Source organism: Vigna unguiculata, chromosome 3 (genome assembly GCF_004118075.2).
Source record: "Vigna unguiculata cultivar IT97K-499-35 chromosome 3, ASM411807v1, whole genome shotgun sequence".
Classification (NCBI taxonomy): Eukaryota; Viridiplantae; Streptophyta; class Magnoliopsida; order Fabales; family Fabaceae; genus Vigna; species Vigna unguiculata.
Window position 1 is genome coordinate 26,983,447 of NC_040281.1, and position 72,089 is coordinate 27,055,535.

General features: G+C 30.1%; 4 protein-coding genes and 2 non-coding genes across 6 annotated transcripts; 1 reads left to right on the forward strand and 5 right to left on the reverse strand.

Annotated features, from left to right (window-relative positions):
* Nucleotides 1–2,485: 2,485 nt before the first annotated feature.
* Nucleotides 2,486–7,462, reverse strand: LOC114175237 (probable sulfate transporter 3.3). The gene is made up of 13 exons (XM_028060007.1): nt 7,142–7,462; nt 6,607–6,655; nt 6,286–6,493; nt 6,034–6,205; nt 5,897–5,962; nt 4,322–4,435; nt 4,116–4,232; nt 3,893–4,019; nt 3,501–3,787; nt 3,088–3,278; nt 2,916–2,995; nt 2,754–2,830; nt 2,486–2,668 (listed from the first exon to the last, which is right to left on the reverse strand). Exons 1-13 carry the CDS (start codon nt 7,460–7,462, stop codon nt 2,486–2,488), a joined length of 1,992 nt encoding a protein of 663 aa, XP_027915808.1.
* A 19,353-nt stretch (nt 7,463–26,815) lies between these two features.
* LOC114174954 (probable sulfate transporter 3.3) lies at nt 26,816–34,991 on the reverse strand. The gene is made up of 13 exons (XM_028059689.1): nt 34,522–34,991; nt 34,349–34,397; nt 34,064–34,271; nt 33,818–33,989; nt 33,612–33,677; nt 28,801–28,914; nt 28,568–28,684; nt 28,293–28,419; nt 27,913–28,199; nt 27,604–27,794; nt 27,429–27,508; nt 27,269–27,345; nt 26,816–27,173 (listed from the first exon to the last, which is right to left on the reverse strand). The coding sequence occupies exons 1-13, from the start codon at nt 34,813–34,815 to the stop codon at nt 26,994–26,996; spliced, it is 1,962 nt and encodes a 653-aa protein (XP_027915490.1). The 5' UTR covers nt 34,816–34,991; the 3' UTR covers nt 26,816–26,993.
* A 9,137-nt stretch (nt 34,992–44,128) lies between these two features.
* TRNAS-AGA lies at nt 44,129–44,210 on the reverse strand. The gene has a single exon. It is a non-coding gene; the product is annotated as a tRNA-Ser (tRNA).
* Nucleotides 44,211–48,423: 4,213 nt separating this feature from the next.
* On the reverse strand, nt 48,424–48,505 carry TRNAS-AGA. The gene has a single exon. It is a non-coding gene; the product is annotated as a tRNA-Ser (tRNA).
* Nucleotides 48,506–58,412: 9,907 nt separating this feature from the next.
* On the forward strand, nt 58,413–59,231 carry LOC114175436 (10 kDa chaperonin, mitochondrial-like). The gene is made up of 3 exons (XM_028060194.1): nt 58,413–58,706; nt 58,799–58,938; nt 59,026–59,231. The coding sequence occupies exons 1-3, from the start codon at nt 58,602–58,604 to the stop codon at nt 59,072–59,074; spliced, it is 294 nt and encodes a 97-aa protein (XP_027915995.1). The 5' UTR covers nt 58,413–58,601; the 3' UTR covers nt 59,075–59,231.
* Nucleotides 59,232–59,981: 750 nt separating this feature from the next.
* Nucleotides 59,982–60,887, reverse strand: LOC114175435 (mitochondrial import inner membrane translocase subunit TIM17-2-like). Its single transcript, XM_028060193.1, has one exon. It carries the CDS (start codon nt 60,798–60,800, stop codon nt 60,159–60,161), a length of 642 nt encoding a protein of 213 aa, XP_027915994.1. The 5' UTR covers nt 60,801–60,887; the 3' UTR covers nt 59,982–60,158.
* Nucleotides 60,888–72,089: the final 11,202 nt, after the last annotated feature.

Sequence of the window (72,089 nt, forward strand, 5' to 3'; positions counted from 1 at the left end):
CTTCAACAAACCCCCACTTTCTTTTAGCATGTAAGATGTTCGCATGGCACAAGCCCATTCCTCATAGTTCTCGCCTCGTAGTTGAACTTGAGAAGTGATGTTTCTTGGGTTGTCATTTGAATTGAGGTCATAAGGAGAAAACACATGTTTCCCTTTATCACCAATCTTTGCTTCACGTTCACCCTTAGGTTAATCAACTTTTCCTTCTTCCCATAGATCTTGCTCTAATGCCATATCGAACTATATTAGAAAGTATTAGTGAAAGAATTTGTGATGATTTTATTATCAATGAACCAACCATATATATATATATATATATACATATTACATCAGCAATGTTTACGGGAACAAAATATTTACATATATCAATTAACAAACATGATATAAACATGCTAAATAAATCCCTTGATTGGATTTGATTTGTCAATCAAATCCCATTCTGGATTGGCACCATATCAGCGTGAATATTGTGCTGATATATTTTCATATTTAGGCTGCCTCCAATAAATTCTAAAGTAATTTACATACACCTGAGTAATTTAATTCCTTAACAATACAAATATATTTTACTTTTTAAGATATTAAATAAGCTTATTATTTATTTAATATATTTTTTTGTAAGAGAGACAAAATGTTTATAGCTAAATCAGTGGAGGATATTGAATTATTTAACTTCAAATATATTTTATTATTTGTATTTATTAAATAAGAATAGAATGTAGCAATTTCACAGAAATAGAACAACTGACAGAGACTGTTCCAGTTTAGTTCATGGATATGATTGCACCCAATCTTAGTTTCTATAACGCGCTCCTTTATTCTCATCCAGAACACACTCTTATTTATGTACATACATGTTTATATTCAATGGCGGAGCACTGTTGGTGCAGGGAGGGGCCATGGCCCCCCAAAGTTTTAAATTTTTTTATATTATAAATATTAAAAAATATATTATAATTAAATCAAATATTTTATTTCTTTTATAAACTTAATAATTAATGTTAAGAAATAATAAAATATAAAATTAAACATAATAAAAAATAAAGAATAAAAAGATTTATCAAGATATTTTTTATTTTTTTATTTATTATGGTTTGAGTTTCTCACAAATTGTTCTCATGTTCCATTTTCACCTATTTTTTCTTATTTTTGAAGAGAAAAAAATTATTATTTTTGCTCTTATTTATCCTCTGTCCTCTTCCTTCCATTCTCATGGAAGTAAAGAAGAAGGTAATTCTTTGGTCAGTTGATAGTGAAATATTAGTTTAATAATTTATTTAATGATCCTCTTTTATATTAATTGTTTATTTCATGAATATAGAAAAAAATATATTGTACTGTGTGTTTTTTTTATAACCGAATCTTAATTGTGGTTCCATTATATGTCTTGAGTTTCTCACAAATTGTTCTCATATTTCATTCTCAACTATTTTCTTTTGTTTTTGAAGAGAAAAAGATCTATCATTTTTGCTCTTATCTCTCCGGTGTTCTCTTCCATACTCGTGGGAAAAAAAAGAAGGTAATTCTTTGGTCTCAATTGATAGTGAAATATTAATTTAATAATTTATTTAATGAGTCTGTTTTATATTAATTTTTTATTTTATGAACATAGAAGAAAAAAATATTATATTGTGTGTTTTTTTTATAACTGAATTTTAGTTGTGGTTCCATTATATGTCTTGAGTTTCTCACAAATTGTTATCACCTATCTTCTTTTGTTTCTGAAGAGAAAAAATATTATTTTTGCTCTCATCTTTCAGCGGTTTTCTTTCATTCTTGAAAAAATAAAGAAGAAAGTAATTCTCTCTTGTCTCACTTGATAGTAAAATATTAGTTTAATCAGCCTCTTGTATATTAATTTTTTATTTTATGAAAATAGAAAAAAAAAACATTGTACTTTGTGTGTTTTATAACTGAATTTTAAGTGTGGTTTGATTATTATTAAATTTTCTTTTGATAATTTTTTATATATGTGTGATTTCTTTTTTAGTTATTGTTATACTAAATTATATATTTAATTTTATTTTATTAGTGACAATAATTAAATATATAAATTTTTGATGTATTATTATATTATTTACCTTTCTACTGCTTTTTTGTGTAACCAACTATTATAACAGATATCTTAAACTCAATTAAAGCTTCTATGCAGTTCAATTTAGCTTTCCTAAACAATTTTATTTCAGAAGTGAATGTTATTTACATTGACTTGAGTAGCATTGTGGATTACTCTTTTGGGTTTTTTCTTTGCATGGAAATCAACTTGATTCTTGAATGTCTAAGTTCACAGCCAATAACTTACTACCACTTCAATTCAGTATCAAGGATTGGTTTAGTTTGAAGAGAATCTAGGAAACAGGGTTTCAATTACATGAGGAGATAATAAACAGTTGAACCAACTTTTCTATTCACTCTGCCACCACCCTGCTACTGTTCTTTTTGAAACTTTTTTTTTCTGCTATCTTAAGTTCAAATCAGTCCTCGGTCACAATTGTAAATCCCCCCTCGCGTCTTGCACGGTTGGTGTTTGTCTCTTCATTGCTGATGAAAGTGATGCTACAGCCTCTCCAACTGTTAAGAAAAGGAATTCTGCTCGAATGAAATGATGGGCATCATCTGTTTTTTGCAGCTTCTCTATCACCTCAGCTAGAGGATTCACCAACACAATCTGTCACAATTCATTCAACTTACTCATCACACTTGACCTTTAATTCCTATCTATGAACTTCTGTAATCATCTTTAGCGTACTTACCGAAACACCCTTCATTGTCAATGCGTTTTTCAAGTCCTTGAAAAGTGATACTCCACTTGTGTCTATGGTACTCACAGCTGAAAATCCCAACATCATATCATTTACTATTCTCTGAGTATCCCATTTTGCAGACAAAGAATTATAATTAACTCACTTAGTTACCTGACATGTCAAGAATAAGAAATTGAAGGCAGACGTTTTCGTTTATCGTAGCTTGTTCTTCTTCTACCCACCGATATATTCTGAGAATAAAAGCAAATGGTTGAACAACAATGAGAACAATGACCAGAGCAGAAGTTTCACAAAGTCATAAATTTGTAGGTATGAAATCAACCTCTCGTTGAGATATGTGATGTTTGCAAAGTTGATGGGAGCCTCTATTCTTAAAATAAGAAAACCAGGTACTCTTATGGCTTCCTTATAATGATGAATATTTCTATATATGTTTGTCGCAGGTATGTTCCCCAACATTGATGTTTTAGGCCTTGTAACTTGCAGGAGTATCCTTAAAACTGATAATGCGACCTGATCAACAAGATAGTATTTCTGTTGTCAATCACAATGATTAATCTAAGAGCTCTTAGAATGTTAAATCAAGAAATTAGAAATTAAGTTTCATCCAACCTTATCGATTTATATATTTTAAATTGACGTGGACTTTCAACAAATCACTGGATTTATCATTGAAAAGTCTATAAATTCTAAAAATGCAGAATTGTAGACAAATTGGTGAAACAATGAGCTTACTGAAATAGCTAGGCCGACTTGGACAGAGATAAAAATGACACCAAGGAATGCTGTCAACATGACAATGAAATCGAATTTGTCTATCTTCCAGATGAGATAAGCAGAAGAAATATCAATGAGGCCAATTACAGCAGTTATTATGATTGCACCCAATATAACATTTGGTGTGTATTGGAACAATGGCATGAGAAACAGCAGTGTCACCAAGACCGTCACAGACATTACAACGTTGGACATTCCAGTTTTAGCACCTGCGTTGTGATTGATAGCTGAGCGAGAGAAAGATCCTGAAGTTCATAGTTTAAATGGGTTAATATCATTGATTTTGACACCTTTATATACAAGGGCTTCACTAATTGACAAGGCTTTTTAGGCTACGAACTCCAACCAACCTGTTGTAACATAGCAGGATGTTGTGGAGCCAACCACATTCATGAATCCGATTGCCATCATTTCCTTATTTCCATCCACTTTGTAGTTTCTTATGGTAGCAAATGTTCTTCCAACTGCAATTCCTTCCTGTTTGAAAATACCAAGTATCATTAAAACTTATAACCATGTTATTGACGTGGGAGATATGGAAGAAAAAGGTATTTGATATCGAATGAAACTTACTGTGAGGGATAAAAGACCAGTAATAAGGCCAGTTTTGATGGCCAGACCCAGATGATCACCTCGAAAGAGTAGCTTATCTGCTGAAGGAGGATTTACTCCTCTAGGCAATTTTCCAATCTAGCAACCACACTGATAGTTATTAGTAACATGTAGCTCTTAAAATTCATTGATAGTGATTACAGAAGCAATGTGATGGAGAGAGTTACCACACTGATGCCATGACGTTGAGCCTTTATTGCAAAAGCCAGCGCAGTAGAAATGATGACAGACAAAAGCGGAGCACCAGCTGAGACCCAGAATAACTCTGGTTTCTTCATGCTCTGCACAAGTTTATTTTTCTACAAGTTAGTACCATATATATACTACCCTCACCCTATTTAAAAAAATAAATAAATTTTGTCAAACTTTATAAAAAAATAGTTTCTCAAAGTATAATAGTCCTTAAAAAAAAGAATATTATTTTCACACCTCACGAATTTTTACACACATTTTATTATTTATTATTTTTCTTTTTCTTTTACAAATACAAAAAATCTATTTATTTAATGACTAACATACTTTCAAAAGTGGATTGTCAAGTGACGTAAATGGTGTCACAAAAATATTTTTCTTTGAAAAAACCTTTGCCTAAAAGAAAACAAATTAAAAAGGAAAAAAGAAATAAATTTTTTAACAATATAATAACGACAAAATTATAATTATGTTAATATTAAAATAAAGTATAAACTAAATTAACAAATATTTAAATAATAAACATTGATTAAATTTTTAAAAATAATACATATTCTTCGTTACTTTCTAACTTTAATATATATATATATATATTAATGATTATTATTTAAAAATTTCTAGCAATTAGTCTATTTGATACTATATAGTATCTTATCATGGAGTTTGTACTAGATCATTAGGAATTCACAATAGTTGAATCACTTACAGAATGTCACTACTACTCTCCTACTTTGAGATTATGTAAGAAAAGAAACAAGCGATTGATTACTGTATTCAATCTATTTTCTGTTTGTAATTGATATTACAAAAATATTATTAATTTATTTTAAAATAAATATTATAGATTAAAAATATTAATTTTAAATTTTGAAGAGATATAAGTAAAAACATATTTTACGAGCTCTAAAATACAAATTGTTATATTTTATAAAAATGAAATAAAAGTTTCAAATTTTATAAAAATAAAACGCAAAGAATATTCTAAGAACCAAAGTCAAAAAGTATTAACTTTAAAGAAAATAAAAGATATTTAAGAGATAATTTCACTTTTTTCTCATATGGACCCTGTACTATTGGTATGCGATTTTATTATATTGTTACGAAAATGTAAGATAAGGAAAATTGTAAAATTGGTGTTATTAAAGTATACTTTTTTATTTAAAAAAATTGATTTTTTTTTTTTGAAAACAATGAGCATAAAAGCATTGTCGAAAAGAAAATTATCTTTTGACTGTGTTTTGATGTTTTGACAAATCGACAAACTTTCCTTAAATAGAATTAAAATAAATTAATTTTTTATTTTTTAACTAAAATAAAATAATATATTTTTACTTAAATTAGAACTTTGTCAAAAATTTGTAAGAAAAAAGTTTGTTAACTTATTATTTTCCTTGTCGAAACATATAAGTTAGTAAAATTGGAAAATTGGTGTTATTAAAGTATACTTTTTTATTTAAAAAAAATTGGAAAAAAAAAAATTTGAAAACAATGGGCATAAAAGCATTGTGGAAACATATAAGTGAGTAAAAAGATGAGAAATAAAAGCATACCACGTGTCTTGCACCTAGCAGAAACACGAGGAAGCAAATCCCCATGACTATTGTTTGCCAGGACCACTGCAAAAATATGACAACATTTTCCGTTAATAAAGTAGATAGAGCAGTGAGACGAAGAAGAGAGGAAGAACCTCGTCGATGTTGTGAAAGACAGAACTCAAAACAGGAATGATGGCCATCTTGCTGGTGAAATGTTTGATTCCGAGAAGACCCTTCAGCTGTTGCAGACCTACAATTACAGCGGATCCACCCATGAACCCTATAAGGATTGCCTTTGATAGAAAATCAATGATAAATCCAAGCCTGCAATCATTTTTGTTCTCACTTTTTAAGCTTTGAATTTTAATGGAGATAAAGGTCAAAATCAAAGTGTGATTGGTGACCTTAGAATTCCAAGGGCTGCTTGAAAGAGCCCAGCGAAGAATGTTGAAGTCAAGGCTAATTTGAGAAAGAGATCAGGTTCTTCGGTGGCAGAAACTTCCTCATTGATCATGGATCCTAGCACTAGGGAAGCAATGGAAACGGGTCCTACTGCAAGATCCATTGAGCTTCCAAGAACAACATACACAAGGGGAGGAACAAAACTAGAATCTGAAATATATATGCACCAAAAATAGTTCAAGCAACACCACTAGTTAGCAAGGTGCTCATTTCTCAACTAAAATAAACATAGCCCACACTGCACCCAAAATCAACACACTCACAGAGTCCATGAATTGCAGGAAGATTTGCAAGCTTAGCATAGCTGATTCCCTGGATCACAACACACAATTTAAGAACAAAAGCAAGTAAATACAAACATCAATTATCTTTGTGTACCATATCTTTAAATGTGAACCTCATTATTACAAAACTGGATCGTAAGATAGGTTTTTATCCATTTATATATTTTCAATTGATTTTATCTAAATATTTCTAATACACTTACTCAGCTATAGTATATATACAAATTGAGCATGGTACTAGATATTAATGGATGAATCGATGATTGATTATAGGTGGAACAATATATCTAACAAACAATAAATTTCGCAAAAGTAGGCTAAGACTCATGACTATGATACCATATTAAAAAGTAGACTTTAAACTTAATTCAACCCCACAAACATGACTTATAAAATAAGATTTGTATCCATTTATATACTCTAGACCATAAAACAAATTGAACTTGATGAAGGTCCAACGTGGTCACAATTTCAAAACAAATTGTGAAAGTTAAAACTTTTGGAGATGGCTAACCTGAGGGATGGCCAAACTTGCAATTGTGAGACCAGAAATAAGATCAGATTTGAAGAGATTGAGGTTGTAAGTAGGAGCCCATTGAAGCAAAGGGAATAAATATTGAGCTCCAAGGATTAGTTTTCTGGGAAGAGGTTGTCCCTTAAATTGGCGAAGGGGATCATCAGGGAAAAAGGTTTCCTTGACCTTGGCGAAGAACTTTTGAAGGCTGCTCTTGTAGGGTGGTGGAACAACTTTGTGTACTTTGACGGAACCCGAGATTCCTTCCTCCAATGTCACTTCCACGAAATCCGTCTCCACGGGGCTATTACTATGTTCCATGGAACCAAACTAAACTGCTGAAAATTTTGTGATGCTCCTTTTCATGTCATGTCAGCAATGCTTCTGATTCTCCTTTGTTTGTTCCATTAATTTGCACCATGGACAAATCCTACACAACAAGAATTGCATTGTTATAGAAGAAATAGAAAGAAACTGCAAGATATTATTTTTGGTAACTACATTAGATATTATCCACTTATAATGTAAAGCGCAATGTTGCACTTGTAGAACTTGTAAGTAGATATATAAACTTAATAATACTTTCTTTTCATATTTTCTTACCTTAGAACTTTCTAACTCAATATTGAAGAATCAATTTATTTATTTATTTTAAAATAATTTAACAAACCTGACTCAATATTAGAAAATAGACTTATTTTATATTTATATATAACCTTATATATAGACATGAGAGATATATGTTGTTATTTCATGTTTTAGTTTTGGTATAAACTTCATTTGGGGTGCTCAATTTTTTTAGGGGCAGTTAGCTCACACAATAAGCATTTTGGCTGATTTCTCTCACAATAAAACTGAGTTGCTTAATTTCTAATAATTTTCGCAGTTCTTCAAATTATATATGTTTACGTATAATTTTTTTATGACTATTTGATATTTGAACTTCTAAACCTACTTTTGCTTTATTTTGATATAAAATTATTTATATAAAAATAAATAATTTTTGCAACAACATTTACCAGAAAAAATTTAATCAAATATTTATTTTTCAAGAAATTATTCACACAAAAATTTCAATCAAGTATTTATTTTTAAGCACCAATTTAATATTTTATGATACTTTGCTAATTTGTTAAGATTTTAAATTTGACTTATTTTTAGTTTGGAAAATGAGAGACTTTTCACTCCTCCACGCTATAAAGTCTACTTTTAATGTGTTTATGCAATTTTTTTAATGACTATTATCTTTTGGTATATATGAGATTGTTTTGTTAAGATTAACCGTCCTATTTGATGTATTATTTATTCTAGAACTTAGAATTTCATAACAGTTTTAAAAGGACAACTTGAAAGGTTAAAGGAGGAAAAGAATATTTTTCTTGAATTCTACTTCTAACTCATGTGAGACTATGTAGTGTATCAGAACAAGTCCATCAGTAAGGATTTTTCTATGAAACAACATTTCCATTTTGCTCAATTTAGGACAAAAAGAACTAGATGTTGTCTTTAGAACACTTTTTCTATTCTCCTATAGAACAAGAGTTTGTCTATGAAACCACTTGTTTATTTCCACATACAACACCAATGTTCAACCTCAAGTTAGTTGAGATAACATTGTTAGGGTTAATGACCATATTTGAGTATTGACTACTTTCGAGCTAAGAATTCCATCACAATTTGTCCTTAAAAGGCCTCGTGAAGGGTTGAGAGATAAATTAGTATTTTAAAAGTTTGGAGTTTGAAACTCTATCATGATTTTGTCCTTAAAATACATCTCGGAGGGTAATATGATCCTAAGGATGTCAATGTCATTTTTATCTGATAATGGGTATTAAAGGCAAGATAAGTGTGAGTTAATTATTAGTGAATATTTAATATTACTTATTAAGAATCAATGTAAAAATCAAAAGGTCTTACCTTATTCATCCTATGAAAGAATGAACTTGTAATATGATTGATTATATATATATATATATATATATATATATATTCCTAAACAAGTTTAATTCTCTCTTTGTGAGACCCTTTTGGACTTATGACTTGTAAGAACCCAAATTTGATCATATTAGAGTAACCTAGCTATTGTGATTAAGTTCATGACTTATCACTCACATTTGGATCTTTCTTGAGTGTGGTATCAATATCATTTCCTAAACTGAATAACATAATGGCCCCCTTGTTTTCTCATGAGATGGTTAAGGGACGAAGGTGTATTTAAATTGTCTTTGACCTCGACTCCTAGTCAATATGGGACCAATGGATATACTGGAATAGGCTCCTAATACGTGTCAAGAATAAATAAATTTTCCATCTAAAATTGACACTTATTATGTATCAAATGGTGCTATTTGTGTATAACACGAATCTCCTTAAGCTTAAAATACAAAATGAGGTATTGAGAAATATATTTATATGAATTGTAATGATATTTTATTGCTTTGCAGTAAATATAAAAGAAAATATCAAGTATGCAGTTGAACCACAATACTGGAGCTTAGCCATGGAAGTAGAAAAGACAAGACAACATATTTTGACTTTTTGGCTTAGCACAATAAATAGAGTTGAGTCTCGTAAGGAAACTTTTTGCAAGGAAACCTAGAGCACAAATCCATGAGGCTGAGCAACCAAGAATGCCCTTCCAAGAAGAAAATGTCCCGTGCTAAGCATCAGGACAAGGGGTTGAGCTGAGAAGGAAACCCACTTGTGAAGAAACCATTTGTGTTTGGGCACCAAAAGTTCGGCTGAGCACCGCCCAAAAATTCCTATAAATAAAGACTTCATGTCTTAATTTTAGGAATTGAAATGTGTTAGAAATGTAGCAGTAAGAGAGAATATGGTCTGTGAGGCATGAGGGAGATGCTCTTAATGTAAATCTTATGTGTAGATGTTGTTGGAATTGCATTGTAAAATTCTATGAGTAGTTGCACTCCCTTGTGTCCAGGTTTGATGTAATCAATTCTGATTCTATATACTTCTACTTATTGGATATTTATCTTTTCTTTCATTCAATTGTTTATGGTTTGATTTATGCTTAATGATGACTTGATCATTCATCTATTTAACTGGTTTGGATTGAGTTGGGAAACTGGTCTCAAACTGTGGTCCAATCAGATAATCATACCTATATTGATGCTTATTTAAGTAGCCAGAGGGGATGTTGGATGAAAGGATCCTAAAAATGCAAGGATTCATTCAATGAGTCTTGCACATTAAAGTAATGATTCATTCTACCAAGAGTTGAGGAATCACATTGGGTTTGAAGTCCTTAGGTTATATGGATTTAGGGATGAACCTAGATCTACAAAGAAAGAGTACTCCAGGACATTGAATAATTTGCATAGTAAGTAAACAAGATGGTAGTGGTGTAATAGAAGAAGATGAGATGAAATCAATTCATAGCACATACTCCACTCAATCTATCTAATTACTACTATCTATTTTTACTTACACTCTTTATCACAACCAAAAACCTAGAAAGCAAACTACCAATATACTTGTTAAATCCCTATGGATACGACACTTGTTGATACTACTACGCACCAGTGCATGTGCTGGGAAATGATTGTTGAGAAACAATCATTAGCTCCCAATCGAGGTCTAAGAGGAATGATCGTTCATCCTCGGTTTATTAAAATGCTCTTTACCTCGACCCTTAAGTAATCTAAGATTATTGAATGTACTGGAACAAACCCAGGTCTAAAGGGAACAAGGGTTCATTCCCCTCTCTGAAAACTAAGGAAATGGGAGTTCATATTTGGAGTCACTTTTCCATTCTCATATGGAACGATAATTCATCTTTGGAATTGCTTTTTTGTTCCACATATGATACCAATTATCTAACCTAAAATTCATTAAGATAACATTGTTAGGTTTAGTTACCACATATGAGATATTGTCCAATTTGAAATTCAAAGCTCCATCATAATTGTGTTGTTAGAAGGTATTTCAAAAGATGAAGAGATAGATTTAAATTGTTTTTAATCTCAACTATTAAACTGTGTGTAATTATTGGACATACATATAATAATTTACAAAATGATCATCTTTTATCATGAGTATTGACTTTTTGATGAATTTGGATTTTTTGTTGGATTTTTTGTTCCTTTACTATGCCTTTAAAATATATTAAAGACCATTGATTTTGAAGTTTTAAAATGTATTAGAAGATTTTTAAAATATGAATATAGTGTATTTTTAATCCTAAGTAGAAGACAACACAAAAAGCCCTAATAAAAAATCTGGACATCTTCTTGAGTCAACCTTATAGAAAATTGTTATTTAATAAAAATTAAACATGCATCAATTTATATTTGGAACTATGAATATGAAAATAGTATTTAAATTAAATATTGATTAAAATTTTGAAAATATGCAGGTATTTGAACTAAAATGAGGTAATTTGCTAGAAATTATAACTAGATAAAATTCTTTATAAACACTTCTAAGAATAAAATATAAATGACGTTTCCATTAATTAAAATTAATTATAAAATTATTTCACGTAAATTTAATTTGGGGATGAATTATTTTAATTATAAAAGCATCATTTTTTTCTTGTTGTTTTCTTTTAAAAGGACTTAGAACAAGAAAATATTTCATTAACAACCAATTTTAGTGACCAAATATTATTAGTCACTAAAGCAACCAATTTAGAAACTAATTTATGAAATAAAAAATTATTAGTTACTAAAATAGTCATTATTGTAAATAAAAAATTATAATTGGTCTTTAAATTGGTTTCTAAAATTTAGCTACAAAGGTTTTGGCTACCAAAGAAAATTTGTCATTAAACATTAACTACCAATATTTTTGCTACCAAAGGAATTAATTTCTAAATTAGTCTTTAATTAATTAGTAATCAATGACCAATTATAATTTTTTATTCATAATAGTTACTATGTTATTAACCAACAACTTTTTATTTTTTAAATTGGTATCTAAATTGGTCATTGTAGTTACTAACAATTTTTTGTTACTAAAATTGATTATTCTTTAAGAGTTTTCTTGTAGTGACATTTATACTACCAAATTAGTTCGATTATGTATATTCAGTTTTTCTTTAATAAATTTTGACTTTTCTTATTTTATGTTTTAAAAATTTTAGTTAAGAATTATTTGAGAAAAAGATGTGTATGCATTTTCACACAACTATTCTACAAACTTTTATGTTCACTCCAAGAAAATTCCTAATTAGAAACTCATATTTCCTGCCAATTTTGTTTTGAAATTTTTTTTGTAGGAAATATTTATAAATTTTGTTATGAAAAAAAAATTATAGGAAATTGCTATCAATTTTTTTGCAAAATATTTTGTATAAAACACTTTTCGCAACAAATTTTGTAAGAAATACTTGTGAATTTTATAATTTTGTAGGAAATAATTATCCACGAAGGATTACTTTCCAATTAAAATTCTTAGAAAAAATAGCAGGAAAAAGCCTTTTCTTGCAAATTTTTTTAACAAATTTGCAAGAAAATTCCCATGTAATATGGGAATTTGTAGTAGTGTAATTTACAAAACTAAAAATTATTGGTTATTAAAATAATTACTATTATGAATAAGGAACAATGGTTGGTCACTAAATTGATCACTAATTAATTAGAAACTAATTTCTTTGGTACCCAAAACTTTGATAACTAATTTTTAGTGATCAATTTAACAACTAAATCAGCCAAAATTTTGGTAACTAATTTTAGAGACCAATTTAGTGATCAATTATAATTTTTTATTGATAATAGTGACTATTTTAATAACCAATAATTTTTAGTTTCGTAAATTGGTATCTAACTTTGTCACTATATTTAGTTATTATTTAGGAGTTTTCTTGTAGTGCTTGTGTGAAAATTCTAGAACACTAGAATAAAATCCTTGAAAAATTACCAATTTTAGTAACAAAAAATAAATAGTCACTATGATGACAAATTTAGATATGAATTTATAAACTAAAAATTATTGGTAACTAAAATAGTTTCAAAAAATTATAATTGGTCTCTAAATTGGTAATATTTTATATCATGAATTAATCTCTAAATTGGTCACTGACTCACTATAGTGACAAATTTAGATATCAATTTATAAACTAAAAATTATTGGTAACTAAAATAGTTTCAAAAACTTATAATTACTCTCTGAATTGTAACTAAAATAGTTTCTATTATGAATTCATCTCTAAATTGGTCACTAACATTAGTTACTAAGGTTTTGACTACCTAAGGAATTGGTCTCTAATTAGGAAATTGGTCTCTAAACATATATTTGGTCACTAAAATTGGTCATTACTTAAGAATTTTCATGTAGTGTAAACACAGGTCTTGTTTAAATTCAACTCATCAATTCTATTTTATTTTTTCAATCTTTTAAATTGATTTTTTTTAATTAAAGATTTACTGTCAAATACTTTCGAAATCTCATTACACTATAAAAAAATATCTCATTAACAACCAATTTTAGCGACAAAAAAATTGTTAGTCACTATATGAACCAATTTAGATACCAATTTACAAAATACAAAATTATTGGTTACTAAAATGGTCACTATTATGAATAAAAAATTATAATTGGTCTCTAAAATTTAACTACCAAGGTTTTGATTACTAAAGGAATTAGTTTATAAATTGGTCACTAAACATTAACTACCAAGGTTTTGGGTACTAAAGAAATTAGTTTCTAAATTAGTTTCTAATTAATCAATGACCAATTTAACGATCAATTATAATTTTTTATTCATAATAGTGACTTTTTTTATATAAATTGATATCTAAATTGGTCACTATAGTGACTAACAATTTTTTGTCACTAAAATTGATTATTATTTAAGAGTTTTCTTCTAGTGTTAAGCAATTATTATTAGTTGAATTGTAAATATTACATAAATTAAATAAATAATTTATTTTAAATGATTAAACATTTGTGGTAAGAAATTTCTTTAGCTTTAATTAAGTTTTAAGTCTCCTATAATTTTTTGTATTTTTAATTGAATTCCTATTATTATTATTTTTGTTTATTGGTTATTCAAATTTTTTATATTTTTCAATTGAGTCTCTATCATTTAATTTTTCATTTGATTAGATGACTTGATTAATATCTTACCTTGTCATTTTGTTTCCTTATCTTCATGTGTTAAAAAAATGAGATTTTGTCATGTGTAAAGTATAGGGAACTCTATTGAATTTATAGAACAAAGAGAGAGAAAACAGGGAGTGCAAGAAAGGAATCTAGAAAATGTTATTGATTTGAAATATTGAGAAAGAATACAAGAATTAGTTACCATGTATCACTAGAACTTTATTTCCATTTATAAGCTCTAGCTAAGTGGGCTTTTATGCAATTTCAATCATTTAATATGCACCATTAAAACGACCTATATCCATTCCCATTCCATCAAAAAGTTTGTGTACTCAAGGATGTTAAAAATTAAAACACCCTTCCCCTATAAATAGACTTGGCCTCAAGGCTTGAAGTGAGAATATTTCTATATTTAACCATAATAAAACTCCTAGCTTGCATATTCTACTAGTTGATGCTTCGATTTCACCAAGACCATTGTGGCTAATTACCTTTTCTTTTTTTTTGTCATCATGTCTAATATCATCTCAGGGTCTTTAACTAATATTAGATCTTCATCACTAGTTGAAAGTGTGCTTGAGATGATACTTTCTCCAACATGTCTCTTCAACTATGAAACATGAAAAATATTATGAATCCTTAATTGAGGTGGCAACTACATCTTATAGGCAACTTCCTGAATCTTCTCCAACACAAGAAATTGACCAAAAAGTTTATAAGCCAATTTAGCATTACTCTTATTTGCAATCGAAACCTATTTGTAAGGATGCAGTTTCATGTAAACCAAGGTTTTAGGTACAAATTGTATGTCAGATTTGTGTTTATCGGCCTATTATTTCGTTATGCCTAAAGCCTTTCTTGGATGAAATTTAATTAACTTCAACAATTCTTCCATTTTATTCATGTTGCGATCTATAATTCAACTATAGAAGCACCCAGAAAGTATGGAAGGTGAGCTAGTTGAGGTTGACCGTGAACAACCTAAATTAAGTAATGAAAGGAGGTTTATACCACCATTCTGTTAGGTGTGGTCATTTCGACCATTCTTAAAGGTTTTCTACGCATATGTATCTCAAATATGTTTCTAAGCATATGTTAACTACTTTAGTTTGATCATCGATTTGGAGATGGTAGTCGAAGATAGGTGGATTTGTACACCTTGAAAAAAAATCAATTCTTACCAAAATTTACTTGTAAAAATTGTGTCCTCATCACTTGTGATAGATTTAGGGAAACCATGCAATTTAAAGAATGTGTCCATGAATACTTGAGCCACCTCACCAACACTATAAGGATAAGTAAAACTCATGAAATATTCAGTCTTACTTAATATATCAACCACAAGAAATTTAACTTGTATTGAGATATTATAATTATGATTGTTTATTTTATTATTAATTAGGAGAATATTCTTAGCCTATTTGATGGGTATAATTATGGACATTATTTGATGAACACTTTTAGGAGTGATATTTTGGCCTTTATTAAGGTGAGTGTCTTATGATATGTATATATATTAGTGGCTTTCAAATAAAAGAGACAATGAGTTTTCTTGCAGTAAAACTTATCATGGTATCAAACCTCATAAAAATCCTATGGAAAACTAAAACATTTTTCTCCACAACCAAAAGAGATTATGGTGGAAAATAATGGTGGGCAGTCTGATGCTCTATCAAACCTAGGTGAGTCAATAGGAATATTTAGCATCACTCTAGTACAATGGCAATGACTTTTTGACATTTTGAATGTTTTCAACACTAAGGATCGTTTTCATGGTAAGAATGACATTCCTTGGATTATTGATACGGGAGCCTCACACCATGTGACGGGAAATTTATCTTGTTTGATAAATGTTGAAAAGATTACAACCATACTAGTGGGATTGTAGAATGGGAAAGATACCATCACTACAAAGGAGCGCAATGTGAATTTTGATGGTGGTTTGCAGTTTGACAATGTCATTTTTGTGACTCAATTAACTTTAAACTTAATTTTTGTATCACAATTAATTAATGCCTCAAATTGTATTATCTAGTTTATGTTTTGTGTGTAATATAGAACTAAAAGATGAGGACAATGATTGGAGCGGGTGAACAGACTAATAAACTTTGTTTTTTTTATTTCAAAGTATTATGAAGATACATGCATGTACGTCATATAAGGATTCGTCAATGATCTATGACATAAACATTTTGGTCACCTATCAAAAGAGGTGTTAAAGTTCATCCCTCATAAGAGTCAATTTAGTAGAAGCAATAATAATAGAATTTATGATATATGCCCCTATGCTAAACAATATAGGAATCACTTTTTATTAAGTGAGCATACTACAAGTAGTTTGTTTGAATTAGTTAATTGTGATTTATAAGGACCTTGTCCCATTCCTTCATCTTACGGGCCACTATATTACTTCAAAATTGTTGATGATTATTCCCGTGCAGTTTGGATTTATTTGTTATGCAATAAAATTGAAGTTATGTCTATGTTTATGAACTATTTTGTCTTCGTTTATAGATCATTTGATATGAAAATAAAGAAAGTATGAAGTGACAATGATACTAAAAGGGATTAAAATTTTATGATTTGGAATCCCATGAATTCCTTGTAAGAGATGTGAAATTTTATGAACATAAATTCATTTTGTTGGGTCACCAGACATACTCTTTATACTCCTCACATTCATTATGATATTGAGTATGTTGACAATTATGTTGGAGGGGAAACTTGTGATGCATCATTCATAAAAAAGGTGCATATGTGGCCTTGCAAGGAGAAGAACAGTCACAACTTCAAGGGAGGTTGTATGGAAAATATAATGGAAATGAGGGAGAAAGTATGAGTGGTATGGATGGTGAAGTAGTCTAATAATGGACCATTAGAAACCATTAAATGTGAGGTGTTGTACTTATAGAGAATAAAAGATCATATATTCACATATTGAAGGTTAGATGAAATAGAGATCATTGGGTATATTGACTTTGATTTTGTTGGATGTCAAGATAATATGAAATTCACACCAGGTTGTATATTTGTAGAGATGATATCTCGTGAAAAAGTATTAAAAGTCTCTTATGCCTTTTCTACTATGACAATTAAGTTTGTAGCATGTTATCACCAAAATTTAGCAACAAAATTTTGCTATATAGTGGATGGTATAAAAAGACCACTTAAGTTTTTTTTTTTTAACAAATTAACAATTGTAATTTCCAGCAATCAAATTCTTACTTTCTTAAAAAAGACTTCAAAGTAAATAAATGCCTATAAAACATATAAACACAAATTCCATGGTTGTGGATTCGTTCACTAAAAGGATTAATGTTAAAAGGTTTCATGAGCACACTTTTTGTACGGGTGTTATCTCTTTAAGTGATATTTAGTTTTAATGGGAATTTGTAATTTTGGATGTTTTCATGATATAAACTTATATAGTTCAAGTATAATTTATGCAAAAATAAAGTTTTAGTATATTTAAAATATGATTTTATTTTTTGATCTTAGTAAACTTTAAGGAGGGTCTAATGGGTATGTTAAGATCACATTACATAAAAATTCCATATTGGACATTCATATCATGATACATGTTATTCATTTGTGTCAATATATGTGCCATGAATGGGTTTAGTTACGATAAATGAAGCAAGGACCGCTTGATTCTGTTTTGTCATGATAATTGGAATGAATTGATTAAAAATACATTTAGTAAATTATATAATTATAAAGTTATACATATATATATATATATATATATATATATATATATATATATATATATTCCAAGTGGGAGATTGTTGGATCCTTAATCCAATATTGCTCTTATATATGAATAATTATGTATTAAAGTTATTAAAGACACCTATTGTTACTGTTGTGTCATGTTAAAAGTGATCAAATGTTGTTAAAGTATTTTGAGAGTTACTATTAAAGATATATTGGTCTTATATATGAATAATTATATATTAAAGATACTTATTATTACTATTGTGTCAAATTAAAAGTGATCAAATGGTATTAAAGTATTTTGTCAATTAACTGAAATGTTATGAGACCTTTAATGTAGGGAAATTACGTAGTAATTCTATTTTTTAATGGGTAAATAGATATACCAAAGGACAATTTCATTTGTTAATAAATAGGTTAGGTTCCCATGTTACACTATATATTGCTTTTCTATTCTAATATTACCTTATCACTATCACTAAGAAGAGAGATGGTTAAAGAGTTCTCTCAAGAAAGTATGTGTTGATTTAGAACGTCAAACCATCCCACTCTGTTATCATTTTGAATTCAGGTATGCTTTTACATTTAGTTATGATGATTAATATGATACTTTTAAGATTTATATAGATGATAATTTTTCATCCAAGAAGTTTAAGTTTGATTCTAACAATTGATTTTATAGTCAAATCAATATGTTTTTGTTTTTGTCTTATATCTTAATTATAATTTTTTTTATACTTGTAGTGTGTCTCTAGTTAAAATAAAATCACATATGTGTAGCTTCTCATTATTACATAGAAAAAAAAAGATATTAATGATTAGATGATTTATTTTATTTTATTTTTATAAATATTTTGATATAACATAATTATATTTAAATATCTTGACAATTGAATTGAGTACATGTATGTGTTTTAATTGAAATATGAAGATATGATAAAAGTTTTTTTCCGATCGTGAAATCAACCACTCAATCATTGTATTATGTTCTTATCTTGGTGTTTTTTATTTATTTATATATTTTGAGATTAAATAATTGAAACATTATATCACCAATTTTTTTTTATTTATATATCTTGTGTAAATTAATTTATTTTAAAATATAAAAAGATTATGAGCTTAAGGTTCGTGTATTTATTAGTCATCCCAAAGGAGGATTACTATTGCATATGCAGCAGTAGTAGTAATAAATTTGTAATAATTATTTAGTTTTTTTCATATAAAATATGAAACTATCTTGAAGAAAAAATTCTATTTGATGGTTCTTATTTTTAGCATTTTATTATTTTGAAAAAATATCACTAAATAATTAAAATTTTATTCAAAGATAAAATTTTAATGTATACTGATAATATCTTGAAATGAAATTTATGTGTATTTTATTTTGAAATTTATGTGAGTGTATTTTGTGTTTGTTGTTCTCAGTTTAATTAATAACAATGTTAGTATCAATATAAATTTTATTTCTGTTTTAAATGGTTCAAACTTGAAGTCTCAGAAGTAAAATGTAAACCGACTTTTATCGATAAATTTAATTGATTACCTTCCTTTTTTTATAGAGTATTTTCTCATAAGTCTAAATTATATATTTTGTATTTATAAAAATTAAATTCAAAATCTTCTTCAAAACATCTAAGTTATTTTCACTTGCATTTTTTTTTTCAACAAAGATGAATAAATTAAAGAAGAGCACTTATGGGGTACTTTAACACTTTTAAAAAAAATCAATAATCTGTATAAAAGAATGCAAAAACTTGACATCCAAACATCTAAGTTATTTTCACTTGCAATAAAAATTGTTGACATTAAAAATATGGTTTTGTCTATAAATTATGTTTTATAATCTATTATCGTATTCGTTCTATTTTTCTCATACTTCTAACTTAAATATTTTTAAATAAGACTACTCTTTTTGTTGTACACTTTTCTACCCAAAGAGTTTGAATAATGCCACGCAAAACCTAACTTCATTAATTCAGCCTTTGGCGTTGGCATTACCTAGGTAGTAGATATTAATTTTGATTGATCTCTAAGGTCTCCCACAAGTGTATTTAACACCACTTAGGTTGTATTTAGAATTTTCTTTCATAAGTTAAATATTACTAAGAAAAGTAAAAGAGATTCTTAAGGTGATTTAATAAAATCTTGATTTAATTGCCATATTATTTTCATCTTCATCTTTTTTTGGTTATATATGGTACCAAAAGCTCTTATTTAGAGCTTTCTTTCGCAGTTTAACCATGCTAATGAATCTTTGTAATTCAAGCGATTCATAATGAAACTTCTTTTAGAAAGAGTGAAGATTAGATGTAGTATAGGTTTTATGAAACAATATTAAACCTATTAATTTTCCCACTATTGTATAATTTTTTATTTATCATAAGATTAAATGATAATTTTGTAAAAGCAAAATCATTCTTTAAGATCAAATAATTGTTTGTCTATAAGAAACAAGGCTGCCCTTTACCTTGAATGGAAAAGTACTATTAAGAAGAAAAGTACTTCTCTTCTATCTTCATTCACTCAATAACATAAAGCACTTTCCCCACCTTTTAATTTAATAGCCTCCTTAAATTTGTTATCAAAATTGGATATGTAGGATGCTTATTAGTCACTAGTAACTAATCTATATCAAGGTTTCCATAGATGATGTGCCAAGTTACTAAAAGTCAGTTACATGTTTACTTTTCAAGTCAAACATGAATGACATATTCCAACCCTAGATTTTAGACGAGTAACTCAAAATTAACCCATGAGAGTCACAAACTTCTAATTCTTGTTTAGAGACTAATAATGAAAGAATAGTTGGCTTTGAAACCAACTCACCCACGTTTTGACCTAATGCTAAAAATTTTTGCAAATTAAAAGTATAGTTTTGTTAAATGATAAACTTTAAACTATTACCTTACCAACACAAATAAAGGAATACAAATTCCTTAGACATGATATCCTAAATTTGATTTAGGGATTCGTGTATTACTGGGAAAACTCGGTCTTTAGTGTTAAATACTATAATAAATTAGTATTTTAAGTGAAGATACTCTGACATGAAAAAGTGTAATCAAAATTGAACTAGTATTTAAAGATATGTGGTATCACATTGGTTATAAAATTGTGTACATGCATTCTCTTCAAATGATGTTATATTATATGAAGATATAAAATAATTGAAGTAAACAAAACTAAAGTTGTTTATAATAATTATGGACAGAGTCATACAAGCATGCTTGAGTTTGAAACTAACCTGTTTTATTTTGCTTCAACAATGTTGTCTTCTTCAAAGATCATGAGATAGAACCATTATTTCATCACCCAATTAGCTATAACACCAGAAAGACCATTGATGGTCACAAGTTTCAAATTGTTGTCCTTGTTATTAGGTTTTCAATGTTTGGCTAAGGAGATTGGCAGAGAAAGGGTTAGAAGGGTGAAGGTGAAGATGGTGTTATTTTGAGAGTTGGAGAGAAGGAGATTTTGTGTAACATTTTTTCTTGTGAGTAATTACTTGTCGCACATGTTTGCTTCAAGCTTGAACCACACAAATGTTTTCTACACTTCACAATTTTATTGACTGGCATGAAGTCCTCTTTTGACCAAATTTTTACCACACGTTGTCTTTCCTTTTTTTGCATTAAAAATTTTGATATTTTAAGTTGAAGGGAGGAGGTAGGAAGGGGAATCTAAGGGAGGGAGAATTTTAAGGGAGTTGAATGCATTTTTCCTTTGCGATCAAGACGATGGTTAAGATTAAATTCAATTACACGTTAGAAATAACAAAGTTTTTTTTGTTAATTAAAAAAGAAGTGCATGTCTTCAATGATCTGGTATTATAGGTGATTTTAAGGCTTTTTATTTTTATTATAAAACCTTGAAGGATTGATAATCATGTATATAATCAATCTCAATAATATAATTATGTAAGAAGTGTGCTTTAAGTCTAAACCAAGTTTACAAAATTGGTTACGCTATGCGATAGTTCTCAATATTATTGAATGGTACAATAGTTCTCAATAACGAACAACATAATAAGTTTACTAAACAACAAAAGTCTTACTAAGATAGACTTCAAATGACTTTGATACTATTTTGAAAAGTAAATTTTAATTCTAACTCAATCTCATAAAACTGACATGTAAAGTAATGTTTGCACCCTACTAGATATTAATGGTGGTCTGATAGCAAATGACACGATATGCCTAATAAATAATAAATATTGTTAGGATAAACTTCGCATGGTTCTGATACTATCTCAAGAAGTGGACTTAAGTCTAGCTCAACTACATAAAGTTGACTTATAAGATGAGATTTGCATCCTTTCACGTTGAGACATATACATATTGAACATGTGACTAGATATTAATGATGCTCTGATGGCACGATAAGTCTAACAAATAACAAATCTGAATAGAACATACTTCAGATGGTTCTAATATCATCTTAAGAAATGAATTTCAAATGCAACTCAATCTTACAAAATCAACTTGTAAAGTGTGATATGTAATCACTTATATACTATAAATTCATCTTAGCTCTAGTCGAAGTGAGATTTCCAAAAATTATAAAATTCAATATTGGGACCAAATTTTAAAGGTTCAAATAACAAGGTAAAAAGTATAACTAATGAAATGTGAATAAAAGGAAATTTAGTTGAAAAGGAATGTTTCTTTTTTGTTGTTTAAAGGATGTTATTTGTTTATGAAAAAATTTGGTTCAAAAGATGGACCTTTTTAGATGTCTTCTTAAAGGAATGAAATTTTGGTAAAATTAACTAAAATATTTAATTTTAACAAATTAAATCTAGAAAGGTGATTACTACCATTTTATTTTTAAAGTTGAAATTCATAACGATATTTATTTTAATAATAAGTACAAAAGGCAAATGTGTCAAACTCAAAATAAGTACAATATAGTTCATGCATTAACTTGTTAGAACGTAGTTTTACGCCTTTCAACTCTAATAAGCAAGCAAGTACTAAAAAAAAGTTAGTTACAATGATTTCAATAAAAATGTTAAAAAGCTTAATTTATATAAATTATAAACTTCAATCCATTACATAAAGTAACTTTTTAAACCTAAAACAAACCCAATAATCAAAAGTGTCAAAATTTACTAAAAGAAGAAAGTTAAACACACTTTACAACTTGACATGTGGTTAAATATGATATTGACATTTGACAATGTGTGCTTTTAACCAATGGCATAACTTTGGACAAAAAATTTAAGAGACCAATTTTTTTTATATATATAAATTTTTTTTTCTAATTAAATTATTTTTTTCATTTTCTCTCATCATTTTCTTATTCAAAACAAGCACACATGATATAGAATCCAAAAAATATGGCAATAATATATATGAAAGTGTAACATAAAGTTTATCATCAATAATATTGTACCTGATCGGTACTATTTTAGTATGGAACCAGACGATCTCAAGAATCCTCTATGTCGAACCTCCTTCTGATTACTTTACAATGGGAGTGTTAAGGGTGCTGAACGTAGCACCTAGTCAACTGCATCCTAACAGTTGGGCATCCCTTTAGGCGTTCTGACTGATCTATCGAGTGTTTCATTTGAAACCTACCCCGTAAGTGCCTAGTGGGTCAAAACCATCAGTGCTTGCTTGCGTCCTATAAGACTGGATTCTTTAAGGTAGTCATCCGATCCGTGGGGACTGAATATTTTTATTTTGACGATGGCGAACCCAAATTCCCTTTCTTCTGGACTAAATATCCCACCCCTATCGAGTTTGGCCGAGAACATCCCTCACCCAGGAAGACTTGTATGTGTTGTCTTATTTGGACCAATTGCCCAAGAAACTCTCCTCCAAGAAAAGTATTGGTGTGTTTAGGTCCTCTCATCTGCGCGATAATTTTTTCGGTATGTACGTTTGTCTAACTACTCGTACATATTCGTCTGTTATGTTTTGACTAATGCTTATTTTTATTTACATATATCATGGTTGCTGCTTGTCCCTCTAGTAAGGAAGTGTTTCTAGAACTGAGGAGGAAAAAGCTGGAGGAGGAGAAAAGGAAAGGAGGTGAGAGTTCTCGTCGTACTCCCACAAAGTTGCCCTCTCAGCGACCTAATGCCTCATGCTGCAGAGAAGAATAAAAGCAAGCGCAAGGATCGCGCTGCAAGGCCGAGGACTCCCCGACCATCTTCTCCAAAGAAGTCTCGAGGCACTTCGTCTATCAATAGTGCGGCTGACTCTTTGGCAGCGCTGTTTGACTCGCAACTTAAAATTAACCAAGGCATAGAGGTTTCCCTATCATCAGAGGAGGCTGAGATTGTTTTAGCCATGCATCTTGAGACTGTGTTGTATGCGCTAAATGAACTCCATGCCAGAGCAATGGTGATGGATCGCCATCTGGACATAGTGTTAAGCCAACTGCCAAAGACAGGCAAGCTGACTGCTGAGATAGAGAATTTACAGAGGGAGTTGACTGAGGCCAACAACAGGAGGCAGGAGGTTTCCCTTTAATTGGAAAATGTGAAAAATGAACGATCACAGTTGCTGGCGAAACGTAACGCCTTAAAAGTATGTTGTAGGGACTTCGAGAAAAAAGATGAGGAGTCCTAGGCGGCCTTGGAACAATTAGAGGGGGAGCTGGCAACATCAAAGAAGGAGAATGTTGAGAAAGTTGGTCGAATTTATCAACTGAAAGGGTACGTGATGTCTCAACACGAGGAAGGTTTCTACAAGGCCTTGCGCCAGGCTTCACATTTGTTCAACTTCAATGCGAAGGATGAGCGTTTTGACATTGACAAAGATGTGTACGAAGACTCTTTCATGGTTGTTGAGGAGATCCTTGTTGTTGGGCAACAGAAACTTGCTACTCCTCTAGAGAATTGACTTGTCATTTATATTTTCTTGTTTTATGAATTGTATTTTGAGCTTTGGTATTCACCCTTTGGACATGTATTAACGCACATTGTATGCTTTAACTTTATATTTTGAACTTACTTGCTTCCTTAGACTTTTGTGTTTGTAATTGTTGCTTGTGCCTCTTTGTATGTCGTTGGCTAAGTTTGTTTGCAGGTGAAGGAAAGTACGAGGTGTACCCGGCCACTCCTGGTCGTGATGTGGTCAGCCATTCTTGACCGAGATGTACTCGGCCACTCGTGGCCAGGATGGTGCCAGCCTTTTGCCTTCTAGTTTTTTGGATTTGTCCTTGTGTATTGTTATGTGTTATTTTATTTTTTGTTGGTGTGGGGGGATCATCTAGGGCGATGAAGCTTTCTTTCCCATTGATATGGATATGGGGAGATCATCTAGTTTGATGAAGCTTCCTTTCCCACTGATATGGATATGGGGAGATCATCTAGTTTGATGAAACTTCCTTTTCCATAGAAGAGCGTGAAATACTAATTGTTCGTTGTGCTTGATTGAAATGTATGCGCACTTTGGCAATAGATAGTGTAATCATAGGATGATAATAATCAATTTGTTTTTTCTAAAATTCAAATTCATATTGTGAATGAGAAATTTGAAATTTAGAATATACGGTAATCAAGTTTAAATTTAAAAATTGAAATTACAAAACAATGTAAAAGTGTAATAACAAAATTTGCATTTGAAATTCAACATAAAAGAAATTTGTAAAATAAGGCTTCTTGAGCAACTTTCACATAATAATGATAAAATTTAAATATTATGTAAAAGAATAAATAAATAACTAAATATTGACATAAACTCAAAATAAACTAAATAATTAAATATTGAAAATAATATTTCATGTAAAATTTAAAATTCCAATACATTAATTATGCCAAATTTAATATTTTTTATCCAACAAAACATTATTAAGTTAATATCTCTTATTTTAAATTATATTTATTCTCATAATTCAAAGTATACTATTTATTTTAAACTTATTGATTTACTCCTAATTGTAATAAAGTTAAAATTCAGTAGTCTTAAAAAGAACGAGTCAAAATAAGAATACTTTTAATATGAAATTTGGGTTATATTGCTTAGGACAACAAATATAGACAATAAGGAGTTGCTTTTTTGTGGCGGATGTAAAAAGTTATAAATATATATAGACCAAATTGAGATTCAGACAATGATTTGACACGTGTCACCTTACTGAATTGACATGTGGCACAATACTGACGTGACACATGGCATGAATAATTTTCAAAAAATTTTTTTTAAATTTAAAAAAATTTAAAAAAATTTAAAAAATTTTTAAAAAAATCAAAAAAATTCAAAAAAATGTGGAGTTGACATGTGGCACATCTTTAACACCGTTAACTCTATACTAACGGAATGGGCCTAATTGTTACACATTTTCAAAAATATGGACCTAATTGAGACTAAAAAAAAATCTTAGACCTATTTGAGATTTTTCAACAAAAACATAGACCAAAGGAGTATTTTAACCTAATTTATATGCATAGAAATTTAACATGTGAATATATTTTTATCTTTTAAAGTATATGCTCAAATAATGTTTTATTTTATTTTGATAACAAAAGTATAGTAGTTTTGATAATAAAATATGACTTACGGTCGGTGAATATTTTTTGTTATATTTAAATACTTTAGTTTTTTATTGAATAACAATTACGAATAAAACTAACAAAATTCAATGATATTTTGATGCCACAATCTTTCTTATTATCATTTAATACTACTTCTTGTTACTATTCTCTTTCTCTTTCTTCACTTTCTTCCATGAATCTTATTTCTGTAAAATTTGTCTAATGGCAATGAAAAGCTGTCAAATAACCTTTTCCCAATTCAATAATTATATATTGATGAGTTCTTAATTAATACGATGAGATGTTTGCAAATTTACGATATTTTCGAAAGCATTTCTATTGAGTCAAATGTATTAGATGCTTGAAAATCAACTTCAACTATTGAATTAACAAGCAACTAGTAGTAAGCGAAGGCACAAATGACAAGGATTCATCTTAATTTTGTCGTTTAAACTATATTTAACAATTACCAGTTTTACGCAAATTCTCTGAAAATCTTGTTGTGGCTACATCTTCTATTTTTTATTTTTTTTTCTTTTCTTAACTTTGGCTTATACATTCTGCCTCTTCCAAATCTAGCAATTACACAATTGTGTGTGCCCCTCCAAGAAAAGTTGGTGATTGACCCTTCATTGTTGGTGAAAGTGAAGCCACAGCCTCTCCAACAGTCAAGAAAAGGTTATCTGCTTGCATGAAATCAGAAGCTTCATCAACTTTTTTCAGCTTCTCAATGACCTCAGCCAGAGGATTCACCAACACAAGCTGTCACAACTCACATGAATTAGTTACCATTCATAATATTCCAAACATACACAAAGGTATGTAAACTATGCATATGTCGAAGTTAGTGTTCTTGCCTCAACACCCTTCTTTTCCAAGGTTGCTTTCAACTCTTTGAAAAGTGAGATTCCACTTGTATCAATGGCACTCACAGCTGCAAATTTCAAAGTGACTAGTTGAGAATCGCATGTGGGATAAATAGGTAGATGAAGTATCATCAATATATAACGACATTACCAGACATTTCCAATATCAAGAATCGAAGGCTTGATTGTTCTTTTATGTTGTCTTCCTCTTCTTCCACCCAGCGCAGTGTTCTAACATAACATGCCAATGTTTTAGTCATAGGAGAAACAATATCGGTGTAACAAAAGAAAACTTGTGTCGTAGAATTTACGAAGCTCAAACTAACCTCTCGTTAAGATATGTTATGTTAGCAAAATTGATGGGAGCCTCAATGCTTAAAATAAGAAAACCAGGTACTCGCACAGCTTCCTTGTACTGATGAAGATTTCTGTATATGTCTGTTCCTGGAATCTTTCCCAACATCACTGTTTTCGGCCTTGTTATTTGCATCAATATCTTGAAAGTTGATAACCCAACCTAATCAATAGCATTGAAATCAAAGAAAAAAAAGCATTTTAGTGCACATGGGCAACATGAAAAACAGGTTTTGCACCATGTTGATATTTGGAAAAAGCAAAGAAATAGATGAACTTACAGCAAGAGCAAGGCCTCCTTGGACAGAGATGAAAAGAACACCCATGAACGCAGTTAACATGACAAGGAAATCGAATTTGTCGATCTTCCAAATGTTGTAAGCAGCAGGGAGATCAATGAGGCCAATCACTGCAGTGACTATGATCGCACCCAACACAACATTGGGTGTGTATTGGAACAATGGCATCAGAAAAAGGAGTGTCACCATGACTGTGACAGACATCACTACATTTGACACAGCTGTTTTTGCACCTGCGTTGTTGTTAACAGCTGACCGAGAGAAAGCACCTGAATTTCAATAAAGGGCAAGTTTTATCCTTAGATTTTGAGTTTCTACGACAACATTTTCAACTGGTTTTTAGTTACCAAACGAACACAAACCTGTTGTAACGTAACAGGAAGTGGAGGAGCCAACCACATTCATAAACCCAATTGCCATCATTTCCTTGTTTCCATCCACTTTGTAGTTTTTCAAAGCTGCAAATGTTCTTCCCACTGCAATACCTTCCTGTTAAACATAAACAAAAATTACTAATTCATTGTGTCAAATAAAAGATGAATTTCACATACCATTTTTTCAGAAAGTTTACTACTGATTATTACTCCGAGGTTGAAAACAATTTGAAAAGAAAAGGGAAAGAAAATATTAAGCTTACAGTGAGAGACAAAATGCCAGTGATAAGCCCTGTTTTCATGACTAGGCCTAAGTGACTTCCATGAAAGCGCAGCATGTTCCATGAAGGAGGATTTATCCCTTGTTGCAATTTTCCAATCTAGTAACAGCATCAATATGAAGTTCATAATGTTTTTGTGGAAAAAAAATTCCAATTTTAAGGTAATGATGATTTCAAAAGGAAATAATAAAAGTTGAAATTCAAATAATACTTACCACACTAATGCCATGATTTTGAGCCTTTATTGCAAAAACTACAAGTGTGGAAATGATAACACACAAAAGAGGAGCTCCAGCTGAGACCCAAAATAACTTTGGCTTTTTTATGCTCTGCATGTATATTTATTTGAATATATGTTAGTCAATAATAATAATAAATAATAAATCTAATATTTTTTCAGTATAGGAAGATTTGGAATTTTCTGGATTTCATTTTCAATCACAAAATCATTAATGGTTCTTTCATAAAGATCACATCTGATCATGCAAATTCAGATACACCTTTAAAATCAGAGCTTTTTTTTTAAAGAAACAGAGTAATGCTAATTTACATATGCTATTAAGACAAAAACTGATAATAAACCCTTTAATATAATTTTTATAATGCATGTGGTACATTTTGAATTAATCTTACGTCACTCGTACTACTAAAAAATATTTTTTCTTGTATTAAGGAAATAAATCCTAAAAGTTTGGGTGATTATCATCTTTAACAATTGGATAGTTCACAAATTAATGTCTTTAACATGAATAAATAAATCTCTATAGTTACATAGATTAGTAGGATCTGTGAAAAATAAATTCGTCCAACTTTCTCTAAATTTTGTATCGGGTTAAATGCGATGATGGGTCATGCAATTTTTTTTTATCGGGTTTTTTTTTTTTTTATTTGTTGCCATAGTTTAACTGGTGATCTTGCACAGTTATAAACAATTATGGATGATAATTTTTTTTAAAAAAATATTCTCATTGAAAAAGTGAATATGATATCATATGGATACTCATTTGTACACTTTTATTTACAATGTGGTTTGGTTAAACTTGTAGAGAAAAAGTCTTTGAAAAAGATATATAGAACTAATATTCAATTTGAATTGGTTCAATTAGATGCAGCATCATATATACTCAAACCAAATCAATAATTTTGCATATTTGTTTGGTTTTAGTTTTATAATTTTCTTTTCATTCTAATTAAAATATTTTGGTTGAAAATGTTTATTTTCACTAATGTTTAATTAAAATTATTGATTTGATATTGTTTATGACATAAAAGTAACTTTTGGAATTTCAAAACTAAGAAGTAAAAAATCAATACTAACTAATAAAGGAGAAAAAAAATATCCTTTTAAACCCCTTTCGAAGAGTGCATTAAAAGTCACTTACTATGACTTTCATAACATTAAGCATTCGTGTTGAATTTAGAGTGGTTTAGGTTGGTTGAATTTTTGCAACAAGAATTAAAAATTGATCTCAAATAATTGTTCGAAATAATTCAAATATGAATTTAAGTCGTGAAATGACAAAATTATACACAAAACAAAAATATTCATAAATCTATTATTTTAAAATTTTAAGTTAAAAGTAGTATCATTTACAAATGTTAAATTTGTTCACTTACTTACAAAATTGCTACCGGTCATTTTTTATGTGGGTGTTCTTTTGAGCAGATGTTAAACAGGTGACGTTGAAGGCCTTTTTTGTGTTAGTAGGTATGTTAAATTAAAAATCACATTTATATGATGTCTCTCTAATCTCTTTTGAAAAATAAAATCTCTCATAACTCACAATTACTCTTAATAATATCTTCCTAATCCCTTCTAAAAATAATCTCATCAATGATATCAAAGCTCATTATTTCTCTTAGTGACTGTTTAAACTGATTCAAGTCACTGATGTCAAATATCATATAACAAAAAAAAAAATCTAATACCTCAATATTTTAGATTAAAAGTGGTGTTTACATGGGTTAGATTCAATTCCCAAATATAATGTAATCACGTAAACTATCCCAAAATAAATCACATCAACACTTTTTGGGTTTGATCAATTTATAGTATTTTTGTTTCAATTTCAATTAGTTTGACAATTTATAATAAAAATTCGTTTAGTTTTGAACATTTCGGGAAAAAAATTGATAAAAATATAAGTATATTATTAACTAAGTTTCTATTTGTTAATATGCAGTTAATATTTTAATTTCATATAAAAATTTAATATTTACACTAATTGAATTTCTAAAATTTTTCATTACAGCCTAAAACTTTATTTTAACGAGTTAATCTTGCCATTCTAAAATTAATGAGAAAAAATCTTATCATTATAAAATTGAAAAATCTTATTATTGTTGTCTCATCAACTTTGTAGTGTTATTATCAAGATATTCTTCAAGTTTGCTAATAAAAAGACATGGTTAGTAAGTCATCTATTTTTTTTATTTTTTTTATTTAAAAAAATATTATACAACAAAATTTCATTAAAAGAACAATATAATAAATTGTGTTTTGAGAAGTAATAGTGAAAATTAAGTCATTTGATCCATTTTAGTGTATTCTTCACCAACTAATTAAACATTACTAGACTAGACTTGCTTCCTACTAATAAATTAAAAATCATGACTTCTCCTACAAATTGACATATTAACCCACTGAAAAAAAAACTAAAATAAAAATAAATAAATTTCTTATTTTGTAAACTAAAAACAATTAACAAAATTAATTAAAAACTTAAAATATATAAATAGTTAATTAGGAGATATAAGGTTAGTTTCGCATTAAAAGGTGAAAATTGACTTTTGAAAAAAACAATTCAAAAATACATAAAGAAATTCTAATCTTAATTTTTTTGTTTTTATTTGGGTTCAATCATAATATAAAGACATAAAGTATATTAACTAATGTAATCATGACTATAATCCTAAACTATACTATACTTTTTGTTTAATAAAGTAAGGGTAATATAAAGAACTATTTATCTATATAAAATGCAAGCATAAGAATGTGTAACATTCTTAGCTTTAGTGAACATTTAACTTCAAAAATAAGAATTTCTGAATTATCTTGATAAAATGATTTTATAATTATTGCTTTACACAATTAATATGACATACATATATCTATACTTTAAAGTAAAAATCACAATTGATTTCACAACAATTAATATTATAATTAATGTTTGATGTCATAGGATGCCTAACATTATGTAAAAAATTATGTTTTTATCTTTTGCATAATAATTATGTTTATTTTTTGTAATAAATAAAATGATAAAACTCTTGCAATTTAATTATTAATTCTGTTATTACGTCAAAAGTTATAACTATATCTTAAAGGTCAAAGTATAATTTATCTATTTTATAAAAAAAAAAAAAACTTATATTTTATTTTCTGGGCACAAATCCAATAATATAAACACAAACAACTATAAAGTGATTATGAAGTCATTTAAACTTCCAATTATTAGCTTTGAAAGTAGAGCATATATTTTATTTTAAAGTATCATTTCATTATTTACAATATACATCTATTTATTTAATTTTCTTTATGTTAAATATATTTAACATAATTCACTTTAAAATTTCACTAAAATACGATTGATTTCTCATACATAAATGTTTTTTTTATTTTATTTCAGAACATATATCCCAAAAACTTGTATATATGAATTAGATTAGTATTTCTTCTTAATGTAATTATTTAATCAAATAAGACATTTAATAAATAAATTATTAAATGAATATTTATCTTCTTTTAAAAAATGTTAAATATAATATATAACATATTAAAAAAAATCTACAGTTATATCCTATCAAATGCATTTAAATTAATATATCTTCTTAATGTAATTATTTAATGAAATAAGATATTTAATTAATACATTATTAAATGAATATTTAGCTTTAGGAAAACTATTAAATACAATGAATATTTGAAAATCATCTTTAAAATATCTATTAATTAACTAATTAAATTATTAAATTATGTATAACATATTAAAAGAATTACAGATACACTATCAAGTGCATTTAATTTCAGTTATTTTTTATAAAATATTTAATGATTAAAAAATATTTGTGTTAATTAATCTCTTCAATATATTATTAATATTTTCAAGAGAACTATCCACTTTTTATTTATCCATTAATATTCAGATAACCTTTAAGAAATAAAGTATTATTCAACAAATTTATGTTATATAATAATTCGTAATCTACTTTATATATAATATGTTTTATTTGTTAAACAACATTTTAAATATATTTTAACGTAAGACTATTGACTACATTTTTACTTGTATGCATTTACTATTTATTTAATATTTTGTACAAGTAATAGATGATAAAATTTGTGTGGGATGACTAGTTTGTCCAACATTATTTCTCTCTATATATAGAAATATATATTTCAGAAATTTAAGAATATTTTTTCAATCTTACCAAAATCTTCAAAAATTCATAATATTGCAACACTCGTATCCCTTATATTATACTAGGGGATTGTTTCCGCTAACCAAATAAAGCAATATATACAAAATAGTTTTAGAAATGAAAATATATAGCATGGATATTTTAAGTGTAAAAATGCATTAAACATATGAATATTATGTACTAATGGAAACAGTTTCCTAAGAATTTCATTGCTATATCATATTAAATAGTTTTGTTTTAAATTTGAAAACAATTGAATACATTGATTTTATTTAAAAGGAGTTAATGAAAACAGTGATTGTGGGTGAACTTTAAGAAATGATCACACCTATCTATGACTATGACTGTGAATGAAGTGTGTCAGTGGTTGCTGGGATGCAATGCAAACCTGAGCCCAGACCATGTGTTTGACAATTGGTGCATGTGAAACTATATTACATATATAATGTACAGTAGTTGTGTTAATGGTGTTTGTCTTATTTCATGGAAGTTAATGGTTTCTTTAGACTTAAAGTGATTGTGATAAATGTAGTAAGACAAAAAAAAGTGCAAGTTAAAAAAAAAACAGAGAAAGAGAAAGAAATGATTGAAGAGAATAACATACAACGTGTCTTGCTAATAGTAGTAGCACTAGAAAGCAAATCCCCATCAGTATCGTTTGCCATGACCACTGCAGAAAAACCACAGAAACAAAACCTGAGATAATAATACAGCGGTAAAATCGATTCTAGCCTAAAGACAAGAACAGTTATCAGAATTGAAATTCTGTGTGCGCGTGTGTTTATGAGCAAAAGTTAAAGGGGAACCAACCTCGTGTATATTATGGAAAACAGAAGTCATCACAGGAATCAGGCCCATCTGATTAGTGAAATGTGAGATTCCGAGCAGACTCTTAAGCTGTTGCAGGGAGACAATAATAGCAGCTCCAGCCATGAACCCAATCAGAATGGCCTTGGACAGAAAATCAATTATGAAACCGAGTCTGCAATCATTAATAACACATCAGAACACTTTCACATATTGCAACAAATTTTCAGCATGGTTTCATATTACCACCTTAGGATCCCAAGTGAGGCTTGAAAGAGACCAGCAAAAAACGTTGAAGTGAAAGCTAGTTGAAGGAACAGAACCGGGTCTGCTGTGGGAGACACTTCCTGTCTCAGCATCGATCCCAGCACCAGAGAAGCAATCGACACAGGTCCTACAGCTAGGTCCCTCGAGCTCCCAAGAACAGCATAAACAAGCGGCGGAACAAAGCTGGAATCTGAGTTATGCAATACAACTGGTTAACATACAGCACACAGATCACCACAAACTATAGAGTTCAATCAATCTACTCACAAAGTCCCACGATCGGAGGAAGATTTGCAAGCTTAGCATAACTGATTCCCTGTATATTATAAGATTGAATATGAGTGAATATTATTTTTTCCATGATCATGCAGAAGATATATAAAAAGTCTTTGCTTTTAAGCAACCATGGAAAAGAGTGAAAGAATGGAGAAGAAAGAAACCTGAGGGATGGCCAAGCTAGCAATAGTGAGGCCAGCAACAAGATCAGATTTGAAGAGTTTGAAGGTGTACTTAGGACCCCATTGAAGAATAGGGAAGAGATATTGAGCTGCAAGAATGAGCTTTGTCTTGAGTGGTTGACCCTTGAATTGACGAAGAGGGTCATCAGGGAAAAAGGTTTCCTTGAGCCTGGTTTTGAGTTTGGTGAGAGTGGTCTTGTGGGGTGGTGGAACAACCTGGTGCAGTTCCATGGTCATCTCTAGGCAATGAGAATGCTGCACTTCATTAGGGTCCATTTGAAGAGAAGAGAAGAGAAGAGAAGAGAGAAGAGAAGAAAAGAGAAGAGTGTGTTGAATGGTATGAGCAATGATGGGTTTTATGAGAGTCCCCAAGCCCTGCCCCAGTAATGAACACGTCTGCAAAACCGCTATAAAACAAGATGGCACCTATGTGCGGTAAAGTACAAGAGGATAACAACAAATATGAGATGTAATTTCAGAAACCAAAACACGAGAAGGGATAGCCTTAGTATACGGTTCACCTAATATTATACTACACACTCTTCTTACAAATTTGGACACTTCTTTTCAACAGGTCCCACTATGGTATTTCTTCAACTCATGTTACCATTTCATAAGACTTCTACGAGACTCTATGCTTAAGTTGAAGAAGACTCAAATCACCTTCAACCCCCACTCATGACATCACCAAAATTATTTTCGCTCACCAACTCCTGCCACCATCACCTTCATCACTTCACGTCGAATCATTCTTTACATTGAAATTTGGTTTCAACCATTGCCGTATTTAACAAGGAATTTTCACTCCCAGTACACAAATTCACCTGCTTCCAATTTTTCGTTACTTGCATCGATTCTGTTTTTCTTTTTCCAAAGTATGTGTTAAGACCAATTCCATATCCTTTGTTTGGGGATTTTCTTCAACCATATAAGTATCTTTAATTCAGATATAAGCATCATATAAATAATAAACACATAATTTAGTGTGTTTTTTCTTATGTGTATATACATAGCTATCTCTTTCGGATAGAATCCGAGCAGGACCACTATGCATGTATTACAGAAAAATATTCTTTTCGTTATTTTAATGACCAAATTTTTTTGTACACGAATACTTTGGATTGCACGTGTAAGTTTCAAGTACATAATAATAGCCCGAAATATACGTATAGTAATTTAATTTGAATTCATTTTCAATTTTCTATTTGAATACAGACATAAGTTGTACAGCACAAAATGTATATTAATTTATTATATTTGTGGAGTGAAAGTAACTTTGGATATTTGTGTATTGAATGTCCTTTGATATAACTTTGAATTTTATTAGTCAAATTGAGAATCGATGGTCCTATATATAAATGGTGACATCTATTATACATGCACAAACATTACTACTTAAGTTTCTAATTGATAATTCAAGTGATACAAACTTAAAATTATACACTTAATTAAGATAAAGATTCACCGAAGTTAGATTTCATGAACTCAACTCAATACACATTTTCCAACCAATATATCTTGAACACAACTCCAATATTCACACAATAAGTTCACTGCTCCTAATTCTAAACTAATTATAAACCTTAATGAGAAAATATCAATTTATTAGTTTTTTTTTACAAAAGATGTGCATGAAGGATTAGTGTTTAAAATGATCAAGAGATATAAAATTATATCTAGAATCATATTCCTTCGTTGTTTAATCTTGAGGACCAAGTTTTAAAAGCATTTCCCAATGTTTAGAAACAACTCAAGACATAGTTTAGTTATAATTATTTACTATTTTTAATTATATAAGTTAATAATTTAGTTTTCTTTTTTTCAAAGTTCAGCATTTTTAATAGTATTTAAATGGTTTGAATGCTTAATTTATTTGTTTCTCCCATTATATAGTTAACACTCTAATTTATTGTCATCTTTATAATTTCATATTGTAATTGTGGTTAATATTTTGTTAAATATATAGGTGAACACCATGTACTGCTATAAATATGTGGGTTGAGTTTAGAGTATAAAAATTGATTAAAATATGTGAGCCAACTAGACTCACTACTGGTTCAAGCAAAGTTGAATTTAAAAAAATAAAATGTAAGTCAAGCTGAAACTAATCGAACTTAACTCAAGTTAAATAAGTTCAAGCTGAGTCGGAGATAAGTTGACTTGTAATCCACCAATAATAACCCTTTTATCTTTTTTTATCAATTTTTTTGTTATAGTAATTGTTTAGTACTTCTAATTATGCAGTTGATAATTTGGCCATTTTAAAAATTAAAATGATATTCAATAATGTTTTGAACGATGACTTTGATGCTTGACTTATTTGTCCAAACACTTTTATTTTCACTTATTATCTTTATAATAACGTTTTTGTGAATTAAGTTAACATTTTGATTGTACAACAAGAAAAAAGTTGACTTGTCTAATCCACTAATCTATTGTCGGTCGAGTCAAGTTAAAATATTTTGGCCGACTAATAAATGAATCAACTTAAGTTAACTCAATTTTGACACTCTTAGTTAAGTTAATTGACTTTAAATTACACAACAATAAAATGTGAAACAAATTGAAGGAACAAAATATAATTAAATGAGTTAACTCACCAATTTATCAACCCGATTATAAAATTTTTAACTCAACAAAAATGAATCAGATTGAGTTAACTCATCTTTAACATAACACATGGTAATCTAACCCGACTTACATATATCGAATCACACTAATCCTATTTAACAATAATTTTTAAAATGTTTTTATTAAAATTTTAACCCTTACAATATCAAGTTGTTATTTATTTTCAACTTTACCTTTCATTTTACTTTCATCTTTCTCACTTTTAGCAAATAAGTATAATTATAATTAAATGTAGCTATTTTATTAAAAATTGAAAGTAAAATTTGACTTTTTGTAATGAATGTATTGTCCTAAAAGAATTAAAGGCATCATGAATGTCGGTTACATCTAATATAAAAAATAAACCTCGTGGAACATTTGAAAAGAGCATCCTAGTCTAGAGTTAGATAGAACAAAGAAAGGAAAATAAGTTGGGTGAAGTGTATGGTGAAAAAAAGGTTAGTACCTTTATGCAAAGGTAAAGGATAATGTGACCAAACATAACACATGACACAATTTACCTCAAACCACCAACTTCTCACACTACAACTGCAACTTCCTTCTAATTTTCCTACTTTTGCCAAACAATTTTTCCAATTTCCTAACACTACCTTCTTCATTTTCTTTTCCTTAAATTTTTCTTATCACTAGCCAATATTTAATCATTATCTCTGAAAATTCTACAAAATAAATTTACAGTATGTAAATAAATATATAAAAAGTTTGTTTTTTAATATGATATTCGACTTATGTAGAAACTTATTTTATTGAGATTTGTTATTTGTTATTTGTTGGACATATTGTATTATTTACTATCAAATTATTGTCGAAATATCATACGATAATATTGAGTGTACTGGAACAAGCCCCCACAGTCGAGGGCAAGGGAAGTTCTGGCAGTCAGCGTTAGGAACGATGACCGCGTTACCAAGGTATTATTCGCTTTGAAGCGTTTGAGCTCCATTAAGGTTTTGTCTTTAAAAAGGGTCTTGAAGGGTAAAGGGAGATAGGAGTATATAAACTTCGTTTGACCTCGACTCCTAAGCGATGTAGGACTTATTGAGTGTACCGGAACAAGGATGATAGAAATCCTACATTAACTAGAGAAAAAATAGATTGATAATATATAAGGTTGTACAAATTTTATGATTTGATTTTATAATAATTAAATTAAGTTTAAAATTTATATTTTTTAATTATGACCTTATAGATTAATTTGTAAAATTAAGTTGGAAATAAACCAATTTTGTACAGGAATTTTTTGCCTCGAAAAGAAAATATTGAATAACTTTTCCCTGAAAAGGTCTCGTGATATTTTTGGTTTTGTTGGTTAACTTTTAAGTGTTAGCAGGAGAAAGAGAAAGTATACAGCAACCTATTCTTTGATGCTAAATATTGGACAAAAATGAATCCTTACTCACATGAGTAAGATGAATACTGATTATATTCTTCCACTAAAGTATAGAGATTTGTGCAGAAAATGTTATTCTTAATCGACAGCATAGAAGTCGTGCAAAGACTAAACACGTTATTAAATTTTTCTGAAAAAAAAATGTGGAATTGTCCTTTTCTTTGGAGAATGGTGGCCAATGCTATCAATTCTTCTCGTGCAAGCACAAGCCACACCAACAGATTGAATGAATGTGCCACAGATTCTTACCATTATTGATTTTTCTCTGCTCACAACTTCTTCAAGTAATCAACTAATACATTATTCTTTTCATTCATTTTTATTTGTCTTTAATAGATTTTTTTAAGCATTTATATGTACACGTAAAGTTAATTAATCTACTTATATTAGAGCTTAATTGTGTCTTTCGATTTGTTTTGTAGCTGCTGAGCAGTTTTTATAATTCTCAAAGTCACTACAATTTCTGAAAATATTAATTTTTTTTAAGTGAAATTTTGATAAATTTCAAATCGTTTTGAAAGATAAGAGAATATAAAGAGAGACAGAGAGATCTTCTTATTTCAATATTCTAAAATTGACTCCTTATATATCTCTTTAAAGTTAACTGGTGTAAGAACATAATTGCTAATTATAGTTTATATAATCTTAATCTTTGTTGTTAGATTTTAGTTAATATTCTGATCAAATCAATTAAACAATACCTATGACTAGCACTTTTATTTTATTATATATGCATCTGAATTAAGGAGGAATATTTTTTAAAAGGAGTATGAATAAAATTAGGTTGTATAATATCATACCTAACTGAATTAGAATGGCCAAATAGAAGCATGGTTTATTATATATAACATGATCTTCTCTATCATTTGCTCCTGAATTATAATATCACACGCAATTATGAATGACTAAAGATTCTTTTCATCTAATATTGAATTTCAAATTTTATTTAATATTATCCTGTAAGATATTTTTAATAAAATTAACACTTAGATCAGTAATTTAATCTTCATATTTAAATTTACGATTTATTTTTATCTTTTATGTTTTTTTACTCAATTAAATTTTATTTTTTTAAATAAATTAATTTGGTTCCTTTCATTATATTGATGTAACATGATCGTCAAAATTTGCTATTTTTTACTTTAGAACCTTCTGATTATAAACATGACACAATTTTTTCAAATTTTCACATATGGTACTTTTAAATAAAGTTAATGCCAATTAAATTGATATGATCAAATTTATTTTATATTAAAAGTATTGAAATTTAATTAAGTCAAGAGAAACATAAAAAAATAAATCATGAGATTTAAGACTAAATTATTAATTAAGTTTAAAATCTATTATAACCAATTTAAGTTTTACATTGTAATTTTACATTATCATTATTATTTATATCAAATTTTATTAAATTTATTTAATAATTTGGTGATCAAATTATATTTAAAAAATATAAATTTTAATTTGAGATATGAAATAATTTTAAATTAATATGAGAGAGGAGATTAAATTGAACAAGATATATTTTTCAATCTTTAAAGAAAATCTAAAGTTCTAAGGAGAATAATTCTAAAACTTTGAAAATTTAAAATGATATTATCTATAATTATTTATGAAGAGGTTTTTTTTTTCATATTTGTTTTTCAATTCTATCTTTAAATAATTTTTTAAAATTAAAATAATTATTTTTTAAAAGACTATTTCTTTACATTTGACCGTTTTTTCATCTAATTATATTTTCAAACTTAATCATTTTCTAATTATAAAACTATTTTAAAATAAAAAAATATAAAAATTATTTATATTTAATTTTATAACTATAATAATATTGACAGAGTAAAGAGTAACGATTAGAAGTGAGTTTAATACTAATTCAACCTCGTAAAATCAATTTGTAAGATTAGGATTGCATCCTGTAAATTAGTCTTATCTCATCTCTAATTAAGATAGGACTTCCAACGGTAAACCAATACAGGCGAAATTAAACTTTGAAAATTACAAATTCATTTAAAATACTGATAAAGTAACGTTAACACTTTGTTGAGTAATTTGTTTTATTAAACTCTCCATTTAACACCTCTAGATACATATTATATATATAGGTATAGTAACATATATAGACGCGGAAACTGAGCATGTGATTATAAGTTTGTCCTGTTTTGGTGGAAAATCTGTGAACATTGTTAATTAACACTAAAAGTTGAAACCAAGTAGAAGATGCTTCAACGTTTTTAAAAGTTTTGCATGTCGGCATTGGTATGAATAATAGTTTAACAGTTGTTTAATTGGATAAGGATGAATATGCATGTATAATTTTTTTCTTAAAATAATTACATGAAAAGCAAAAAGTTATATTAAATAAAGAAAAGTGTTAATAAGATATATAGATTTTGATGAATCATAGTGAATACTGAAGGAGTGAGACATAAAGTGATAAAGAGGAATTGATTAAAAATTGTGGGGCATACGATACTTTTCTTTCTTCTTAGCCGTCCATTGTTCCTTTGGCCAAACCTTCAAAATCTGGTTCTCACTTACACTTACACACCTTTATCACCATTTCTTATATGTGATTCGCACTCCTTCCTCTGTTACATCCATAAACGTAGAAATCAAAAACTATAATCAAGTTCCCTCTGTTTCTGTTATTCTGTAGGAAATGTTCAAGAATAATAAGAAAATATATACAATTACTAAATTAGACCTTCCAAGATTTAGTAGTTGGTTCCGAAGGCAGGTTTGATACTTTGACAGGACTTGAAACCGTTGTATCATCGTGTTAAAAATTTGTTAGAAGTGAATTTTAAATTTAATTTAATTTCATAAAATTAATTTATAAAATGATATTTATATTCTACTTGTATTATGAAATTGTTTGATATAAGAATTTCGATAAGCTCCAACACATTTTTTGCATTCTTAATTCAAGTTGGCATCGGAAACAAAATGGCAATGATTATGTTGGTTTTGTGAATGGAGATATTTGGAAGATGATATTGTAAAAGGAAGCCACAATTGGGGAAAATAAAGTCAACTTGTGACCAGCTTTATGTGGTATGCTATATACATCAACTTTATAAGTGAGCAAACTCAGTAATATGGTGCATTCTGTGCATGAATTATATATATATATGACTGTGTTTTGGATAGAACAACTTTGCAATGGGCTAGTAACATTAGTGAGAAATGGGCAATTAGTATCAATAATTGCCTTTGCTATGGCCTATAAAATGAAGAATCTGAAGATGGTCCTAAAGAAAAAATTATGAATATGAGGGATCAGGCAAAGAGTTTTACTGGGTCCCATTCCCATAAACCAAAAAAGAGAAACTTTATGGAGCTCCACTTCTAAGTTTGATGTAACTACATTGTATGTGGTAGAAAACATATGATTTAACTCATGCTATTCACATTAATTAGTTGCTTCTCTCTCACAAGTGCCACAATTCTTTTTTGGGAAGTTGACCTTCTCATGTAAGTCCAATGTAGAAGTAAGTATTCAAGGAAAAATTCATATATATCTCTTTTTTTCTATTTTGTTCTTGTTAGTTGAACTTCCACAAGGACCGGAAAATGATGAGGTCCAACACACAAGACCATATATAATGTTGTGGAAAAGCTTTTCCATGTTTTTCCTTCGTCTTTCACTAATACTTTCACTATTCTTTTTTCTTTTTTTCATGTCAATGGATAATTGGAGCATCTTTCAACAAAAAATTAATAATTGTAGGATAAACAAATTGAAGTACCTCACGATTTCTTTGTATCATTCTCTCTCCACATCACCAAATTTTAGATTCAGCCCAAATTATTGAAATTGTTATAAACTCATTTAAAATAAATTATTAGACCAAATTAAAGTTTAATTATAGAAATTACAAATTATCATAGTTTGACATGGATCTTTCAACACACTCGTCTAAATTTATGGATGATAATAAATAAAGTAACAACTAGAGTGTCAACATTACAATTTGACAAGTTGAAAGAGAAAATAAAATTTAACAACTAAAGTGTCAACATTACAATTTTTAAAAATCTCTTACGCTCATTGTACTACATACATCATATTGCATTCAAATTCAACAAAAGTTTGAGAAAAATTAAGTTGAAGTGAACATCGATAAATATATTAACTTTCCTTACAAAATTTGCACATTATTAGACAATTACAAAATATTGAAGTAATTTCATTTGTTATATAGATAGAGATTATGAAATTAAACAAATAACTCTTCAGTCAAATTAATGACTGAGATGAGTTCTCACAAGTCATTTCAAGCATAGATAAAATATCATTGTAAAAGTGGACTTATGTGTATGATAACGCAAAAATGTATGTGTTGTGAGTTGCACAAATTATCTTGTAGATAGGTTAGATGGACTGGGTTATAATTGAAGAATTCAATATGTACATCAATTGTCTCATGCTAGAAATTAAATTGGTCATGTCATATCAAATTTTGATACTAGAGTTGGTAAAAGAGTTACACTCAAACTATGAACTATATCTTTTAGTCTAATGGTAAAAGCATTTACATATAAAAATCACTCTCGTTAAAGGTAAAGGCAGATCTTCTTAGTGACATAGGGGCCTTGGTCCCCCAACTTTTTTTTATATTTATATAAACTAATAAATAATTTAAATTATCTTTTAAAACTTTTAATATTTTTTAATGTATTTTATTTATTTGGTATCTCTAAAAAAATTTATACATTCATATAAAGATTTTGACTCAAAAACAATTTTTATTGATGATCTGTCACTAATTAAAGAGTTGAACTCTTTTTTGAAGGAAACATTTTATATTATTATTATTATTATTGAGATAACCTTGAACTGAAGAAAATCATGATTTTTTAACAATCGATAGTTACAAAATACATGTTAAAAGTAAGACATTAGTACCCTAAAGATACAACTATCTTACTCGAAAAAAATGACAGAAAATTAAGAATGTACATTTTCAACTTGATTGATAAACATTATTACATTGACTTTCTGATCGTAGAAATTTCAAGCTCATTTTGCCTTCTAGTTATTGATAGTTCCTTTTTTCATTTACAACTATTAACATTTGTTAACACACTTACAACTATAATTACAAAACTTTTGAAGTTCAATTTCAGCCAATTTAAAATGAAAATTATATTGATTTACTTGTACGAAGCTAAATTTTATTTTTCACCCTCACATGTGGTAATTACTACTCATATTCTTAATCATATATTTTCTTCACTTTATTGAATATGTTTTATTTTATTAAGAATATCCTTTTTAGTATCTTCTTTAATTTTCTCGAATTACATTCAATTAATATGATTAGTTTGATTTATTAACTAAATTATACCAAAAAAGTAATATTTGAAAATAAAATAAAATAATGTGATTACCGAATCAAAACATTAAAATGTCTAAACAAATTAAAAAAAATACAAAAAAAAAACTTAAAAATAAAAATTTATACACATAATCACCACTTCCAAAAATAAATACAAACCGATGCATGAAACACGATGTATCCATATAAAAAATTGAAGAACAAAGTTTAACTTAAAGCAAAAAAGCGTGAGCGGCAGGATTCGAACCTGCGCGGGCAGAGCCCACATGATTTCTAGTAATGCCCGATAACCACTCCGGCACGCCCACACCTTTGTTACGAATTTTATTGAATAAATATGTTACTAATAATTCCAAATTTAAAAAGTATTTTCAATTTTAAAATAATTCTCAAACTCCTAAACCTTTTTTTTTCCTTTTTTTTATAAATAGATAGTTTGAAATTTTTTTCAGTATTCTTAAACTCCACGTGACATTTCAATAGTTTATTTTGTCAAAATAAAAAATATTAATTAAAAATATTTTTTTAAATCAGTTTAAACATTTTAAATATAATCGATTGTTATGAAACATAATAATTACGTGAATATGTGAAAATGAACAAACTAACACTATAATACCAGCAAAACTATAAAGTCTTTTTGATAATTATTTAAAATTGATTTAAACCGAAGATAGAAGGGTGATCAAGGTCAGAGGCAAATATATTTAAGTAAGAATGGCAAAATCGGTCAAACCATTTCTTCTAGGCCTATTTTGTTTTTGATCCGCAAAAATCTAGTCGAGTCGAGCTAACCCGGAGTATGAAAGCAGATTGAGATGTTCAACCCGTCCCGTCAATGGGGCTTGTTGGGCTCACGAGCTTGTCACTCCTCCCTTATTTTCTTTCATAGTTTTGGAAATACGAAGAATGATGCATAGAAAATTCGAACAAGCTCTAAACTTCTCCAAGCAAAGAAAATTGGAATAAGTTTCTTTCACATTTATTTCCAATATGTGCTTGTACGCTTCCAAGAAATGCATGCTCAAAATTTCTCTATACTCAAGTTCTTTCAATGATGGAGCAAAAGTAGTCCTTTCCATTTTTTGGGTTTTACTGCATGTCAAGACCAAACAAATATCACCTCTCAAGTTCCAATATTTGGATTACAATTCCATTTAGAACAAACGTTAAACTGTAAATTGTAGTTCCTGTAACCACAAAATTCGAACCAATTCCCTAATTCGAACCATAAAATCTCAATCCACAATTCAAACCATAAAAGTGATGTTCCAATTTGTTTTACGAAATTTGGCCACGGGTTGGCCCGGCTTGACCCGCAGGCTAGCCCGATGGGTTCACGGGCTTAGCGCGTCGAGCTGCATCGAATTTGTGTGTTGAAAACTTTATCTTGACCTGACATTTTTGGAGTGGGTTGGTAGGCTTGCCCGTTAGGCCTGACCCTTTTTCCTAACCATATACTTAAGAAAAAAATGACATGTAAGAATATTTTTATTCAATTTAGTATATAGTGAAATTTGAACGTCGTCAACTGTAGTTTTACTCATTGAGATCAACTAGTATATTAATAAAAGAAAGATTAAGTATGTTTTTAGTTCCTGAATTTTTATGCGAAATTGAACTAAAATATAGGAGTTAGTCTAGAGTAGTTTATTATTTTAATTTATTCATATACTACATATATATATATATATATATATTATATTTATTTTTCTATCACCATCATCTTTTTTATCTATTGTGAATTTCATTGTAGTGACATTGGACCGTTGATGGTTATTAGAATGTTGTTTTTGTCTATTTGTCCCTCTAGGACATCAAACTTCTTTAAGTGACAACTATTATTTTTTTTTTGTCTTCATCATTCTTTTTTATTCTATTCATTTGTAACCAATTCCTCTTTCATCAAATCAAAATCATAGTTTTTGTCTTTCACATGAATTTTAAATATTCCTTGGTTGTCTACATCTTTAATCATCTTAATCCCACAAAGTTGAGAGTGGCAAATTAGGTCATGGTCCATGGACCACCTGCTAGCCCACCAAAGCGAGTCAGGTTGGAATTTTCAACTCAATAGTTTGTTTTGGCCCGATCCGCCTAAATTGGTGTGCCAAAGGTAGGTTCACCCACCCAAACTCACTTGTTCATTTTTTTCTTAAAGTAAAAATTAAATGTTATATATTATATTTTTTAAAGATGTAAATATTAATAACATTGTAGTTTAAATCATTAATACCTACAAATTAAGTTCTAATTAATAGTTATAATAGAGTGATTTAACATATAAATATAATAATTATTTTAATTTATCCAAATTCTTATAAAATACTTATATGATTAAATATGATTTTAATATTTATTTATACGTATGTATATAAACAATTTTCAAAAATAAAAAATTAAGAAAAAAAAGGTGGCGGGCTACCTATCTTATGGTAGGGCAGGTTACAATTCATGGCCTGTTTTTGGTGGCGAGTCAGTCCGACCCGGTCTATTTTTGATAGGCCAAGGGCGAGCTGGGCTAAAACGAATTAGGTTGGTCTATTTTGTCATCTCAACATAAAGTTTATTTTCGAATGACATTTCCTAACTTTTCTCTAACAATTGAGTAATACTAAATAAATTTTGAGTAATCCTAGAAATATTTAAGACATAAAAGATAATTTGACACCTAAATAGTTTGAATTGTAATTATTCTTGTACCTTTCACAACCAGTTATTCTTCATTCCCTATTCTTACTTTACAAATATTATATTTATTAAGCTCTTTGAAACGTTCTTAATCAAGAGTCATATGATTTCTAAAACCACTATCTATAAGCCAATATTTTGTAGATTTGTTAGTTATAGCACATGACATTGCAAGAAGTAGTTTATCTTCTCATTCATCTTCTACAATCTTTAACATCTTCTTAAGAAGTTGAAATTTTCATGTCTTTTCCACATGTCCCAATTGACCACATTTGTGAAATTTTGCAATGTTGGTGATATTTTCCTTACAACAGTGACAAGATTGAAAAACTCATGTATTGTTATTTTGGTTGATTTGTTCTTTTTTTAGTTCTTAATTTTCAAAACACTTTGATTAGTATGAAGTAAATACCTTCAAGTGCATGGTCTTTTTTCACTAATATTGATTGCTTTTATGCATCTAAGTTATGTATCACTTCTGTCAAAGTAATTATAGATAGATTCTTTGTGTTTTCTAATAATAAAAAAAAAAATTGTATCTCTCCAAGAGTATTACCAAAGTTTTCTCAATAGGTTTAAAATCTAAAAACTCTTTATCCAATTAGTAATGTCCAACAATTTTTTGAGTATTTCTTAAATTTTCTTTCATACTTTATACTTTATTTTCTACTAGTGTATGTTTGTGATTTTATTTTATTTAAAAACATGCAATGGTCTGTAATGATAACGTAACAATGAGAAAAAAAAAACATAATTTGTTAATTAAAAGTTCAATGTCTAACTCAATTCAAAATTTTAAAGATAAAATTTTAATTAAAATAATGCTCAAAATCATATTTTTTTTTCCATATAAATAGACAGGTGTAAACTTTTTTTTCAGTATTCTTAAAAACCAAATAGTATTTCATAATCCATTTGGTTAAAATCAAAATTTATTAATTAAAAATATATTGTTTAACTTAAAAGAATGTTTGACAAAACTACGTGATAAGTAAGATGATAGTACATAACTTGTTTACTACCTTATAAGTTTTAAATTTGTGTTTATTGGATGAGAAGTATTTACTACATTAGTTGGTAAATATAAAATGACATGAAGTTACATAATTATATAATTTGTATTAAATAAATAAATTATTTTGTGCTTATAATTATAGATTTTCTAAAGTAGTTAAACTTTTTATTAGTTTGGTTCTATTTATTTTCTTAAAAGTTGTATAAACGTTTTTTTTTATTTGGATAACTCATTTTATTTAAACTAGTTAATATAATAACTATTAATCAAATTCAATTTTTATTTATTTTCATGATTTTTTATTTATTTTTTAATTTAAATGACATTACATTGAATTTAATTTTACAATTTTAATTAAGTGTAGTTTTTGAATAACATAATGACACGTTAATAACTTTAAGTTATAATATTAAATATTTTCTAACTTGTAATCACATACAAAATAAAAAGCAATCCACTAAATACTAAAAATAGCATAATAATTATTTGTTCTATAAAATTAAAATAAGTAATACTAGGTAAAAAAAATAAAAATAACAAAAATATATCAAAATATAAAGGATAATAATAATAAAATTATGAAGTATAAAGCAGCTTAATTAAGTTGTAATTCCGAAAACGACATATCTTGGTATACAACACTTTTATATTGATTAACCCAACTTATAAACTACTAAAATAAATTAATAGTTTACTTATTAATCTTCTAAATTTACTCTTTCAAACATTTAAAAAAGAAATTCACTTGTGATACAAACACAATAATTACCTGATTAAGTGAAAATAAACAATTATTCAAAAAAAAAATATAAAAACGTGAGCGGCAGGATTCGAACCTGCGCGGGCAGAGCCCACATGATTTCTAGTCATGCCCGATAACCACTCCGGCACGCCCACCTTGATGTTAATATCAACACTTTATTATTATTGAAAGAAATATTTCACAAAAAAAGTCTTAATTACCAATAACCTAGGAATTCAATTATTCATTACCCCACGTTGTTGAAAGTGAGGAACCTAATTTTAAGAGCATTTGTTCACGCCCCCACTACTAGCTAGGTGGGTAATGGAGGAGAAAGAGAACCTCTCACCACACAATGTCTTACCTAACAAATTTTGAATGCACATTTATCTTAATTATGTCCAAATCTTGTTTTATTTTAGGTGATCCCTTACGGAAATTGAACATCTATCACAACTAGTATTTGAAGTCTTAACCATTTTCCATAGAATATACCCTAAGTAGGTAGTGGAGCAGTAAGAGATTCCAGTATCTGTATAAGACCCCACAGATATTCTATGAGAGGAAAGTTATGGAAGAGCAACATGTATGTTGCAATTGGTATTATACACATTTGGTTGAAACACCTTTTGCTAGAAAGGCTAAATGAGTCTCTCATGATATAGGCACTAAAGTTTGCCCAATAAAATTCATCATCATGATCTCTTGTTTTGTATAATGTGAATAATTGGAATGATCCATTTGTACTTATCACCATGATTGACCCACTTAAATCCTTGAATTCCTACATCTAATCATGGTTTAGACTCTTCACTTTCTTAAAGCAACATTTTATGACCTAAACACCTAAATTGTCTTGTCATCATTATTTCAAATGTGGAACTTGATCATCACAAGATTCTAAAGGATTCCTTGCCAAGAAAGAGGGACAGTGTACAATGCAACCATAACCACATTTCTTAAAGTCACTGCACTCTTCAAAATGAAAGAGCCTCTTTTTTCCTCAGTGTTAGTTTTGAGCCTCAAATATTGGCTCAAAAGCTGTGTTGTAGTGGCAAAGTGTGGTCCTCACAACTTTTTTTGTCAACCATGCTTCTAAAAGATAGCTGATGAAATTAAGTGTCAAAGAATCTTGCTTCTGCTGCATAACAAAAAATGTAGCTGCTACAAATTTCAAACCACATAAGGGTCATTCATTTGTGCATGCTTATGGCCTAAGGTCCAACCACTTAGCATCATGTGTGGTGTGCCAAAAATTGGTTTTTTGTTGTTGGATTTAGTAAGAGGAAAAATGGTGGGAATGTGGGATAGTGTCTATCTATATTTAAAAGTGAATCTTTGAGATTGTGGTTGTCCATTTCGTGCTCTTGCTGGCTCTTCAAACCAACACAAAATTTGCTTAACTCAAACTAGAGTCAAATAATGGTGAAATGTTAGATTTTGTTTTCCAAGTGTTTCTTTCCATCTCAAGTCTAAAGTTTTAAATTCTTTATTCTCTTGAACTTCCCTTTTAGAAGTTGAGAACATCTAAAAAATGCAACAAAATTTGTTCCTACCATATATTCCCTTTTCTCTCATTAGCTTTCTCAAATAGGTCCTTAACCTAACAAAAACGAAAAAAAAAAAATTATCCCGAACTTAAGTTTTTTAAGATAATATCGTTAGATCAATAAATACGTTTGAGGTATTGTATATTTTAAAGTTTTAAGTATTGAAGTACCAAAACAAAAATAATAACCAATATGTTATTCTTTTTCTACACCGACCAATGTTTAGTTAAGAAGTTAAAAAAATTATAACTACAATAGCATTGTTACCAATATAATTTCACAGCGGCTTTACGTTAAAAAATAAATAATAAAACGTAGTTTATGCTATTTTTTTACAAATTACTAATCTTTTATAATGCATCCAACATCCATGCATTTTCTAAGAAGACCTAACATAAATAGAATTCCATCCAGTTTGAAATAGAAACAAAAACCAAATCACATTATAGTTTAAGAATTAAAAAGATAGTTTACTTTAAGTTAAAATTACTTTATACATAAATCGTAAAATTTATCACTTATAATTTTTCTAAATTTATAATTTTAACTTATGCATAAGTTAGTTTTAGTTTTAAAAATATATTTTGTTTTTTGTATTTTTTTTTTTGTAAATTTTGTTATGCACATATTAATACCAAATATACTATAATTTTATTTCAGTTTCCAATTTTATCATCACATGTATATTTTGAATATTACATTTTCATCTAAATCAAAACATTTGAAAAACAAATATTCTAAAACTGTTATCAATAGTAAAATAAAAAATTCAACATCATGTCTTTGCCTACTTTTACAATTGATTGATCTTAAGTATATAAGTACGCAATAGATTTCCATTAATATATACACTATTTTAAAACATCAATTTATATTATAAAATTTGAAATATTGTTTAATTTTAAAATATTTTGTGACTTGTAATTTTTATTACTGTTGAACACATGTTTGAGTATAATTTATCTTTTTAAATTATATAAGCAAGTTGTCGTTCTAAGTATGCTAAACTTATTCTCCTTCAACAAATGGATAGAAAGACATAATTGAGAAAGAAAATTCTAACACGAAATTATTTTATTATGTGGTGAATTGGCACATTAAGTGTAATGTTAGCTTATGTTTGGTGAAGAGTGGATTCAGGATTTAATGGAGGTAAGATGTAAGAATATACAACTTTCCAAGGATATTTTCATTGATATGAAGGTAAAATGCAGGAATATACAATCTTCAAGGATCACTTTCCATTGATGATATTTTATATTGGGCTTTGCTATTTTATATTGGGCTTTGGATAGAACTGGTCAAAGAGTCTCTCACGAGGAAATAAGGTCAATAGTACATAGGGGTGGCAACGCGGACCAGTCTAGTCCGTTTAGGTTCGTCCTGCATTTGCCCTACAAAATGTGGGTCGAGTCGGAAAATGCAGGCTAAAAAGTCTGGTCCTCATCGCATAAGTGTGAGTCGCAGGCCTTCTTTTTTTTATAATTTTTATAATAAAATTTTCAATATTCAACATATTGAGAAACTTTAACAAATTCACAAAATTAAGTAAAGATTTTGGAGAGTTAGATGATAAATTGATAATTCAACATTTTCATCATATTTATATTCATACTTTGACATACAAGATGTAATATTCAAATTTTAGTACATTCAAAAATATATAATACTTGTCTTTTTCACTCATACAAGAATTTGGAACATTCATATATAAGTCTATAAGGAAAGTAACCGATATACACAAGTGCAAGTTTTTTTTTTTATGCGGACTAGCAAGCCAACCCGCACAGACTGTGGCCCAGTCTGCGTGGACTGCAATGCATGCTAGGTTTTTGCAGGCCAGCAGACTCGATATCTTGGCCCGCCCCGCTTGTTTGGCTGACCTGCCGACTGGTCCACCAAACCAAACCCACATTACTACCCATAATAGTACATGAATGCGAGAGAAACCGAAGACCCATCAAAGTGACTCTATTTTAATTAATTAGTGATAAAAGAATTTCAAAAATATATTAATACCGGAAACTTATTACCCAATATAATTTAATAATGATTTAATATATTTTCAAAACTAAAAGTGGAGCAAAGTTACGGATGATTAAAATTTAATAGGTCAAAATTGTTTATAAAGAAATCTATGAACAAAATTAAAAATTAAGGGACAAAAATTATTTTGGAGAAAAAAATTGTTAGGATCAAATATCCGAATATTGAAAGATATGAAAATAAAAATTACGCAATTAAGATTTAATCAATGAATTAGACACAAATGGTTAATACATTAAACCCAAAATTGAATGGTTCAAGCATCGTTTTTTTTTTCACGCGCAATCCTTGATGAGAATAATTTTTGTCTAACTTTAGTTAACTTTCAACTAAATTAGAATAATGGTGGTCTGAATATTTATTTCTTAAAATATTTTTAAAGTTAAATAATAAACACACATTGTTTTTTATTGGTCTCAATATTATAATTGAGATTAGTCTGTTAATCGATAGAAAATTACCGAGTGGAAAACAAAAAACAAAAAGGTCTTTTGTTGGAGTGTCGAAATAAAGAATGAGTAGGCCTAAAAACTTCCAGCCCATGCCCAAAGACCAACGCTCTGGTAATAATACAACATCTTCTTTCTACATTTCCATAAATGAATTATTTACCTTTATTTTCTTCACTTCATTTTCTTCTTCCTACACCAACATCGCAGTCCTTTCCAATGCTCTTCATCTTCTTCCTATATCAACTTTGCGTCTTTTTTACCCGTGTGGTGCAATTCCATTCACAAATTACAAAAGTGGTGCAAGATTTGAAAATTTTTTCATCCAACACAAGTCATGCAAAGCTGGCATATTTCATTTAAAGTTAGTTGAAATCTTGGCAAAACAACATGACTTTGGTGTATAGTTGAAGTTATGACATATTCACACAACTTTGATTAAAAGTTAATTATTGAACAAAGCAAAGTTGTGCCATTATGGCACGACTTCTCTGAGAAATATTAAATAAAGAAGTCGTAGTACATTGACAAAACTTCATTGAGGAAGCTTAAATGAAGAAGTCATACTATGTTGGCATGACTTCAATGTTAATGTGAATTGTGTTGAAGTCGTGTTATACTAGTAAAAGTTGTTTAATAGGAAGTCATTTACAATTGCGAGGACTTCAATTGCAGGTTACATTACAAGAATGCATTGTTTTAGCTTCCAAATTATAGCGTCGAATGAGTGTGCGACGCAAATTATGTTGGTTAGACCTACGCAAAACCGACATTAACAAAAAATTATTTAGAAACAAAAATTATCTATTCGCGAAAATGTAAAAAATGATTAATTTGAGGTTTTCATTGGTTTGGTCGACACATACATGCCAAATAGCTAGCGTCGGATGGCCGACGCATAACAATTTAAATTTTTGCGTCGTCTAGCCCACGCATACATTGTTGAGGTAAAAAAACACATAAGAGTTTTAGGTAAAGTATAGGGGGAAAACATCAGATTTCACTTTTCCCCTTTCAACTTTACACCTTTCCTCGAGTGAGCTCCAGTTTTCCTTCCTTCCCTTTGGCGCGGGATTTCTTCCACGAGTGGGCGAGCGAAACTCCAACTAGCTTCTTCGACGATGCCACCTTCTATGATGAGGCATGGTTCTGCAACGTCACTAGTTGCTTTGTCGAGATGACTGTAGTGACGAACGTGGAGGCTTAAGCGAGAGAGGGTGCGACAACAAGCTTCCTTCACCCTACAACTTCTCGTCAGCAACACAACGCAAAAACTCTCTTCTCTACGACCAAAAAACTCTCTTCTCTACGACGAAGAGTTTTTTCAAAGGCATAGTTTAGGGATTTTTTTTCACCCCAAGTGGATTTTTAAAGCATCCAAGTCAGTGATTGTACTATGTTGATTGAATTCTAGTTGACTGAGTAGTTTTTTGGTTGTGGGCCAAAATTAGATTTGTAGAATGAGCATTTTAGGTGGATGGACTTTGAGCTAAAATTTTGAACATGAGGTGCATGAGTTACTGCGATTTGAATATGCGTTGAACTACAAATTATTTGATTTGTTTTATCTTATTTTCAATTTAGGATCAGGTAGTATTGTGATTGGAGGTGGTTTTTTGATTGCAATTATTGGGGGTGAAGAAGAGATTTTGGAGTGGAGGTCAAAGTTGTGTTGGCAGCTACACAAGGTTAGTTAAATGTTTTAGTATAATTTTCTTTTCCTTTTCCTTTTCTTGTGTGATTGAGTTATAGTTGGAAGCATGTGCGTTGTAATGAGTTCTATTTGAGTTTGCAAGCAATTACTTAAGTTGGGGTCATCATTTTTTAAAAGCAAAGAAATTTCATGCATTTACTATCAACAAATGGTGAAAGTAGTAGTAAATCATGTCTGTAAAGGGTATTTTATTTTTTAAACTCTTGAAGTGTTCTAATGTAGTTCTTTAAATGAATAGCCTAGCTAGTTATCGTATCAATTATTTAACTAAGTGTGTAAGATGTTTACTTCATAAGATACAAGGAATATGTTGTGAAACTTAAATAAAACAATAGAGCAAATTTTTCTCTATATTTAGTGTATTGGAAAACTGATACGATGAAAATTCTTATTTTCGGATAGCCTAAAATTAAAAACAAGTGAATGTAATATGGATATTTATACAGAACAACAAAATGACTATGGACCCTATCCCTTTAAAAATAACTAAAAGAATTTCTAATTTCACAATTTAATCGATTAAAGTACCAAATAGTCACAATTTAGTATCCATAATTGGTTAAATTGTGAAAATGGAGACTATAGATTAAATTGTGAAAATGGAGACTCTAATTCCATTTAATCTAAGCCATTATATAAGAGGGATTCTAGATAATTTTATTTCCAATTTCACCTTTTAACTAACCTTTTTGTTAAAACTAAAAATTATCTTACCATTTTGCTACTATTAATTTTAAATTTAATTATTTTTTAAACTAAAATAGTTATTTTAGTGTTTTACCCTTTTTAATGACTATTTAGTTAATTGCAATTATTATTTTAAATTAAATAAATTTTCTACATGAAAAAAAGGGACACATGCATGTGTTTCCTCTAATTAATTATAATGGGAAAGGATTCGCTTCCACGGATATACACCATAAGCATATCCAAAAATTAATTAGTGATGTACTTCAAATTAAGTAAAGTTAAGTTTTCTCCTTTTACTCTTTATTTCCATTCTTTTTATCAAATTAACTAATTTTTGTTTAACAAATATTTACACTTAGTGTATTTAACATAATGAAATCTTTTGTTTATTTTGCCATCCTGTAAATAATGTAAACAAAGAAGTTGCACAACACTACAACGACTTCAACACACCACAATAGAAGTAGTGTAGAGCTCCAATGACTTCACTGTGAACGGAAGTCATGCCATAATGAACAACTTTGTTTCTGTCCATGTTAATTTAAGTAGAGTTATCTTTGATTAGGATGACTTCAATACACTGAAATCGCCATAAACGACTACGACTTTGTGCAAATCTGAGTAAAATTGTGTCATCCTTGCATGACTTTTTTATAACCAAATCACCAGAGCTTTACACCTAACGTGAGTGTAAATTTTTTGAAAAAAAGCACTACTTTCTAATTTCCATTTCAAATTGCACTATAGTAATAAAAAAACCCCAACTCTACAAACCCTCTCTCTCGTTCCTCGTTTAGTTTTTGTTTCTAATCCATTGCCAAAAAATCTTACTATGAGAACTATCTTAACCATGCATTGTGTATTTTTGTTTTAACTATTCTTATTCTTGTTGTCATGTATGCCTATTGAAAAATACATTCAAATTATACAATATGAAATATATTTTTTATTTTATATTTTAGGCTTAAATACCTTTTTGGTCCTCATTTTCGTAATGTTTGTTGCGGATGGTCCTCATTTTGACAGAATGTTTAAAATGGTCCTCATTTTTACCGAATGTTTAAAATGGTCATCATTTTCGCAATTCGTGTTTTATTTGGTCCTTTTCTGTAACACCGTTTAAATCATTAGCGGAGCATTGTACAGGTGGCACGGTTTGTATTAGGGTGTGTTACGTGTACTGTACATGTGTGGTAATTAGATATTTGGAGTTAAATAAGTGAGCTAGGATTTTGGTAAGGAATGTTTGAGCAGTTGGTGAGTTTTGACAATCTTGTTCCTTCATTCCCAATTGGTGTTGCTGCAATCTTCTTCTTCTTGCAATCCCATTATATAGGTATGTTACGGTCCCAATCTTCTTCCTTTACCTCTACTTGTAATCGTTGGAGGCAACCGTGTTGTATCACTTCGTGCACTGTTGGTGGTTCAACGAGAAATGGATTAACCCCAATTTGTAGCTGCGGAGAGATGACAGCTTTGAGGATGGCAAGAACTCCAAAGAATATTGGTAGAAAATTTTGGGTACAATCTGTTTTTATTTTTGTGTTAATAATAAATTGGTTTTAATTTTTGGTTTATTGATTTACATAGTGGTGGTTCCATTAATGTGGGCTGCAACTTTTTTAAATGGTGGTGTTGATGAAAAGGATGTCATCATCATGACACAAATGAGGCAAATTAATGATTTGGAGAAGTCATTGAAGGTTGCTGAGAAAAGGCTGTAATTAGTAATAGGGTTCACTTGTGTCGTTATTGTATTATTCGTACTGTTATTGTGTGTATTCTTTTAAAGTCCAATCGGTTTTGTACTATTGTTAAATGAAGAAATGAATTAGTTTGATTATGTTGATATTAGTCCCAACATGTTCAAAATGACATCTTAATCTGAGCATTGAAGTAAGTGATATTGATCTAAGCTTGGGAGAAATTAAATTGATCTAAGTCTGGAAGAAGTTAAATTCATAACATTAATTCATCCTCATCAAAATGCACTACATCAATGTTTGACAAAAGTGAAATTGAACGAAGTTTAAGGAAAGTCAAAATGCAGTACATCAATAATGAATTCTACATCAGAAATTCCAAAAAATAACTAAGACGTTTGTAGCTGCTATCATGGCCTCCTCCTAATCTGTAATTTCATCATAAACTGCTGAGATGGTTCTTCTGGTGTTGGTAGTGGTGTTGCTTGACTCACCACTTCAGCAGTTGGTGCATTCTCAGCAGTTTGGGCATCTAGTGTAGTTTTAGTAGGTGTTGTAGTCTGCTCATCCACAGGCTTATCTGGGCAATTGTTCCTGTTATGTCCAATCTGACAGCATATGCTACATTTTTTTCTATGACCTCCTTTGCTGATTTGTGTGTTATCCTTTCTCAATTCTCACTCTTCAAACCTTCTTTTTTTCTTGGGACAACAACATTGAACCTATCATCACTCATTGCCTAAAGTAAATTAAAGAGATAAAAAAGATGTATTATTAAGCCTACTTTAACGCAATGGCGAACCACTGCTACAATCAATTGCAAATAAAATAATGGGGATCATTACACCAACACCAACAACTGAAAAACAAACCAACTAAAATAATACCCCACTGAACCCCACCTACAGACACAAACTACACAAAATCATGGAAGTAGTTTAGAAACCATGCAGAACATCACAACAATCGAAAGATAAACAAACCCCAAAATAGAATTACGAAAACCCTAACCCACGAACAAACACAACACAGAAAACCCTAACCCCACTTACCTTGTTGATGATGATTAACTAAAAAATTGAAATGAAGAGCGCAATTGCAATCCAATGATGAAATGGCAAGTATTAGCTGCTTCCTCTGCAAATCCGAGCTCAAGAAAGACGAAGATGAAGAAATTACCCTAATTGCAAAATTTCTCCTAAATTAAAAAATTAACGTTAATTAGCCATATGTACAGTACACGTAATACACCCTAATACAAACCGTGCCACTTGTACAATGCTCCGTTAATGATTTAAACGGCATTACAGAAAAGGACCAAATAAAACACGAATTGCGAAAATGAGGACCATTTAAACATTCGGTAAAAATGAGGAACATTTTAAACATTCTGTCAAAATGAGGACCATCTGCAACAAACACTACGAAAATGAAGACCAAAAATGTATTTAAGCCTATATTTTAAAATATAAAATTTATATTTTAGAATTTGTAATCAAATACAAAATAAAAAATACATTGCAAAATACAAAGTATATATTTCAAAATATACAATCCAAAATATAAATAATATATTTCAGAATATAAAATTTAGAATGTAAAAGTTTTATTTTATAAAGTACAAATTTATTTTTTGTATTATGCATTTTAAAATATAAATTTTATATTCTAAATCGTACATTTTATAAATTTTAAAATATAATCTATAATACTAATTTATATTTCAGAATTCAGAATATAGTAAATCCTTAAAGGTATTGATATTAAATAATTCCGAACTGAAATGAACTTCTTAAGAAAGTTGAAGTTTAGGTGGACACATTGAAATCATTGAAATCATGGAGGTGCATGATGAAACTGTCCAATATTACCACAGTTTGGGCTGTGTAAGGCCTTGTCTTTATTTATTAATTGTAAGCCCATTTTTTACATAATGTCTTCCAAAACCCTAACGAGTAAAAACCCTAAATCCAAAATCTAGTCCCTAGAACCTTCCATCCTGATCGCGAAACCCCTGGTTCCAGTGTTTTAAGAATAGTGAGTCCTCTCTAAACCCTAATATCAACTATACTGTTAATTGCAGAGAATAGGAGGAGGAGATGGCGAAGCGTTTGATTCCCACCTTCAATCGCATTCTCGTAGAGAAAATTGTTCCCCCTTCCAAGACTAGCGCTGGCATTCTCCTTCCTGAGAAGTCTTCCCAGGTTTTTCCTCTCACCGTTTTGCTTTTGTGTGATTATTCTTTTTGTTTTTCTCTCAACAGTTGAACCAAGTTTTTTGTGTTGCGTTGAAACAGCTTAATTCCGGAAAGGTGATAGCGGTTGGTCCCGGATCACGAGACAAGGCAGGGAACTTCATCCCGGTGTCCGTCAAGGAAGGTGATCGCGTTCTGTTGCCTGAGTACGGTGGCACGCAAATCAAGCTCGATGACAAAGAGTATGTGTCATTTTGGATCTGTTTTCTTGTTGTATTTGAAGCTCTTTCTATTGAAATTTTATGTATCGCATCCTTTCCTTCTTGCAGGTTCCATTTGTTTAGGGATGAAGACATATTGGGCATTCTGCATGAATGATGTTGCATTTGTATTCTGAAAATAATTTCTTTCTTTATTGTATAAGAATGCAACCCGTTGCAAATGAGATGCAAACAATCTGAGAATATTATGGAATTGTATTCTGAAAATTTCAATGGAAATGGTAGTGTGGAAATAGTCCTCTTATCCTTATTTAGCAGCTGGTCTTTTATGTCTTTGCTCTTTGTAATCAACTCAACTCATCAGTGAAAAACATTTAACATTTCTTTAAATGGAAATTTGGTTGTTCTAGCTGAGATAAAAACAAGTAGAATCAGTGGTCAGTAGTAGGTGCTTTTTGATGGAGGAATCCAATAGTGTGAACAAATTTGGAGATAGAAGTGATGTAAACCTACGGTTAACAGCATTGTAGTATGCACAGATAAGTGTTAATCAGCTAGGTCTATGAGCAATGAAATTTGTTTTTACTAGGTTGTCGAGAGAAAGGGAACTAGGGATGGTAATCATATGAGAAATGCAGATCACTGGTTCTGTCATAATTAATTCTACAAATGGAGTTTTTTTTTTTTCAGTAGATAGATAGGTCCAAATCAATTCACATTTTAAACCATGAATAACTAACCTACAAAACCCGAAATCCACTCTGAAAATTCTGAAGTGTTATCGGTAACTGAAGTTCGTTATGATTGATTCCAGCGTATCTAAATGCTTAGAGACAGGTTTTGTGAAAAAATTATCTTCGTCCTTACACCACAAACGTATACCCTTGCAATAATATTGTTTCTTCAGCGTTAAACTCAACCAGTTCAAGCCTTACCAATTGTTATACAAAAGTTACTATTTTACTCAAAAAATCATAAACCTTTTTCCTTTGCAAAATGAGGTTTTTCGTGATGAAAACTCAAGCTCTAACTCCTCATCTTTCAGATTTTACAAGGTCAAAGAATTTTGAATCAAAAGCATTTAACATCATCTGCGATTTAGTTGCATATACAATATACCATAATAAAGAAAGCCAGGGAAACTATACTTGTATTTGCTCATAGAAGTGTAGGCAATCACTGACAATAAAAATCTAAAACACTAAACAAAAAACAATGATCCTAATTCTTAACCCTTTTTTTCACTTGTACTCGAAATTGGGGACAGGAGGCGCATCGAAGCTCTCCAAAACCTTGGTCTCGCTTCCCCCGCTGGACGCAGGCTCGTTCTTTTTCCCGTCGCCGAACCACCCGCCGAACCACGACGGCGGAGAAGCGGTCTGGCCAGGTAGTTCGTTGGGAGGGATCTGACCCGGTAGCTCGTTGGGAGGGAAACCGTCGTCGACGATGATGGGCATCGGCTGCTGCGCGCTGAGGAACTTGTTCAGCATGATGCCGGCGCCCTCGATGAGAGCGAGGAGGACGCCGCCGAACGCGGCAGCGCGGGAGGCGGCGGGGAGACCCTGGCGCATGGAGAGGAAGCCGCCGGTGGCGGCGCCAGCGACAATGGAGTTCCAAGGGTCCTCTTTCTGGCGGAGGTAGACCATGGTGCAGTCGAAGGTGGAGAAGAGGCCGCCCCAGACGGCGAAACTGCCACCGACGCGCGGCACGTTAAGGCGCACGGCCTGCGAGGCGGCTACCACACGCGCTCCCGTGGGCGCGTTGTAGAGTCCCTTGAGGAAGTGGAAGGCGGAGCCACCGACGGCGCCCATGCCGAACGCGCCGCCTATGTCGTCTAGGATCCGATCAGGACAAGGTTCCCGTGATGTCTCTGGCGTTCCCATCTCCTCTCTAGGGCTTTCTTACTGATTTCCCCAACTATTCTATTGTTCGCAATCCAAACATCTTTGAAGTGAAGCTACTTATAACTACGGGTATCAGGCGGGTATGACCGGGTTCGGATTTAAAATGGATTTCCATATGGACCCGTTTCCACCGCCAAACTATTTATGTTGCCACCCTGAAATTTCCAATGTCTTTTTATCGTTGCAATTTATCTTTCTGATCCAATTTCGTTGACAATATTTTCCATGGCACAATGATATCTTATTCAAAAGTGAGAAAAAAAGTGGTTGATGTTTATAAGAAGGGAAGATGACCAAGAGATGACTTCCATTAAAAGTTGTCGTGTGTAATGGGAAAAAAACATTTGATAGATGGATAATAGGAAAATAGAGAGATTATTGCTGTGTAATCTAAGTTACACAATGCTTGATGCATTATTTTTATAAAATTTAAAGAGTAAAATCCACTTATTTCAAGAATAAATTAAATAAATTACTCTTACTTTTACTTTTTCTATTTTATTTTATGCTAATATAGTAAATTAATTAAGTGATAGGTACTGCATATTAGTTCCCTTTTATAAATACATTAATACATTTGGATAAAATGTACCTTGACTTAGTAATTATCTATCCTCTCTATTAATGTTGGTTAAAAGAAATAAAAAAGGAAGAAATTTTTTTCCTATTCACCATCAATAATATTAATAATTATAATATATAATAATAATAATAATAATAATAAAGGAAATTAAATTAAACATGTGTGTACATTTTTTCGTACCATATCTCATTATCACCGTCTTTAATATTTATTTAAACAGATAATTTTTTTATTTTATCTTTTGACTAAATGAAGAGTTAAATAAAAGGTTGGATTTTCCAAACACATAGATGTTGAATCAAATATTTTTTTTTCTAAAAAAGATTAAATATTTAAATAAATATTAATATTTAATTTGAATTTATTTAAGTAAAACAAAATATACATCTTTTATTCATATTTATGCTTAATTATTTTCTCTGTGTGACTTTCAAATTTAGAAGGAAGAATATTTTATTTCTCATACTTAGGTATTAGACTTATATGTCCACAAGTTTGTTTACTATTTATGAAAATATTAAAAAGTTAATTTGGGGAAATAAATCCCAATGATGATAATAGGATTTATTCTAAAAACATAATTCTGACATTAACAACAAATAATTAGTTGTGATAGAGAATAACACTTAAACATTCATAAAATACACATTAAGTTACTCAATTCTTAACTTGGATATACTTTTTTCAAACTTGATACCGTTGTTCAGGTCCTATGTGAGTATATTTGCAAATTGATTTTTAATGGACACATATAGAGTGCAAATCAAGAATAGTAATTCCTACACCCTTTATCACCACAAAATTTCTCCAAAAACAATAATTCACAAGAAAATAAGAAAATAGTTCAAAAATTCTAATAAACTATGACTAACTAGGTGACTACAAAAAATCGAATGCACACAAATTCACTTAAACATTCACATCTCCCTTGCAATGGCACCCTTTGATAAACCTCTTGTTGCCTAGAGATTTATGCAAAAACTTAGTTTTTCCACTAATTTGATATAATGGTTGTTCAGGTAAGAAACAATAGGCTTCCAAACCAAAGACAGTAAAAAGAACTTCTCATGACTTTGAATGATTATAATAATAATTACACTAAGACAAAAATAATTTCGTCTTTTGGCCAAAGGAGTGATCATTTTATTTATAGAAAAGATAAATACAAATTGTTTCTATTTTCCATAAAAATTCGGGAGTATCTTTTTTACAAAAGTAATGACCCAGTAAACCAAATATAACCTTCCTATGAATCACTCAACCAATATCTCGCTTTGGATCTCTCCCTCTAACCAACAACCTATTAACTATTTACCTGGCCTCCCCCAACAACTTGGTCTTCTAGTGTTATTAAGAGTGTTTTGTAGCTAAATCCTTATGACGAGTCAGCTAGGCCCACAACCACTTTCAAGCTCGACCTACGACCCATTTTGATGAACCTCGTCGTTTTCCCTATGAAGGATTGTGAGTTCAGCCTAAACACACATTTATAAAGGTTTACTACCCTTGAACGCTACACAACCCTCCAACCTCGAGTAGCCAACCTTTGGGCATGAGAAGTTTTCCATTGATCGTCCATGACATTGCATTTTCCCAAACTCATCATTAGTTTTCATCTACTCTGACATGTGTATGACTCTTGATGCATTGTCAAACTTTGAATTTACGGCTCAAATTAACCCTTCACTTAGTAATCATTTCATATTTCTTCTTCCACGACCCTCAAATTCTACTTTCTCCTTCGTGCATTTGTATCTTCTTCAACCTTTATGGATTATGTAACATCTCAGTCAGTTATTACTAATTTAAATAAGATAAAGATAAAAGAAAATATAAAATTGCATTTATGTCAATGTCTTTCCCAAAACGTGGAAAATTAAAATAAATTTATTAAACGTGTCCGAATAAAACCATAAAGTTCCAACAATTACTACAAACTCATAATACAGTAAAAATACTGTTTACAAAAATTCATGAAAGAAAAATCATAAATCAATGAAACTCCATGAAACTTTTCCGAGCTAGCCCCTCTCCAGCTCTATGCCTCACTAGAACCACCTGCAACATCATCTGCTCTCGTGTTACAAATTACATGATCATTGTCAAACACAAGCAAATAAGATGAGGGTGAGCTAACACACACACCCGTGTGTGTGTGTGTGTATATATATATATATATATATATATATATATACACACACACACACACACACACACACACACACACATATATATATATATATATATATATATATATATATATATATATATATATATATATATATATATATATATTAATAATACAAATGAAGGTAGCATAAAATGCAAGTTTTTCCATCAATCACAAAAAGCAAAACACATAGAAATAACTAAAAATAGAAAGTTTAAACACTCCATTTTTTTGACAAGTGGCAACGCCTGGCTCTGACACGTGTCATCTCCTTTGCTAAAACCCTAATTCTTTCACTCTCAACTCTTCTCTCACTCTCTGCTGCCTCACTCTCAACCTTTCTCTCACCATTTGCTGCCTCACTTTTCTCTCAACTTTTCTCTCACCCTCACTGTAACATCCCGACCAGATATTACGGATTTAAATAGTAAAAATAAGAAATATTACGTCAACCTTATTTAATAATGCATCATTTCCCAAAATGCGGGAAATTTAAAACATTTTATTATTTCCAATTAAAATCCAAAATCCATAGTTTATAAAACTGGAAATAATATAAAAGCCTCTCATAGGAGCTTACAACTTATTTCAAATAAATAAATAAAAAATACAAAACTCCCAAGCTTTCCCCGCTTCGTGGCTAAGTCTCACCAGAACCACCTGCAACAACATCATCTACTCACGTGTACCGCGTACACGATCATCGCCAAACACAAGCAGATAAGGTGAGCTTAACAGAATAAACACACACACACACACACGCACACACACACACACACACACACACACACACACATATATATATATATATAACACTTATTTACATATATATCATACAATCACCCCAAAGGAATTCCCCATTTGATTCCATATCACATGGCCACAACCATGTTATTCGTGTTCTACATCTTCTAGTGATTACTTCAAGATGACTTGCTGCCATACCTATCAGCCACAACCAATAGAGCACGTGTGGGAAACCAGGTCACAGATCACACACCGTAACGCTAGGTGGAGTTCCCAAATACGACAATAGTCGTAACATCCCAAGACTACAAAACTTGTCAACTACTACTGAGGATAGCAATCTATCTGGACCCATCCGTACTGGCCACAACCAGCACACTCACACCGGTAACACTCGCAAACCTGAGCTCAACTCAAGGGTTCCTCGTGTTCATCCGCCATCCTGAGCTCAACTCGAGGGATGTCATTCCGAGCTCAACTCGAGGAATGCCACGTGCTTAACCCATATCCCGAGCTCAACTCAAGGGATACATTCCGAGCTTAACTCAAGGAACACCAACAATCCAACATTTAAAGCATCCTAAAAGCCTTGTAGATCACACATGCAGTACCAGCAACCAAAGGCTGCTGCAGCAAAATTGCCTGGCGGGAGACACGTACCGCCAAGCGCATTTGCTTCCAGATCGCCTAGCAGGTGACACGTATCGCCAGGCCCATAGCGCCTCTGAAAACACCATCGCTGCCGTCATCGCCTGATAGAACTCCCTCTTGCCACTAGGCGCGCGAGGTCTAGGAGCCCACAATTGTTGACCCTATCGCTTGGCGGTGTTGATTTTATCGCTAGGCGCCACACCAGGACATGGACAAATACTGGTTTTTGTTGCTCCAATTCTGCTGACACACTCTCACTAGGCACCAAATACCACAATGCTCTTCACCAGGTTTTCTCATTTCATGTCCACTTAATGCACTTGTCACCAAGCTACTTATTACCATTTATATTCGTGAGTCCAAGATTTCTCAATAATGAAACTTAGTTAACCTACCATATTTGCTAATTCATAATTTGCCACTGTTATTGTTGTGCCCTTGTTATCTGCTAATTACCCAATCATTAGCTGAGTTCCCAACAGATATCATAAGACATAACCATAATTCCTAATCATTTTTATACCATTCCTCCAACTCAAAGATTCCAATTAGCTTTATAAATCAACTTTGCTCTTTTAACCCCTTATCATGACTAATGCCATTGTGTTTATACCATACTTATTTCCCATTTTGCTCTGCGACTATTAGTGCCTTACACTAACATTCTTTTTCCATCTAATTCCTACATTCTACACTGTCCTACTATAATACCTCACATTCCTAACCAATTTTCACAATTTATTCATCCCACTCAAGCTTATAACCTTTCCTAGGTGTCCATTAACCAATGCAATAGAAACAACTTCATGTAATTCTTGCCTTATACCTTGGTCTAGCTAGTCCCTGTTTGAATTGTAAACACTGTTGTTTTAGCATTACTCCATTCCTTTACCACAATTTAATAACTCTTATCACTTCTTTTCATTACTTAACATCCTAATATCATCTCCATAAAACTCCTCTCTATGTATTTATTTCCTTATCCATTAGTCCTAACTGCCCCTAATTTTCCCAAGCACCACAACAATCCCACAATTTACTCCCTCTACGATGGCGCCTGACGGGTCAATCCTTGCCGCCAAGCGGTGCATTCTATTCTGGAAAAATTTCAGAATTTCCAACTCTGCACAACCCCTCCTAATAGCTCCTCAATGCGTTTCTATGCCTATTCTCATCGTTCATCTCGTGAACTTAATAACAGGCTTACCAATAATCAAATTTAATTATATTCAACACAATAATAATTGTATCCAATTCATCCAGACTCCAATCGTCAAGCCTAAACTCACATTCATACCATGTTCACTCAATTGAACCCCAAACTCTACGAATTTAAGAAATGTATGATGTCGAATTATTCACAATCATTAAGACATGATTTTCTTCCGATCAAAATCCTCCTAGAACACTAAAATACCCAAAATCGAGCCAAAATGCTCGCGTCGCCTGGTGGTTCGGCCGCCACTGCCAGACTCTTCATCCAAAACCCATAAACTGGGTGAAATAACTTTGTGTCGCCTGGCGGTCGGGAGCTTACCGCCAGGCGGTTCCTCTTCAGGAACCCAAAACAGGTGAAAAACTTATGTGCCGCTTGGCGGCTATGAAGAGCCCGCTAGGCGGTTTCTGGAAAATTTCTAGAAACTCGAAAAACGCAACCAGAACGAGAGACATGCATACAATTAATACCAATCATTATACAATTCATGCTCATACATAAAATTAACGCGTAAACTTCTCTAAGCTGAAATTCCTTTGCTTAAAATATAGTGCTTGAGTCCTTTCCTTGATTTCCAATAGTTCCTCTAAGTTCTTCCACTGTCTAGCCCCTCAATTCCACTCCCTAACCATTGTTTCTCTCTGATTTCGTGCAGCTCTCACTACCCTCAAATGTCCAGACTCAAAAACCTTCCTCTCTCTCAATTAGCCTTTTATTTGTGTTCTTAATGCATGATTAATTACCAAAAACGAAAATAGGCTTAATGGTAATGTTAATTACCATTCAATGGTCCTTTATGGTCTGTTTTTCAGCCACTTCTAGGTTGTCCATTCATCTAGGGTTTCCTTTAACTCTTCATATTCAAACCCAAAACTAAAATTAGCAAAAATAAAGTTTAATTTGAGTTCTCCAAGACTTGAACCCACAACCATGCCAATGCCAAGTCAATGCTAAACCATCAAGTCAATTCATGTTTCTTGCTAACTAATATAATTCAATGATTATATCCTCCCACAACATGATCACATAAAAGAATAATAACAAATAAATAACACATAAATAACACATAAGACTTGAACCCAAGTCCTCTGATACAATCAAGTACTCCCAACCACTTAATTAATTAAATTCCACGGGTCTTACACTCACCCTTCGTTGCCTCACTTTTCTCTCAACTTTTCGCATCCTACTCTCCATATTCATCATTGAAACCCTACCGTTCTCTTACTCCCCAATCATCAACATCTCTCAACTTTTCTCCCAGCCTCAACTGCCTCACTTTTCTCTCAACTTTTCGAATCCTACTCTCCATATTCATCACTAAAACCCTACTGTTTTGTTACTCCCCGATCATCTGAAACCCTACCCTCCTATTACTCCCTAATCATCAACGAAACCCTCTACGAAATGTGTACACTGCATTTTCAGATTTCCATCATATTCGACCACTACTTGGTATGGTTTTGGTGTTTTTTGTGTAGATGATTATTTTTATGTTTTTTCTATCTTCGTTTTTGTTTATTTTTTGGTTATGCCTTCACTAACAAAGAAGAAGATCGGAGAAGTCTTCAAGTCCAAAGATCAGGTTTTGGTTATGCCTTCACCGTTTACTTCTCTTATGCTTTTTTTAACTTTATTTGCTTTGTTCTTTTTGGGTACGCCTTTAGTAAACAGAATGACGAAGAGCTTTCCATGGTATTTTATAGGATGCAAGGTCAAAGAAGATACCCTAATGTTTAGTGATGATTTTTTGGTTAATGTTTTTTATATCGCACTCCTTCTTTATTTTTAGCCTTTGAAAAACACCACTTATTTATTTTTCTATCCCAAACACATCACAGAATTATGCACAAAATGACAATGGTGAGTTTTGTCTGAAGTTAGAACTCATTGGACCTCAACTTTGAAGAAACGCCAAGATTTTAGGTTGAGTTCTGTTTAAAGGCATTCATGAACTTTTTTGTGCTGTAGGAAACTGATATTTTTAAATTATGTGACAGAGCTGCATTTTCAAGCGAGGAGTAGTTGATAATGCTAACCAAAATTTAGAGGTAAGAAAACTCAAAAGCAGAGTGCACATGTGAATTAAATTGATAATGGAATACCTTCAATAAAATTGAGTCCACATAATTGTGGTAGCTATTAAATGCCTTTAACAGTTTCAGCTCCAAGTACATGTCTGCATAATCTAATGTTTTTTTTCATCTTCTTCCATTATTGTTCTTATTGTTGTATTGTTGATTCAAAGATACCATTTTAATTTTTTTCTTCAATTCATTCTGTTCATCTTTCATTGTGCTCAAATTGATTTCTTTTTCACATGCATGGGTGATGGTTGTTGATTTCTTGGTTGTTGATGTTATTGTATTGGATGAGAAGTAATTGTATTAATTTTTAAGTAGTTTTAAAATGGTCTTACTTTTTGTGTTCTTAGTTTTTCTGAAAATGGAAAATAAAAAAGATTGCATAAAGCACACGAGAACGTAATCCACCTCTACATAAGTTAAAACATAAAATGCTTATTATCAAAGTAAACTATTTCTTATATTTCTATTACTATAAGACAAAGTATTTTGTTTTTCTTTAGCATATAAATCTTAAATTTACTCTCGGTTGTTTCCTTTACAGTCACATTATAATTGTTTTGATTATTCCCATGTTTTCATTAAACAATAATTTCAGATTGTTATGGAGTTTAGATTGTTGTTATTACTTTCCCTTGATTCCAAAGTTGATAACAGAGAATTGTTTTAATGTTATGCTAGATTGTTATTACTCAACTTATTCTTTCAGGATTGTATCCAAAATGTCTTCAGATTTGTTCAAAGCTACTACACTTAAATCCAGGTTATGCACTTAAATCCACATAATTTTATTTATATATGTTAGATTTGTGTAACTGATTTGTTTTAACAGGACTTACTCATATTTGTGGATTGGAACCCAAGGTCGATTTGTTGTCTTAGGCAGTGTTGGAATTCAAGGCAAAGGAAGTAATGTTTTTTATGCAAAAGAGAGAATGCTTTATGCAATTTTATGCAAAAAAGATGGTTAGCTGCAATGCTCATGCTTGAGCAGCTCAAAGCAAGAATAAAAGTTGTTCTCCATGGGATTGGATATGAGAACTAATAATGTAGAAGATTTGAAAAACATATATGAAATTAGTATGTATTTGCTTGAGATTGAATTAGACAAAATATGTCCATGCTATCATTTGCTTTCAGACTGCACTTACATTTGCATCAAAACGTATTATCATTTGTGCATTTTACCCAACAATAACATTAATTTTCGTATTATATTTAATTTTACTACAAATACATCAAACTGTATATATGTCTAAAAAGTAAATATCACTTCTTCATATATGTTAGATATTTTTCTATAACTTTTTCTATAACGATAAAAAGCAATTTGACAATCTCTATAATTTATGTTAGAAATATAATTTGTTTATTAAATTAAAATAATTATATTTTAATTATTTTATTCAACCTTTTATTTTATTTCTAACCTTATTTTTCTTTTATTTTATGTAGGTTTTCCCATATTTTATGTTGGACTCCTCAGTTAACTAAAAGGGTAAAAAATGTACATGACAACATTAGGTCACTTCTTTCCTTTTTCGTCTTTGTATTCTCTTCACACTTTCCTTTTCTTCAAAAGTTCAAACCAAATCTTTATTTCCTTTTTCATCTTACGTTGGAACGATATCTGAATTTCCTTCAAATATGACAACTAAAATTAAATATGACATTTATGTTAAGGTTTGGAAACATTTTTCAATTTATTTCTTATCTGATATAAAAATGCTACATGACTACATCAGGTCACTTCTTTCCTTTTTCGGCTTTCTGTTCTCTCCATACTTTTTTTTCTTCTTTCACTACAAAAAATACCTCATTAGTAACTAATTTTAGTGACCTAAAGTTATTAGTCACTATAATGACTAATTTAGATACCAATTTACAAAGTAAAAAATTATTGGTTACTAAAACAGTTACTATTATGAATAAAAAATTATAATTGGTCACTAAATTAGTTTCTAAAATTAGCTACCATGATTTTATCTACAAAAGGAAATTGGTCACTAAAAATTAGCTACCTAGGTTTTGGCTACCAAAATGACTTAGTTACTAAATTGGTCTCCAATTAAGTAATGACCAATTTAGTGACCAATTATATTTTTTTATTTATAATAGTGACTATTTTAGTAACCAATAATTTTTAATTTTGTAAATTGGTATCTAAATTGGTCATTATAGTGACTAACAACTTTTTGTCACTAAAATTAGTTACTAATAAAACATTTTCTTGTAGTGTTTCCTTCTTCTTCTCTGTTGTCTTCATAATTTCCTTTTCTTCAAACGTTCAAACAAGATCTTTATTTGAAATCAGATCTTTATTTCCTTTTTCATGTTATGTTTCAACCTTTTACAAGCATTTAAAGGTCGTGCAACTTTTATTTTTCTTCTGCTCTCTGCCATATTTTCCTTTTCTTCCACAACATTGAGCCATGTGAAAAAGAGCTTTTGGTTTTTTCTGTGCTCTTCATATGTTTGACCAGTTTCTTTTCCCAAATTTTACTCAATTTGGGAAACCAAAACCAGAGTATGCGTATGGTTTTAGTTTAAATGAATCTTTAGGCATGTGAAAAAAGGTGTTTTTCTTCCTTTTGTGCTTTTCATATGTTTGACTATTGCTTTTCCTGATTTTTACTGAATTTGTGAAACCAAAACCACAACATGCGTATGGTTTTAGTTTTGGTGTATGATCTCCAAATTTAAATTCAAATTAAAATCAGACCATTCTTATGTTTTTATGTTCTCTACAAATACATCTATCCACACCTTCCTTTTTTCACTATTATCTAATTTCCCGTTTTCCTTACACCATGTCTGCTTTGCAAAAACACACCCAGTCATTACAAGAACTGAACCCAGAGAAGGAAAGCTAGAATATCGTTGCAACAATGGTAAGGTTATGGTTTGTTGAAGATTACTACCCAATACTATAAACGCCTGTTAGTTTCTTACTTTTCGTTATTCTTTTAGTTACAATATGATATTATTATGTGATATATGAAACTGTTTGTGCATGGTGTCCTAATCCATGCATCTGTTAGACGCACACTGATATACAAATTTCAATATGAAATCAAAGAGGATAAGGTTTACGCCATTCAATCTTTTAGTGTTTCATGTAATGGTGATTCTTATAGAACTACAAATCACGCCTATAAGATCAACTTCCAATTTGGAACCAAGGTGAATTTTGTCGAATGTACCTTAGTTCCGAAAAGTAGAACTGCATACACCCCTTTTTCAACCATCAAAGCTCCTGGTTTTGACATAGATTACTTAGTTAGTAAGTATATTCTTTTCTTTTTCTTCTTCTTTGCGTTCAAAGTTGAGTGCAAGAATGATTATGATAGCAAATTTGATCAATCTTTCAGAGTTTAAAAAGTGTGCATGGATGAAAAAGTCGTTGAAAGCTTTACTTGTGTTGAAGTTAAGTCTTTGGTAAGATCTGATTTATTTCTTTTGATGTCTTATCATATATTTTTTTTTTAATTTTACTCTTATTGTACTTGAATATCTTTCTTAGGATCTATACTCTGCAAATGAAGAAGAAAGCAAACTTAAGCAGCTAACAAATGAGATCTCATCTGATACCATTGCAGAGGTATGTGAAGATTAGAATTATACTGTTTTTTTCTAAAACTTTGTATATGCTAACTTTTTCAAGTTTATTTTTAGGATTTGCTGATCAAATTCATTAAAGAATCAAATGATGTTGAGACTCTAAGTGATCATTTGAACACTATAGGATCAAGCCATGTTTCTACAAAGGAAGCGTTGATCAATAAAGCAGTAATTGATGTGCAAATTGATGAGTTAA

Bases quoted from the DNA above. Each gene is read 5' to 3' on its own strand.
- LOC114175237 (XM_028060007.1), bottom strand. From the start codon at position 7,462: ATGGAACATAGTAATAGCCCCGTGGAGACGGATTTCGTGGAAGTGACA. The intron at 3,279-3,500 runs GTAAGCTCATTG...CTTGTTGATCAG, and splicing joins AAGTCGGCCTAGCTATTTCA to GTCGCATTATCAGTTTTAAG. The intron at 2,831-2,915 runs GTAACTAAGTGA...TGGGATTTTCAG, and splicing joins TCTTATTCTTGACATGTCAG to CTGTGAGTACCATAGACACA.
- LOC114174954 (XM_028059689.1), bottom strand. From the start codon at position 34,815: ATGGACCCTAATGAAGTGCAGCATTCTCATTGCCTAGAGATGACCATG. The intron at 28,915-33,611 runs GTATGTTATTCT...ATATACATGCAG, and splicing joins TACTATTAGCAAGACACGTT to AGCATAAAAAAGCCAAAGTT. The intron at 28,685-28,800 runs GTAAGTATTATT...TGCTGTTACTAG, and splicing joins AAAATCATGGCATTAGTGTG to ATTGGAAAATTGCAACAAGG.
- LOC114175436 (XM_028060194.1), top strand. From the start codon at position 58,602: ATGGCGAAGCGTTTGATTCCCACCTTCAATCGCATTCTCGTAGAGAAA. The intron at 58,707-58,798 runs GTTTTTCCTCTC...GCGTTGAAACAG, and splicing joins TTCCTGAGAAGTCTTCCCAG to CTTAATTCCGGAAAGGTGAT. The intron at 58,939-59,025 runs GTATGTGTCATT...TCCTTCTTGCAG, and splicing joins ATCAAGCTCGATGACAAAGA to GTTCCATTTGTTTAGGGATG.
- LOC114175435 (XM_028060193.1), bottom strand. From the start codon at position 60,800: ATGGGAACGCCAGAGACATCACGGGAACCTTGTCCTGATCGGATCCTA.